We start from the raw sequence: 70,624 nt of genomic DNA, 5'->3' as shown, positions 1-70,624 counted from the left end.
AACCCCGGTGCAGATAGCGCTGTGCCAACAGGAGGGCTTCTCCCAACAACATAGCTTGGGGAGGGGCTTGGTTAGTGAAGATGAAGAGAATAGGTGGCCCGTGGCTCTTGCATTTGGGGAGGCTGGGTGTGAGCGCTGGAAGCTCCCTGGAAGTGGGGGGCCCATTGGTGCCCAGACCATGGCACTGCCCTCCCCACCCTTCTCCTCTCTCTGAGGCCCCACCTGTGCTCCCCCCTTGCTCCTGTTTGGCCACTTCCCACCCCCGCTCTTCCTCTTTGGCTGAGGACGGCTGATCCACCTCTATCTCGCTCCTCTCCTCCCCCAAGGCCTTCCTGCCTCCTGCTCGTGCCTCTCCACCCCCTACCACAAGGTCTGCCCACCAGCCGCCACCGCTCTGACATGTCCCTGCAACCCACCCTGCCCACTACCCACACCTCTGTGCCCCTCCCCTGAGACCTGCCCTGCCCACTGCCCCCACCTCCGAGAGCTGCTCTGCCCACCGCTCGAACCTCTCTGCCCCTCCCCTGAGACCCACCCTGTCCATGTCTTTCTTCGGTCATCTGTTGTTATTCCATGAAGCATCAAGAATGGAATAAAAAGCTGAGTTTACTCCAGGGTGAGGAAAGAAAGGAGCCACCAACTCCCTGGCATTGCTGCTTTAGTTAAAGTGTTTTAACTAAACAGCTATTGAATGTCCTCCCTATGCCCCTTGTGTCACCAGAGCACATCCATGCTAGCAGTTCTTGGATGGCAACAGAGAGCAGTGCACTGTGAGTAACTATCCCACTGTGCAACTGGCTGCAGGGTGTTTTGGGAAGGGTTTGCAATGCCTCACGGGCTGGTACAGCATCACATGACGCAGGTTTCTCTATCCCACCGTTCCATGGGCATCTTACTAGATTACCAGCTGCTTTTCAACTGCGGTGTGGAGACTGTGTGTGTGTGGGGAGAGAAAGTGTGTGTGTTGGGGAAGAGTGAGTGTGTTGAGCTAGGTAGGAGCAGATCATTATTATCCCTACTTGAAAGAGGGAGAAGCTAAGGCTGAGAAAGGAGAATTGACTTGTCTTAGGTCACACGGCCAGTCAGTGGCAGAGTTGGGAATAGGACCCAAGAGCCCTGATTTTCAAACTAACCGTTGGATCTTGAATTTCAGACATTGAATGACCTGAATAAAATGCTCTCAGATGAGCTCCAGACCAACAACAGTGCACAGGAATTATTCAGCAAGTATTTGAGGAGAACTGCAATGTTAGAGAGAATCATGAACTGCTCAGAGACCATTAATGTAGAGAAGCAGCAAAATTCATCAAACACAGAACTGGTTCTGACTTATTTCCTTGGTCTTAAAAGAGAACAACAAGGACCTGAGTCTCCTCCCTGTCAATAACCCCCTGCTCAGCCAATCAGGGTAGAGACTGAGGACGGGAGGCTGAGGGTTCTCACCAGAGAGCCCAAAGGATGGCCCAGGTCACTGGTGGGGATCACTGCCCGAGCACTATTTCAGCCCCACATTTTTGGGTGGACCTCCCACAGTGGGAGCTGCAGAGCACTCCCCGCAACACACACACACACACTCCTGGTGTTGGGAGGGGAACAGGAGAAAAGACAAAAGAAGCAAGAAATGAAGAGAAAGGAGAGAGGGATGGATGGAGGAAAAGGTGAAACAAAAAGGACAAACCCTAATGTCCCCAGTGATTCTGAGGGACAAAATCCCAGGTGCGCAATAAACTTCTGCCTCCTTAAGCTCATGTTTTCCATGCCTAGAATTCAACTGTCACCAGATGGCTCAGACTGAACAGGTTTCAAACCTCCAGGAGGCTCTTACCTTCTAAACAGGGACGGCTGTTTTCTAGTAAAATCACTAAAAGGGAAGGAGAAAACTCGGAAGAGGTTCCTCCTGGCGCTCATGTCCGTGAACCCGAATACTCTCTCAGTCCTCAAAGAGAGACCTGGAGAAGGAGACTTGCTGAAGCAAAGCCACAGAGGTCTCTGAGGTTTCCCTGGCCCCTCGTCCCTGTCCTGCCTGGCTGCCGGATCAGATGATAAACAGTCACATAAAAAAGAATCTGGCACATCAGAAAAAGGCAGGCTAATAAACAGGGACAAGTTTTTAAAGTGCTTGTACACAAATGCCAGAAGTCTAAATAATAAGATGGGTGAACTAGAGTGCCTTGTGATAAAGGAGGATATAGATATAATAGGCATCACAGAAACCTGGTGGACTGAGAGCAATCAATGGGACACAATCATTCCGGAGTACAAAATATATCGGAAGGACAGAACAGGCCGTGCAGGGGGAGGAGTGGCACTATATGTTAAAGAAAGTGTAGATTCAAATGAAGTAAAAATCTTAAGCGAATCCACAGGTTCCATAGAGTCTCTATGGATAGAAATTTCATGCTCTAGTAAAAATATAACAGTAGGGATCTATTATCGACCACCTGACCAGGACAGTAATAGTGATGATGAAATGCTAAGGGAAATTAGAGAGGCTATCAAAATTAAGAACACAATAATAGTGGGGGATTTCAATTATCCCCATATTGACTGGGAACATTTCACTTCAGGACGAAATGCAGAGATAAAATTTCTCGATACTTTAAATGACTGCTTCATGGAGCAGCTGGTACGGGAACCCACAAGGGGAGAGGCAACTCTAGATTTAATCCTGAGTGGAGCGCAGGAGCTGGTCCAAGAGGTAACTATAGCAGGACCGCTTGGAAATAGTGACCATAATACAATAGCATTCAACATCCCTGTGGTGGGAAGAACACCTCAACTGCCCAACACTGTGGCCTTTAATTTCAAAAGGGGGAACTATACAAAAATGAGGGGGTTAGTTAGACAAAAGTTAAAAGGTACAGTGACTAAAGTGAAATCCCTGCAAGTTGCGTGGGCCCTTTTTAAAGACACCATAATAGAGGCCCAACTTCAATGTATACCCCAAATTAAGAAAAACAGTAAAAGAACTAAAAAAGAGCCACCGTGGCTTAACAACCATGTAAAAGAAGCAGTGAGAGATAAAAAGACTTCCTTTAAAAAGTGGAAGTCAAATCCTAGTGAGGCAAATAGAAAGGAGCACAAACACTGCCAACTTAAGTGCAAGAGTGTAATAAGAAAAGCCAAAGAGGAGTTTGAAGAACGGCTGGCCAAAAACTCCAAAGGTAATAACAAAATGTTTTTTAAGTACATCAGAAGCAGGAAGCCTGCTAAACAACCAGTGGGGCCCCTTGACGATGAAAATACAAAAGGAGCGCTTAAAGATGATAAAGTCATTGCGGAGAAACTAAATGGATTCTTTGCTTCAGTCTTCACGGCTGAGGATGTTAGGGAGATTCCCAAACCTGAGCTGGCTTTTGTAGGTGACAGATCTGAGGAACTGTCACAGATTGAAGTGTCACTAGAGGAGGTTTTGGAATTAATTGATAAACTCAACATTAACAAGTCACCGGGACCAGATGGCATTCACCCAAGAGTTCTGAAACAACTCAAATGTGAAGTTGTGGAACTATTAACTTATGTTATCTTATGTCAGCATCTCTCTGTGAGGTCACCACCTCCCCACCACCTTGGACCAATAGTCTGAGGTCCTGCAAAAGGCCTTTGTGATGTCACTGCCACACTCCTCCCTTGCTGGGCTAATGTCCTGCCCCTGGCCAGGCACTTTGGAGGTTTGAGCTACTCCCTGGGGATCACCCCACTCAAGGAGCGTTCGTTCTAGGCAGCAAGCCGGCTAGACAGGAAAACATCAGATGCTGCTCTCAGTTTTTCAGAAATGGCCTTTATGGCCAGAAGAGACCATTAGAGCATCTAATCTGACCCCCTGCATATCACAGGCCTCCTGTATGACACAAGAGCTACTTTTGGGGCAAACACATTCCAGAAAGGCATCTAGTCTTCATGAAATGACATCAAGAGATGGAGAATCCACCACTTTCCTTGGTAGCTTGTTCCTGTGGTCAATCATCCTCACTGTTGAATCTTTGTGCCTTAGTTGTAATATGAATTTGTCTCTTTTCACCTTCCAGACATTGGGTCTTGTTATGCTTTTCTCTGCTAGATTAAAAAGCCCTTTAATATCCAATCTTTTCTCTCCATTAATGCACTTCAATACTTCAGTGAAGTCACCTTTCAATGTTCTTTTGATCAGCTAAGCAGGTTGAGCTCTTTCAATAGCTCACTAGAAGGCATTTTTCTCCAGCCCTCAGAACCTTTGGTGGCTCTTTGCTGCCCCAGCTCCAATTTCACAACATCTTTTTCAAACGAGGACACCAAAACTGGAGGCTATTCCAGTATCAGTCTCACTGATGCCGTGTCACCTCCTGTGACGTTATTGACATAATCTGTAACTGTATAGATCACTGTTGCGACCACTGTTCTATATTTGCAGCCAATATTGTAGAAAGGTTGTCGTGTAAGGGGTCTATGGAGAGGTTCTGATTGGCTGATTATAATGATGCCATCTCTAGATGTGTATCATTTTTGTAGTTGATGTTATAAGTATTGGCTCTGTTCTGACCATATTTCAAACTTGTGCTCTGCTTCTGGGGAACACCCCAGCCAGACAAGTTGGTGTCAGTTCTGCCTAGCCTGCTTGATGGCCTATTAAAGACCATCAGCTACACAATCGACCCACTGAGAGAAGGCAGATACGCCTTGTGACTCAGCAAGGTCTGCAGGGACCTGCCTATGGACAGAACTCTAAGGTTTTTCTGTGCCACGTGCTGGACAGAGTGTCCTTGGGACAAAGAAAGCAAAGACCACATGGCAAGAGACTATAAAAGGCTGATGCCTCGTCTCCATCTTGTCTTCAATCCTGCTTCTTACCTCTGGAGGGACTTTGCTACAAACTGAAGCTCTGTACAAAGGACTGAATGACCCATCCCAGCTGTTTATTGAACCTGCAGTTTATTCCATCACTGCTACAAGCCTGAACCAAGAACTTTGCCATTACTGTATGTGAAGCGTTAAAATCCATGTGCATGTTATATAACAACCTGGTCTATGGATTGTGGCAGCTCTTTTCCAGACCCGAAGTCCAGACTATGGTCTACCCACTATGACTGTTTTGATGGTTTAAATTACACTCACAGGCACTGATGATATTACTGAAAGTTTGGGAGTTAGGAGCTGGTAGGTCAGTGGCCCAGTCCCCTCACAGATGACCCCGTCCCTGTGGGACAGGGGCAGGTCTGAGCTCTCACACCAAATGCCTCATTGTGGCTGCCAGAATCTGTGGGCAGCTCGTTTAATTTATGCCGAGGGTTGAGTCCTGCTTCGTGCACCATGTGTGAGAATGAAAATCCTAAACCGCCCTTTGAAATAACAAAAGCAGCAGGACGTGTTATTGTCCCTGCCCCAAAGCAGACAGACCGATGGAGAAATGCCATTGAGACCAGGGTAATACTCCACTGCCGTTCTACCTTTTTTACTTGCTACTCTCCCTCCCAGCCTTATGAGGTATCAGAGCCTGGTATTGAGCCTGAGCCGAGATGTCTACACTGCAAATTTACCACCCCACAGCCCAAGCCCCGGGAGCCTGAGCTGGTATGGGGGCAGCCCTGGGTGTTTCATTGCAGTGTGGACATAAGCCTATTGTGTTTCATTTCTTAGGTTCTGCTGCCATCGTGTGGCCATTTCCTTCCCCTCCTTTCTGTCCAAAGCGCAGAGCCCAGTTCCTCCAGAGGGAGAAGGACGTCTTTCTTCTTTCCTTCCTCAACAGCCCCTTCCCTGGAGAGCCCTTTGCTGGGGTCTGGGTGGGGAACAGCCGTTTCTGAGGATTAATTTCATATTAATGGTGTTGATCTATAGATTTTACAGCCAGACTAGATCACTAGGTACCTCTGCTCTGAGGGGGGATTTGATAGCTGCTTTCAACTACCTGAAAGGGGGTTCCAAAGAGGATGGATCTAGACTGTTCTCAGTGGTAGAAGATGATAGAACAAGGAGTAATGGTCTCAAGTTGCAGAGGGGGAGGTTTAGGTTGGATATTAGGAAAAACTTTTTCACTAGTAGGGTGGTGAAGCACTGGAATGGGTTACCTAGGGAGGTGGTGGAATCTCCTTCCTTAGAGGTTTTTAAGGTCAGGCTTGACAAAGCCCTGGCTGGGATGATTTAGTTGGGTTTTGTCCTGCTTTGAGCAGGGGGTTGGACTAGATGACCTCCTGAGGTCCCTTCCAACCCTGAGATTCTATGATTCTATGACCTGATTCAGAACAGAGTCCAAAGAATTTTACCCAGTGACTCCTACATCCACCCCAAGATCTTCTGGCTGAACGAGGAGGGTTCATTCAGAAAGTCATTGTGTTTGGGTGTAAAGGTGTGAAATGATGGGGAAATTGGCCCCTCTTTCAAGTTTAAATGTTGTCACTTCTACACCTAGACCGGGGTGGCCAACCTGAGCCTGAGAAGGAGCCAGAATTTCCCAATGTAACTGCCAAACGTGCACCTTTGTTTGCAACTACTGAGTCAATTGTGAACCTTCCCATCATTGTCCTTTGCTCTTAATCCTGAGGCTATTGCCCCATCATGGGCCCATTTCCCGCCTCTCTTTCATACAGAAGCACAATTTTCTTTGCACAGACACAGGAACAGCAAGATCTTTCTCTGTCCCTTGTGCAAAGCAGGGGGCCAAATTCCATGGAAACAATGGACAAGCAGGGGGCTCTGGGCACATCCAGCCCTGGCCGTGAGATGTTCCCTCCCCTCTTTCTTTATGCTCCTGTTGATATTTCATGGATTGTCTGGGATGGGGGAAAAGCTGAGTTCACTCCAGGTGGAGGGGAAAAGAACCCTGAAAATCTCAGGACCCAACCCTGCTACCAGGATCACTGAGGTGCTGGAAATCTGCCTGGGAAAGGGACTGTGTGAATTGTCAAGGTGGGGAACGAATAACAATCTACAACTAGATCCACCTCATTAACCACCGACACAGGCTAATCCTGCTGCCGATAGAAGGGAAACTGGGAGCCATTCTTTGCTGTTCAGCCATGGAAACAGTGACCCAATTGCACTGCAGTGAATGTGCTGGGGAAAGCTAGAGTTTACAGGCAGGTGGAAATAGCAGATCCTAGAAATACCTGGAGCTCCGCACACCACTTCTGCCACCAGGGTGAGGTGTTGAGCTGCTCACAGCATCCCCCACTATGACCTTGCAGCAGGGGATTGCTGCACCCCCAACCCAATGTAGGGGAGAGGGCTGAGTGTATCTCTGCACCCTGAGACCAGGGCAGCCACTCTCTCTGCCCCACACATAGAATCTGGCCCTGCTGAAAAGTGACCCCTATGAACAAGTCACCTCCAGGAGAGCAGGATTGGTCCTCAGAGAGGGGAATGGGCTTCTCGTGAAGCTTATAGGTCACTGGATGCTCTGGAAACAGGAGGGCTCTGAGTGTAACCCATAGCAAACATAACCTGCTAGGGGATATAGCTCAGTGGTTGAGCCCATGCTTTGTATATATGAGGCCCTGGGTTCAATCCCCAGCATCTTCATGATCATTTTTTCACCCTGCTGCTTTGCTCATGCCCAGAGGGGATGTGGCCCACCAGTCTCCCTGCATCAGTTTCAGTCCTGCTCAGTGAGGGGCAAGTGACAATTGCATGGAAGGTCGGGGGGGGGGGGGGGTTCTGCTCCTAAGTCACCTCGGTACATTTAAGATTCCCACCCGCTGTGCTGCTTGGGACAATGGTAGATGAGAAGGGCGAATCCTCCAGCACTGGAGGGAAAGGTCCCATCTGCACAGACTGAGAGGCAAGGAAACAGAGGGGCAGTCAGTGCTCAGGGAGGAGAGGGGTCAATGATTTACTCCCAGCAGGAGACACTGTCTTTTTGAGTATCAGAGGGGTGGCCGTGTTAGTCTGGATCTGTAAAAGGCGACAGAGTCCTGTGGCACCTTCTAGACTAACAGACATATTGGCGCATGAGCTTTCGTGGGTGAATCCCCACTTCGTCAGATGAATGGAGTGGGAATTCTGTGCCTGGCTAGCCAACTACAAAAGCAGTTTCTCCTCCCTTGGTGATCACACCTCAACTGCTAGAAGAGGGTCTCATCCTCCCTGATTGAACTAACCTCCTTATCTCTAGACAGATTCTTGCCTGCATACTTATACCTGCCCCTGCAAATTTCCACTACATTCACCTGACAAAGTGGGATTCACCCACAGAAGCTTATGCTCCAATACGTCTGTTAGTCTGTAAGGTGCCACAGGACTCTGTCTTTTTGAGGCGAGTGCTGCTGGCTTGGGATGGTGCTGACGATGGATAGAAAAAAGGCTGGAGTCAATGGCAGATGGGACAACAGAAGGGGAAGGGGAATGGCAGCCCCACAGAAGGTCCTCGGTGCTCAGATGCCCCCAGTTATTGCACCCTGGCCTGTCCTAGAGAGAGAAAAGACACAGAGGGACCCAGCCCCCCTACAGTGATCCCATGGACAAGAACCTGGTTAGGAGTGGGGTGAAGGTTCCCTCTGGGCAAAGGGGAGCTGAAATCCCTCCGTGTCCTGGAATTTAAGCAACGAAAGCTTCAAACCCTGCACGGGTGTGGGCTGAGGTGCATCAGCAGAAGATTGGGCTGGACAGGGGTGGCAGGTTTGTATAATTTTTGGTGGTGCCCAGAATGGGACCAAGTCCTGCCCCACCTGCCACGCACACCTGCCTAAGGCTCTGGGAAGGAGTTTGGTTGTGGGAGGGAGAGGGGTTGGGCTCTGGGAGAGTTTGGGTGCAGGGTCTGGGCTCAGTCAGAGGGTTGGGGTGCAGAGGCAGTGTGGGGGGCAGGCTCTTGGAGGGAGTTTGGGTGCAGGTGTGGGGTCTGGGCTGGGGCAGGGGTTGCAGGAGAGGGTGAGGGGTGCAGAATTTACCTCGGGCATCTCCTGAAAGCAACCCACAGCCCCTAAGCTGGAGGGCCGGGGGCATCTCTGTGCACCGCTGCCCGCAGACTCCACCCCTGCAGCTCCCATTGCCACAGTTGGCAGAGTTGGCAGTTGGTGCGGGGGCAGCATGTGGAGACCCCACCACCCCCACAGTTGTTCTTCTCACAGCTGGCTGATGGGGGGCAGCAGGGGATCTCCCCAATCTGGAGGAATCTCTCTGTGCCCCACTGTTAGTTCTCCATCCTTTCCCCCCCTAACCACGCACACCACTCCCCTCCTCATTATCAATGTTTTAGAGAGACCCCTCCCTCCCTTTATGGGATACAGACTCTCTGTGACAGAGACTGACTGGGGCTCCTCTCTGCATGGCCCCAGTGGGGAAGGAAAGAGACTGGGGGAGGGGGAGAAGATGGGCAGAAGGAGTCTAATGGGGCAAAGCCAGAATAGAGGAGATTTTCTTCCTGTTAAAATGTACTGGAGTCTCATCGCTGAAAAGCCGCATCTTGAGTTAAGTTTGAACCAGCAGCTTTTCAATTACCAGGCAAAGGTGTGAACCACAGAGACTGATAACTGCCTGCTTCCCAAATGTGTTTAAAAAACATCTTTAGGGGTGCAACTGGTTAGTGCAGAGGGGCCATCTGTTGGGGTTATGAGTTCAAGCTTTCTCTCAAGACCTTGTTTCTCTTACCTGTGTAGTTTGTTTTGCCTAATTCATATACAAAGTGCTACACTAGAAAAAGGAGAGTAAGTTCTAAAATGTAGAGGTGGGTGCATACTTTAGAAACATCCCCCCTGTGCTGCCATTAGATCCAGTAGATTGTTCACTGGAAGGGCAAATTGATTTCTTTGCTGCTGAGAAAGAGGCCAGGACAGGTCTGTGGGCACCAGATCTCTCTGCTTCTTCCAGCTCCTTCCCTGCTCCAGTCACTGCTGTAGGAGGATCCTATATGCACTGAGCCTAAACATTTTCCTGGGCCTTCTTAGCATAGTTGGCAGCATGTCAGTCTCATACTCAGTAGGTCCTGAGCTCACACCTCAGAAAAGACAATGGTTTTCTGCTCCCTGCTTCAGATTTTCTAAAGGAAATCAGAGAAAAGAAGCTATAGGAGAGTGGTTCCTAGACACTCTAACACACACAGACTTTTCTAAGGCATTAACTTTTCCTTCTCTGTGGAGTTTGTATTCTCCATAGAGCAAAATAAAACAAAAACATGCAAGTCTAAGACTAATACAGTATGAAACTCAATACAGATAAAATCTCACCCTCAGAGATCTTCCAATAAGTTTCTTTTGCAGACTAGACTTATTTCTTGTCTGAGCCCAATCTTTGCACCTGGTATAGTCCTTGTTCCAGCTCAGGTGGTAGCTAGGGGATTTCTCATGACTGCAGCCACCTTTCTTTCTGTTCCACCCCCTTATACAGCTTTGGTACAAGGCAGGAATCTTTTGTCTCTCTCCTGGGGAAAAGCCCCAGGTTTAAGATGGATTCCTGTACCAGGTGACATGGTCACATGCCCTGTGAGACCCCAAGCCTTCATTGTTCCTGGCCTGACTCACAGATGGTGCAGGACAGAGCCATCTCCAGTCAATTGTCCTGGTTAATGGGAGCCATCAAGAGTCCAAACCACTATTAATGGCCCACACTTTGCGGACCTCAGAGTTATAGTTCATATTTCTAGCTTCAGATACAGGAATGATCGGTTCATACAAATAGGCTGAACACACAGTAGATAATAAGCTTTGTAATGATACTGCACAAGAGACCTTTTGCATGAAGCATGTTCCAGTTACATTATATTCACACTCATTAGCATATTTTCATAAAATCATCAACATCACAGCAGGGAAAGGGTTTTACTGCGGCACCTGGGAGCAGTTGAGTTTCATGTTCAGGCTCTGCTATGAGTTCCTCCAGGTTTCCCATAAGCACACAGGGGCCTTAGCGGGTACTCTCGATACAGGAATGGCCCAGATACAATGAAGTGATGGGAATTGCATTTTCCTTTTTAATTTTTGAATTTCCAATGACATTTCTGTTTGTGATTTTGTTTTGCTTCGTATAACTGTGTTTTCTCAGGGACTTGATATTTACCAGGCTAACTAACAGCTAATAATGGGAGACTTCCAAGCAGGGCGTGGGCGAGCGGAAAAGAACTGTAAGAGATGCTGGTTTTCAACCTTGTGTTAGATAAGAATAGAATGCAGATTGTAGCAGAAATTGCTGAGAGAAGTAAGCTATCAGAAAAGAATATGTACAAACAAAATACAGTTGTTGCTCCTTACTGTATGTCACAAAAGGTATAAATGCTTGCCTTAATTGTTTATCTAACCGAGACCTACCTCGGGAGGGGAAACTCTGCCTGTCTGTACTCTCCTGAATAACTGCAGTTGCTCTAAATAAACGGCATAATATAATAACATTTAACATCTCTGTGGTGGGAAGAACATCTCAACAGCCCAACACTGTGGCATTTGATTTAAAAAAGGAGAACTATACAAAAATGAGGGGGTTAGTTAAACAGAATTTAAAAGGTACAGTGACTAAAGTGAAATTCCTGTAAGCTGCATGGACACTTTAACGACACCATAATAGAGGCCCAACTTAAATGTATACCCCAATTTAAGAAACACAGTAAAAGAACTAAAAAAGACCCACCGGGGCTTAACAAACATGAAAAGAAGCAGTGAGAGACAAAAAGACTTCCTTTAAAAAGTGGAAGTCAAATCCTAGAAAGGAGCATAAACATTGCCAAATTGTAGGTGACAAATCTGAGGAATTGTCACAGACTGAAGTGTCACTAGAGGACGTTTTGGAATTAATTGATAAACTCAACATTAACAAGTCACCAGGACCAGATGGCATTCACCCAAGAGTTGTGAAAGAACTCAAATGTGAAGTTGCGGAACTATTAACTATGGTTTGTAACCTGTCCTTTGAATCGGCTTCGGTACCCAATGACTGGAAGTTAGCTAATGTAACACCAATATTTAAAAAGGGCTCTAGAGGTGATCCCGGCAATTACAGACCAGTAAGTCTAACATTGGTACCGGGCAAATTAGTTGAAACAATAGTAAAGAATAAAATTGCCAGACACATAGAAAAACATAAATTGTTGGGCAAAAGTCAACACAGTTTCCGTAAAGGGAAATCATGTCTTACTAATCTATTAGAGTTCTTTGAGGGGGTTAACAAACATGTGGACAAGGGGGATCCAGTGGACATAGTGTACTTAGATTTCCAGAAAGCCTTTGACAAGGTCCCTCGCCAAAGGCTCTTACATAAATTAAGCTGTCATGGGATAAAAGGGAAGGTCCTTTCAAGGACTGAGAACTGGTTAAAAGACAGGGAACAAAGGGTAGGAATTAATGGTAAATTCTCAGAATGGAGAGGGGTAACTAGTGGTGTTCCCCAAGGGTCAGTTCTAGGACCAATCCTATTCACCTTATTCATAAACGATCTGGAGAAAGGGGTAAAAAGTGAGGTGGCAAAGTTTGCAGATGATACTAAACTGCTCAAGATAGTTAAGACCAAAGCAGACTGTGAAGAACTTAATAAAGATCTCACAAAACTAAGTGATTGGGCAACAAAATGGCACATGAAATTTAATGTGGATAAATGTAAAGTAATGCATATTGGAAAAAATAACTCCAATTATACATAAAATATGATCGGGACTAATTTAGTAACAACAAATCAGGAAAAAGATCTTGGAGTCATCATGGATAGTTCTCTGAAGATGCCCACGCAGTGTGCAGAGGAGGTCAAAAAAGCAAACAGGATGTTAGGAATCATTCAAAAGGGGATAGAGAATAAGACTGACTATATTATTACCCTTATATAACTCCATGGTATGCCCACACCTTGAATTCTATGTACAGATGTGGTCTCCTCATCTCAAAAAAGATATACTGGCATTAGAAAAGGTTCAGAGAAGGGCAATTAAAATGATTAGGGGTTTGGAACGGGTCCCATATGAGGAGAGATTAAAGAGGCTAGGGCTTTTCAGCTTGGAAAAGAGGAGACTAAGAGGGAATATGATAGAGGTATATAAAATCATGAGTGATGTGGAGAAAGTAGATAAGGAAAAGTTATTTACTTACTCCCATAATACAAGAACTAGGGGCCACCAAATGAAATTAATAGGCAGCAGGTTTAAAACAAATAAAAGGAAGTTCTTCTTCACACAGCGCACAGTCAACTTGTGGAACTCCTTGCCTGAAGAGGTTGTGAAGGCTAGGACTATAACAGGGTTTAAAAGAAAACTGGATAAATTCATGGAGGTTAAGTCCATTAATGGCTATTAGCCAGGATGGGTAAGGAATGGTATCCCTAGCCTCTGTTTGTCAGAGGCTGGAGATGGATGGCAGGAGAGAGATCACTTGATCATTGTCTGTTAGGTTCACTCCCTGGGCTGCTTCTGCTCTACAACTATAATTGTCTTTTTACACCAAAATCACTAACTTGAGCACCCAATTCCATGTACAGTCCTAGTGGATGTAAAGCACAGGTAACTTTTGCCTCAGGGTAGCTTGTTGGCATCAACCCTCTCTCCCCCACCTGGAGCTGATGAAATTCCTGGCTGGAGGGACACACACTCTTACAAGTCAAAAGGGAAGGAGCTGATAGAAAAGATCACAGGACTGACCCCAAAGAAGGGTGAGCTGCAAAAGGCAGAAGCAGGCAACTCATCTGGCAGAGCTGAGAGACCACAGTGAAGATGGTGCAAAGATCACTATATTGGAATTAGCAAATCTGATTTTTTTTAAAACAAATCTTTGGGAAGCCCTAATAAAGGCATTTCTTACAGTTCTCTCCGATTTGGATTTTCTGATATCTAATAGGGAATGACATCTGATTGAAGCTTTTCCCAAACGCAGAGCATGTGTAGGGTCTCTCTCCACTGTGGATTCTACGATGTCTGACAAAGTCTGAGTGCTCAATGAAACTTTTCCCGCACTCAGAGCATGTGTAGGGCGTCTTTCATGTGTGCATTCTCTGGTGTGTGATAAGGTTTGAGCGCCAACGGAAGCTTTTCCCGCACTCAGCGCACGTGTAGGGCGTCTCCCCTGTGTGGATTCTCTGATGTGTGATAAGGCTTGAGCGCTGACTGAAGCTTTTCCCGCACTCAGCGCACGTGTAGGGCGTCTCCCCTGTGTGGATTCTCTGATGTGTGATAAGGTGTGAGCGCCGACTGAAGCTTTTCCCGCACTCAGAGCACGTGTAGGGCATCTGCCCTGTGTGGATTCTCTGATGTGTGATAAGGATTGAGCGCAGACTGAAGCTTTTCCCGCACTCAGCGCACGTGAAGGGCGTCTCCCCTGTATGGATTCTCTGATGCGTGATAAGATTTGAGCGCCGACTGAAGCTTTTCCCGCACTCAACGCACGTGTAGGGCGTCTCGCCTGTGTGGATTCTCTGATGTGTGATAAGGCTTGAGCACAGACTGAAGCTTTTCCCGCACTCAGAGCACTTGTAGGGCGTCTCCCCTGTGTGGATTCTCTGATGTGTGATAAGGTTTGAGCGCTGACTGAAGCTTTTCCCGCACTCAGCGCACTTGTAGGGCGTCTCCCCTGTGTGGATTCTCTGATGTGTGATAAGGTGTGAGCGCCAACTGAAGCTTTTCCCGCACTCAGAGCACGTGTAGGGCGTCTCCCCTGTGTGGATTCTCTGATGCGTGATAAGGTTTGAGCGCCGACTGAAGCTTTTCCCGCACTCAGCGCACGACAAGGGCATCTCCCCTGTGTGGATTCTCTGATGTCTGATAAGGTGTGAGCGCTGACTGAAGCTTTCCCCGCACTCGTGGCATGTGTAGTGTGTCTCTTCCAAGTTGATTCTCTCATGTGTAATAAGGGCTGAGTGGCTACTGAAGTTCTCCTCTGGCCTCTGCTGAGTCTCAGAGGCTTTTACTGTTTCTCGGAGTGCACAACTCCTGGAAACATTCCCTTTGGGTCTTCCTGATAACGTCCCATGTGGTGCTCCTTGCTCAGCATCTTCCTGCTGGGGTTTCTGCTCCTCATTCTCATGCACCATCGTATCACCTGATGGGAGACAGAGAGAATCCAGACATAGGTCACTCCCTGTGCCTGAGAGAAAGGAAATCTCAGAGACAGGAATTTTAAAAGGGATGAACAAACCAAAATATGTGCAGGAGAGATCAAAGTTATCAGGAGCTGATTTTCCCCAGAGGAGAGAGGAAGGGATCAGTTTTGGTCTGCATTTCACCAGAATATGCAGGGGAAAGTGGGATCAGGTAGGGATCTGCTGCCAGTTGTTAGTCAGGATAGGTGGGAAGCCATGAGTGACATCTGCCTAATTATTCCACATCTGCAGGGAACAATCCTGAACTTGGAGAGCTCACAAGGTCTTTGTAGGGCATCCCGAATGTTTCCTGTATTCACGGAAAGTTTTTGACTTGCTTTAACCAAGTCCTCACCTGTGCAGGCAGCTCTTGGAAGCACTTCTTTCTCAGAACCCTGGAGGTCCAGGACCCACGGCTCTTCCCCTCGTTCCAGCTGGGAGACCACATCAGGTTTGGAATTTAGAAACCCTATGCCAGACAAAGAAAACAAGGGAGGTCGGTGGAATTTGTGGGATACTTGTCACAAAGAATATTCCATGGTTTTAAGCTCAGATCATTTTTAAGCAGTAACATCCCAAGACCAGCTTCCTTGGCTCCAAGCGGCAGGAGAGTTATTATTAATCATACGCATTACCTTAGTGCCTAAGGACCAACTAACAGTGTGTCTCCGTTGTGCTAGGCACAGTACAAATGCAGAATAGTAGATGGCCCGTGCTCTGAAGAATTTACAGTCTAAATAGACAAGACAGACACAGCATGGGGGAAGGGGTAGAACCCTCTGTTAGAATGGCGATATTCAGGCCTGCCTGCAAAGCCTATATTTTAAGAACTTAGGTGTATTTTTATCACATAGCTAGTTACAGGAGTATGAAAACAAAGAATCAAAATCACAGTCTGCCTGTGTCTGGGCCTTCTCTCACTAGGATAGGCTGAGGCCTTGTTCTTAGGCTAAGGCCTTTGGCTAAGCACCAGGGGCAGCCATAAGCTGGGAAGTGAAGGGTCACATCCTCACATCCCAAACCAGTCACACTGAAATAAGGTGCTATTGGGCTGTTAGGAAGTCGATCCTGTCTGGATCTTAAGATGGTTAAAGAAACCTTAATTTGATAGCATTCTGTCTGGCAAGAAATCACTTATCAATGGTTGTGGTTGTGAAACCCTCATTTCTGTATTGCTTTATCTTTATGGCCACCACTTTTACATTGTTAATCAGTCTGGTTCTCTAATTGTTTCTCTCTCCTGTATAATTAATGTTGCCAGGTGTAAGTTAATTAGGGTAGTGGTTTATAATTGGTTAGAGCAGGAGTAGGCAACCTATGGCGGCACACGAGCTGATTTTCAGTGGCACTCACACTGCCCAGGTCCTGGCCACCGGTCCAGAAGGCTCTGCATTTTTAATTAATTTTAAATGAAGCTTCTTAAACATTTTAAAAACCTTACTGACTTTACATACAATAGTTTAATTATGTATTATAGACTTACAGAAAGAGACTGTCTAAAAACGTTAAAATGTATTATTGGCACATGAAATCTTAAATTAGAGTGAATAAATGAAGACTCAGCACACCACTTCTGAAAGGTGGCCGACGCCTGGGTTAGAGAATTATGTCACAATATGTTAGAATTGGTTAGTTAAATTTCAGCACAATGATTGGTTCAGGTATAGCTGAGAATATTACTCTGTAAATGGGGTCAAACAGGAGGGGGGAAGGAAATTGGAATTATAGAATCTCAGGGTTGGAAGGGACCTCAGGAGGTCATCTAGTCCCACCCCTGCTCAAAGCAGGACCAATCCCCAACTAAATCATCCCAGCCAAGGCTTTGTCAAGCCTGACCTTAAAAACCTCTAAGGAAGGAGATTCCACCACCTCCGTGGGGAACCCATCCCAGGGCTTCACCACCCTCCTAGTGAAGTAGTGTTTCCTAATAGCCAACCTAAACCTCCCCCATTGCAACTTGAAATCATTACTCTTGGTTCTGTCATCTGCTACCACTGAGAACAGTCTAGACCCATCCTCTTTGGAACCCCCCTTCAGGTAGTTGAAAGCAGCTGTCAAATCCCCCCTCATTCTTCTCTTCTGCAGACTAAACAATCCCAGTTCCCTCAGCCTCTCCTCAGAAGTCATGTGTTCCAGTCCCCTAACCATTTTTGTTGCCCCCCGCAGGATGCTTTCCAATTTTTCCACATCCTTCTTATAGTGTTGGGCCCAAAACTGGACACAGTGCTCCAGATGAGGCCCCATGAATGTTGGTTAGGGGGTGAACGGGAACAGGGACACAGGCAGGGCTCTGCAGCATCAGAGCTGGGAAGGGAACAGACTGTATCGGCATATAGAGATAAGCCCGACTGGTGTGAAGGGCTTCGGAATATGTAATCTTATAGGTGTAAAAATTGTACAGACTATACCACCCTGTGACATCATCAACGAAGTGCCCATTTGTGCCTGGGTAGGGGCCCTGCTCTGGGAGGGAGGATGCAGCAAGGACTCAGGATCGGTGGCCGGGGTCGCTGTGCATAGGAGATGGGGAGGTTATGTGAGGAGGGGGGTAATGAGTGGGAGAGGGAGGTCAAGTGTTAAAATAATAATATTTGGGGAAAAAATGTATAATAAAGTGAAACTGAACAGAAACAAAACTGGAGTGGAGGCTCTAAAGCAACAAGGCTTGGGTAGGGATTCGGGGTTAAAGGTCTGGGATCCCCCACAGCTCCAGACCCCCAAACCTCTCCTCCCTCCCACTGACCCACCCAGCCCACTTCCTGGGTGCCCTTCCCCCACACTCCCCTCCCCTTCTTCCCATTACTCTCAGCCAGCACCACCTCCCGGCACCTTGAGAACTTCTTGTATTTTCTCCTCGTCTCTCACAGCCTCCTACCTCCCTGCTGCTTCTTAGCTCTAACCCTGCGCACACCCTCCCCATGTCCTGGCATATCTACTACCCCCGTCTCCGTCCCTCCCACGGCTCGCTTATCCCTTCACCCATGGGATCCTGAACGGCAACATTACACGCTCTCCTAAAAGAGCTCATGTGACTGTCACACAAGCCAGGCATGAGTCACACACCTATTTACTCAATTTAGAATTCTACAGGCAGCATATTTTCCTCTTAAAATGAGGAAAAGGCATGAAAGCTACAGTGATTAATGTAGTTATGAATGTAGCCAATGACGATACATTCAATGCAATTTTAAAATGACTGACAGCACCAAAAAGGCACATGTCCAAAAATGGTACTAGTGGGTGGGAGATAACGCAAAAAAAGGGGGGGGCAAGGAAACTTGTCAAAACTTGTATGATGAATAAAGGTATAAAGTTATTACTACTCAGGTTCTTCAGAGACCCCACAGCTTCTAATAACCCAGGGGACAGGACTCCTTACCCAGCGAGGTCACCGTCTCATAGTTCTCCTGCATGACATCCCTGTAGAGGGCTCTCTGAACAGGGTCCAGTAGTGCCCATTCCCCCTTGGTGAAATACACAGCCACCTCCTCGAAGGTCACCGGCCCCTGAAAGAGCAAGAGTCCAACACTCAGTACCTGCTGCCCCACTCACAACCCCACTACTCATGGAACAGCAGCACCAGGGAAATGGAAGCTCTGGGAGGCACATGTTAACGGAGTCCCAGCCCACCTTGCCTAGAACAGACAGGCGGCATCAGAGGGTAGAAAGAGAGAAACTTTGTGTCTCCCAGCTGACAGACGGAGGCAGGGTCTTCACATTTATCACATACCTACTAGCCAGAGCTTGATATAGGAGATGGGGCTGGCTCTGGACCCTACTAATGGCTCCCTGGTAGGAAACACTCTCCAAATAAAATATAAGAAAGAAAAGGGAAGTCAGTAGTAAAGAATATTAGTTAGAACAGGGGTAGGCAACCTATGGCACGGGTGCTGAAGGCAGCACGCAAGCTGATTTTCCGTGGCACTCACAATGCCCGGGTCCTGGCCACCAGTCCGGGGGGCTCTGCATTTTAATTTAATTTTAAATGAAGTTTCTTAAACATTTTAAAAGCCTTATTTACTTTACATACAACAATAGTTTAGTTATATATTATAGACAGACAAAGATCTTCTAAAAATGTTAAAATGTATTACTGGCACTCAAAACCTTAAATTAGAGTGAATAAATGAAGACTTCTGAAAGGTTGCTCACAACTGAGTTAGAAGGTCAGAATTATAGAAAATTGGTAAGGGAAGTGTGACGTTATTGATATAAATTGGGACCATATAGAACATGGGTTGCAACCAAGGTCCTGTAGTGGCACCAAATCTGATGTAAAGGGGGTCATATGAGGTGTCTAAGACCAGGTTATGGGTTGCTGGTTATGATTATGCTGTCTGTATGTATGTATCATTTTGTAGTTGAAGTTACGAATATTGGCTCTATACTGTCTGTATTTCAAGCTGGTGCTGTGCTTCTGGGAGACATCGCAGACAAGTTGGTGTTAGCTCTGCCTAGCCTGCTTGATGGCCCATTAAGGACCATCAGCTACACAATTGACCCATGGAGAGAAGGCAGAAACGCCTTGTGACTCAGCAAAGTATGCAGGGACTGGCCCATGTTACCCCAGACTCCATTTTGCTGTAATTTTCCACAGTAAGGACAAAGAGGTTCTTACACCTGGAAAAGCCTATATAAGGCTGATGCCTCATCTCCATCTTATCTTCAATCCTGCTTCTACCTCTGGAGGGACTTTGCTACATGCTGAAGCTCTACACAAGGGACTGATGACCCATCCCAGCGGGGGATGTTCTCCAGAGACTTGATTTGAACCTGCAGTTTATGCCATCACTGCTACAAGCCTGAACTAAGAACTTTGCCATTACTGTATGTAATTGATTCCATTTAACCAATTCTAGCTCTCATCTCTACCTTTTTCTTTTTATGAATATACCTTTAGATTTTAGATTCTAAAGGATTGGCAACAGCGTGATTTGTGGGTAAGATCTGATGTGTATATTGACCTGAGTCTGGGGCTTGATTCTTTGGAATCGAAAGAACCTTTTTCTTTTATTGGGGTGTTGGTTTTCATAACCATTCCTCCCCGGGACGGGTGGCACTGGTGGTGATACTGGGAGACTGGAGTGTCTAAGGAAATTACTCGTGTGACTTGTGGTTAGCCAGTGGGGTGAAACCGAAGTCCTTTTTGTCTGGCTGGTTTGGTTTGCCTTAGAGGTGGAAAAACCCCAGCCTAGGGCTGTGACTGCCCTGTTTGAGCAAGTGGTCCTGAATTGGGTCCCGCCAGAACCGCCTCGTCACAGGAAGCTATCAGAAATCAATGACCAATCAATGAAAATAAGAAGGAAGTTTTGAAAAGTATATTAATCCTAACAATGGTAGTGATAAATTACTAGACGGAAATGGCAGAATTATCTAAAATAATGCAGAAGAGGTAAAAGTGTTCAATAAGTGTTCTCTCCTGGATTTGGAGAAAAACAGATCCTGTACTCGTATCATAAGATGTTGACGACGACACTCCTTCCATTCCAACAAGAACGCACAAGGACATTAAACAGCAGCTATTACAGTTAGACATGTTTAAATAAGCAGGTCCAGATAACTTGTATCCAAGAGTTTTTAAACACCTGGTGGAGGAGCGTGGTGGACTATTAATGTTGATTGTAATTAGGACTTGGAACACTGGGGAAATTCCAGAAGACTGGAATTAAGACTGTGCCAATATTTAAAAAGGGTAAAAGAGATGACCCAGCTAATTACAAGAGTGTGTCAGTCTGATATCAATACTGAGCAAAATAATGGAGCAGTCAATACTGGATTTCGTTAATAAAGAATTAAAGGGAAGGTAATATAATTAGTACCTATTAACAAAGGTTTAGAGAAAATAGATCCTATCAAACTAACTGGATATCCTTATTAGATGAGATCAAAAGTTTGGTTGCAGCTAATATTATTGATGTAATATATCTAGACTTCTGTAAGGCACATGACTTGATTCAGCACAATATTTTGACTAAAAAACTAGAATGATACAAAATAAACACAGCATACATTAAATAGATTAAAAACTGGGATTGTAAATGGGGAACCATGGTCAAGTGGAGTTATTTCTAGCGGGTTCCCACAAGGATTGCTTTTTGCCTGTGTGCTATTTAACATTCTTATCAATGACCTAGAACAGAATATAAAATCATCATGGATAAAGTTTGCAGTATCACAAAGATTGCGGGTGGTGGTAACTAATGAAGTGGCAGTAGATTCAGGCTCCAGCACTGGGAGTCTGGGAAATTTTCCCAGCCCTGGCTGGAGGATTATTTCCTGTTCCACAAAGAGAAGTTCCATTCCCAAATCCCGTGCCTTGAAATTAGGCCCTATCTGACACTACACCCCATATTCAGCATAGTGGTATGGTTATAATATGATTAGAACATAATTATGATGTATTTTGTGCAAGATGCGTCATGTGCTGAATATGATTATCCTATTTGTGTGCACATATCATGTTCGTATCTGAAGTTATGGATATTGACTATGTATCTGTATTTCAAAGGTGCTTACTCTGGGTAACACCCACAATGAGCCTTTCAGGTACAACAATGAAGAAGCCAGACAGAGCTGATGGCTCATCAACAAAGATAATGGACCATGGAAGAGCTTAGCCTTCCTGTGATTGTTTCAGCCAGCTTATGAGTCATGGCTACTATGACTCAGCAGGACATGTGACTAGACCACATGACAACGAACTCCATTTTGGTACCTGTAGTTTTCCACAAACTGGACTGGGAACTTAGTTTGGAACAAATGGTTCCCGCCATATGGAAAAGCTACATAAGGTGGGGTGTGACATCATCTCTTGGCCTCATTCCCCACACAAGCAAACTCCTGGAAACACCTGAGGAACAAAGACTGAACTGCTGCTCCCAGGGTAAAGGGATTTCTAGCTTGTGTATGGAAACTTGGGGGACTGCTTGTACCATCAGTCAGGGTGAGAAATTGCTAATTCAAATTCTATCCATCTCGTATGTTAGGCTTAGAATTGTTGGGATACGTTAGGGTTCAGTAAAACAGCTGGGAAGCTGCTAATGTGCTGACATGCATTGGGGACAAAGGCATAAGCAGGCAGTAATTCTTTGCTTAACAAATAAGTTGCCATATTTTTCCTTTCTCTGTTGCTTGTAAGAATTGACATTGATGCAGCTGCATGAGAAATGTAGTTGCTGGAATAAATGTCCTTTGTGTGAAAGAAAGTAAAAGAAATGTTATCTCCCCCTCCCTTCCTTTCCCAGCTACATAAACAAGCCCTGGCTTATGGCCCCTTCCTCCCTCCCCCAGAACTGCTCATTGACCCTTCCTCCATACCCTGAGAACTGCTGTTTAGGGAAATTTGTGGCAACACGTTATTGCAAAGAACGGTATTTTCAAGGTAAAAATGCCTCTGTGATATGTGTAATACTGTGATAGTGGATAGGGGTGGGTATACTAATTGTATGAGTGTTTCTACTACTTAATAAGGGGTTTTGGGGTGTTGTAATGGATGTAGGTGTTTACATACAAACTTAGATAAAAGGCGTGTGATGTAACTTATCCAGTACTTACTCGATAGTTGGGTCAAGGGGAACAAGTAACACAATAAAGAAGCCTGTATTCATATCCGCCTCTGGATCAACCGGCTCCTTTTTTGTTCTAACAATAATTACTTAAAATCTACCTTTCTGCCATTAATAAACTTGTTTTATGCTTTATCTTAATCAGTGCATTTTGAGTGAAGTGTTTGAGGAAAACCTGAGCTTGGTTAGCACTGGCTTGTTGTGCACATCTTTCCCATATCGAGGGGAAGGCGAACTATATTAATGAGCTTACATTATACAGATCCCTGTGCACTATAAGATGGTATAATTCTAAATTTATACTACAGCAGGTGTGCAAGGTTGGGGAGCTGGGAAATTGGCTGTTGTCTCTATCTGTCCTTGAGCGGCTTAGGTAAAGCACTCAGGTAGCTTAGTTGGATGCATGGCGCCACCTGCTGTCGTGTTGGGTGATAACAGGCCCTGGAGAGGCTGGCTGAATCTCCAGCAAAGCAGCGTGAGAAGGGCCAGCCCAGCTTGAGGGTTAGAGGGCACAGCGGTTCCCAGAACCCTACTCAGACTGCACCCCGGGGTGACAACCCATCACACCCTAGAGTACACAAGTCTCAGCAGGTTTGTCACATCCTGTCCCCTCCCTTTCTCCACCTGAGATATTTCCTGCCTCCCACCACCTCCAGCAACTCCTACCCTCCTATGCATTTACTGCTCCTCTCCCTCCAAGCAGAACCCACCACCAGCTCCCTGAGAATCCCTTACCTGAGCCAGCTCCATTGCAGCCATTTCCTTCCCTTTGGGAGGATGAAATGATCTGGAGCAAAACGTGGACGTTAATCTGTAGCCTGCCAGGACGAGAAGGGCAATGTGAGAGAATGCAGAGGGGGCTTTTGTCCATTCCACATGCTGATTCCCGCCGTGATTTTTCCCTGCTAATGGACACTCTAGGTTCTGCCACACTGTGAAGCACAGAGTGACCTTATTCCAGTACAGGCCTAGCCCCCTCGCACCAAGGTGTAACCCTCTGAGACACGGTGAAACCCGCCCAGTAACATCCTCTGTTATACTTACCAAGTTTGCAGACAATACCAAGCTGGGAGGGGTTGCAAGTGCTTTAGAGGATAGGCCAAGGAGGGAGAGCTCAGTGGTTTGAGCATTGGCCTGCTAAACCCAAGGCTGTGAGTTCAATCCTTGAGGGGGCCATTTGGGGCAAAAATCTGTCTGGGGATTTGTCCTGCTTTGAGCAGGGGATTGGACTAGATACCTCCTATGGTCCCTTCCAACCCTGATATTCTATGATTAAAATTCAAAATGATCTGGAGAAAAGGACTGAAGTAAATAGGATGAAATTCAATTAGGACAAATGCAAAGTGCTTCATTTAGGAAGGAACAATCAGGTGCACACGTACAAAGTGGGAAATTCCTGCCCAGGAAGGAGCACTGCGGAAAGGGAGCTGGGGGCCAGAGTGGATCACAAGTATAAGTCAACAGTGCAAAAGGGCAAACATCATTCTGGGATGTATTTGAGGGAGTACTGTAAGCAAGACACAAGTAGTAATTCTTCCACTCCACTCTGTGCAGATTAGGCCACAACTGGAGTACTGTGTCCATTTGTGGGTACCACATATGAGGAAAGATGTGGAGAAAGTCCAGAGAAGAGCAACAAAAATGATTAAAGGTCTAGAACACATGAGCTATGAGGGAAGATTGAAAAACCTGGGTTTGTTTAGTCTGGAGTAGAGGGGACATGATAATAGTTTTCAAGTACATAAAAGGTTGTTACAGGGATGTGGAAGAAACAATTGTTCTTAACCTCTGAGGATAGGAGAAGTAGTAATGGCCTTAAATTGCAGCAAGGGCAATTTAGGATGGAGATCAGGAAAAAAACTTCCTAACTGTCAGAGTGGTTAAACTCCAGAACAAATAGCGTAGGGAGGTTGTGGAATCCCCACCATTGGGGATTTTTAAGAGGAGGCTGGACAAACACCTGTCAGGGATGCTCTAGATAATACTTAGTCCTGCCTTGAGGGCAGGAGACTGGCCTAGATGACCTCTCGAGGCCCCTTCCAGTTCTATGATTCTAAGAACCAAAGGCCAGTGAAGAGCAGAATCAAAGGAGTCACTCTGGGGGATTCTCCCTGTCACTGTCCCCAAGGCAGCTCTCTCAGGTTAACTAAGTTGTTGGATGCTTTAGCCTTTGTAGAGTCTCTCCTGGCAGTGCCCCTTTCATGGGCTGGGCCTAGTTTTAGCTTTTGGGAAGCGTGACCCCGGGGGCTCTGAGACTGGGCCTTCTTGCCTCAGCACATCTTGTTCCTTTCTGTGGCTCCCCAGTGAGTCCAAATGAGTAGATACGCCTCATACAGACTGTGAACATAAGAGCTGCCCACTGCATCAGACCAATGGTCCATCTAGCTCAGCGGCCAATGCCAGGTGCTTCAGAGGGAACTAACAGAACAGGTAACCATCAAGTGATCCACCCCGTCACCCATTCCCAGCTTCTGGCAAACAGAGGCTAGAGACACCATCCCTGCCCAGCCTGCCTATGACACTGGCAGATGAGGTGTTAGCTCTCACACATGCCTTTGTGTCTTAACTGAACATGGACAAACACACAGTGGAATCAGTCTGACTCACCTGTGTTAGTATTGTTAAAACAGGTATTAGGATTATAAGAACATGTTTAGACTTCATTGAATGCTTGTGAGTTGCTGCCTGGGTTAACATCTGACTAGTTGCATTGTGAGCCTCTGTGGCTCTGTAAATCACCACACAGGAGAGAGACTTTACCTAGGTGAAGTGCTGATTGGCAGCCGAATGCATTACACCCTGCCTGGCAGGAAAGGTCCATCCACACCAGAGAGACTATTATGGGACGTTAAAGACAACACAAGACTGTTGTTGTGCTCTTGACTTCCCATTAGCTGAGTTTCCAGCTCAGAGCACATGGCAGGAAGGGGATGAAAAACCCCCACACAGAAGGAACTGATGATCTGTAGCTGCTTGGACTCTGGGGAGCAAAGTTTTTACGCATCAGCAAGAGATCCCCAGCTGATTAGCCGGGGTTAGTCCTAAGGAAGATATAGAGCTTGCTTATTATAGAAGCTTCTATTACCTTTTGAAATTTAAGACTGCAACTCGTCTGCATCTAGAGGATTACCTGCTTTAACTTTGTAAACAACTCTCCTTTCCTTTTAAATAAGTCTTAATACAGGTTATGACAGGACTGGCTACAAGTGTTGTCTTTGCTGGAAGATCTAAGATTCAATCGACCTAAGGAAGTGACTGGTCCTTTGGGACTGGCAGTAACCTGAACATTGCTGTGATTCGTGGGGTAAGGCAGTGGTTCTCAACCAGGGGTCTGGGGCCCCCTGGGGGCCGTGAGCAGCTTTCAGGGGGCTGCCAAGCAAGGCCGGCATTGGACTCGCTGAGGCCCAGAGCAGAAAGCTGAAGTCCCAGCGCATGGGGCTGAAGTCAGGGCCCTGAGCCCCACCACCCGGGGCTGAAGCCAAAGCCTAGGCCAGGGGTCTCAAACTCAAATGAGCACGAGGGCCACATGAGGACTAGTGCATTAAACCGAGGGCCGCATCACTGCCACCCCCTCTTTGCTGCCTCCGCCCCGCCCACACTCCACCCCTTCCCTGCCCCAATCCAACCCCTACCCCAAAGTCCCCACCCCAACGCTGCCCCCAGGGGGTGCAGAAATGGAGCAGGGTGCGGCGGGGGCTCAGGGCAGGGAGCTGGGGTGCAGGAGGGGTGTGGGATGTGGCAGGGGGCTCAGGGAAGGGAGCTGGGGTGCAGGAGGGTTGTGGGATGTGGCAGGGGGCTCAGGGCAGGGAGCTGGGATGCAGGACGGGTGTGGGATGTGGCAGGGGGCTCAGGGCAGGGGGCTGGGGTGCAGGAGGTGTGGGGGATGTGGCAGGGGGCTCAGGGCAGGGAGCTGGGGTGCAGGAGGGGTGTGGGATGTGGCAGGGAACCTTCCTTGGCCCCGGTGCCCGCTGCTGCCACCCCGGAGCCGCTCTAGGTAACCGGCGCCGGGCTGGAGCCTGCACCCCAACCCCCTCCCCTGAGCCCCCTGCCGCATCCCACACTCCTCCTGCACCCCAGCTCCCTTCCCTGAGCTCCCTGGGATGTGGCAGGGGGCTCAGGGCAGGGGGTTGGGGTGCAGGAGGGGTGTGGGATGAGGCAGGGGGCTCAGGGCAGGGAGCTGGGGTGCAGGAGGGGTGTGGGATGCGGCAGGGGGCTCAGGGCAGGGAGCTGGGGTGCAGGAGGGGTGTGGGATGCGGCAGGAGGCTCAGGGCAGGGGGCTGGGGTGCAGGAGGGGTGTGGGATGCGGCAGGGGGCTCAGGGCAGGGAGCTGGGGTGCAGGAGGGGTGTGGGATGCGGCGCGGGCTCAGGGCAGGGAGCTGGGGTGCAGGAGGGGTGTGGGATGCGGCAGGGGGCTCAGGACAGGGGGGTGGGGTGCAGGAGGGGTGTGGGATGCGGCAGGGGGCAAAGGGCAGGGAGCTGCAGTGCAGGAGGGGTGTGGGATGCGGCAGGGGGCTCAGGGCAGGGAGCTGGGGTGCAGGAGGGTTGTGGGATGAGGCAGGGGGCTCAGGGTAGGGGGTTGGGGTGCAGGAGGGGTGTGGGATGCGGCAGGAAGCTCAGGGAAGGGAGCTGGGGTGCAGGAGAGGTGTGGGATGCGGCAGGGGGCTCAGGGAAGGGAGCTGGGGTGCAGGAGGGGTGTGGGATGCGGCAGGGGGCTCAGGGCAGGGCGCTGGGGTGCAGGAGGGGTGTGAGATGAGGCGGGGGGCTCAGGGAAGGGGTTTGGGTGCAGGAGGGGTGTGGGATGCGGCAGGGGGCTCAGGGCAGGGAGCTGGGGTGCAGGAGGTGTGAGGGATGAGGCAGGGGGCTCAGGGAAGGGAGCTGGGGTGCAGGAGGGGTGTGGGATGCGGCAGGGGGCTCAGGGCAGGGGGCTGGGGTGCAGGATGCGGCAGGGGGCTCAGGGAAGGGAGCTGGGGTGCAGGAGGGGTGTGGGATGTGGCAGGGGGCTCAGGGAAGGGAGCTGGGGTGCAGGAGGGGTGTGGGATGCAGCAATGGGCTCAGGGCAGGGGGTTGGGGTGCAGGAGGGGTGTGTGATGCGGCAGGGGGCACAGGGAAGGGAGCTGGGGTGCAGGAGGGGTGTGGGATGAGGCAGGGGGCTCAGGGCCGGAGGGTGGGATGCAGGAGGGGTGTGGGATGCGGCAGGGGGCTCAGGGCAGGGTGATGGGGTGCAGGAGGGTGGTGGGATGCGGCAGGGGGCAAAGGGCAAGGAGCTGCGGTGCAGGAGGGGTGTGGGATGTGGCAGGGGGCTCAGGGCAGGGGGTTGGGGTGCAGGAGGGGTGTGGGATGCGTCAGGGGAATCAGGGAAGGGAGCTGGGGTGCAGGAGGGGTGTGGGATGTGGCAGGGGGCTCAGGGCAGGGGGATGGGGTGCAGGAGGGGTGTGGGATGCGGCAGGAGGCTCAGGGCAGGGAGGTGGGGTGCAGGAGGGGTGTGGGATGCGGCAGGGGGCTCAGGGCAGGGAGCTGGGGTGCAGGAGGGGTGTGGGATGTGGCAGGGGGCTCAGGGCAGGGAGCTGGGGTGCAGGAGAGGTGTGGGATGCGGCAGGGGGCTCAGGGAAGGGAGCTGGGGTGCAGGAGGGGTGTGGGATGCGGCAGGAGGCTCAGGGCAGGGACCTGGGGTGCAGGAGGGGTGTGGGATGCGTCAGGGGGCTCAGGGCAGGGAGCTGGGGTGCAGGAGGGATGTGGGATGAGGCAGGGAGCTCAGGGAAGGGAGCTGGGGTGCAGGAGGGGTGTGGGATGTGGCAGGGGGCTCAGGGCAGGGAGCTGGGGTGCAGGAGGGGTGTGGGATGAGGCAGGGGGCTCAGGGAAGGGAGCTGGGGTGCAGGAGGGGTGTGGGATGTGGCAGGGGGCTCAGGGCAGGGAGCTGGGGTGCAGGAGGGGTGTGGGATGTGGCAGGGGGCTCAGGGCAGGGGGTTGGGGTGCAGGCTCCAGCCCGGCGCCGGTTACCTAGAGCGGCTCCGGGGTGGCCGCAGTGGGCACCGGGGCCAAGGGAGGCTCCCTGCCTGCCTGCCCTGGCCCCCGGCCCCGCGCTGCTCTATGTCCCTGCAGCCTCGGGGGGCGGGGAGTGGGGGGTGTCAGGGCTCCGGGCGTGCGCTCTCTTGCTGCTCCTCTAGGTACCTCCCGCGATGCTGCCATTGGCCGCGGTTCCCTGTTCCCGGCCAATGGGAGCTGTGGGGGGCGGTGCCTGGAAGGAGGCAATGCAGGAGCCCTCTGCCTCTTTCCCCCTCCCCCGGCCGGGAGGGGTGAGCTGCCAGCTGCTCCAGACAGCGGCACGGGGCTCGCAGCGCCACGGGGGCCATCCCGCGGGTAGGCAGAGGGGAGCTTGGCGGCCACACCCAAGAGCCCCGCAGGCCGCATGCAGCCCGGGTGTTTGAGACCCCTGGCCTGAGCGATGGAGCTTTGTGGGGGCCCCTGTGGCATCCCCCCTAATGCCAGCTCTGGTTACTGTGGCCCACGTGGGCTGTGGAGTTTTTATAGCGTGTTGGGGGGTGGGGGGGGGCCCGAAAGAAAAAGGCTGAGAACACCCAGTGCAAGGGACCATCTGTCACAAAGGTGAGCTCACCTGCGTGGTGAGATATATGGGATCACCCAAGGGGACTGTGTGGTTCCATGTTAATGCTGTTACAGAGCCTGAAGCGTTTACACTGGATACTTGGTTGGTGAAATCTCCATACAGACCTCACACCCAATTTGGGGTTTGTTCCCTGCTTCTCACCAGTCTGCCGGAGGCTGGTGCTCGTGCTCTCCAGTCACTGGGGACAGCGTTACAGAGACTTACGGGCACAACGCCACCAGCAGCAATTGGCAGCACTGCAGAGCAGGCTTCACAGGGACACAGTGTGGGCCAAAGGGTCTGTCGTCTCCACCAAGCCCTCGTTGTCCTCCAGGGCACGTCCGCATCCCAGCAACCTTCTAGGAGGGTCCAGGCTGCCACCCATCTCCAGCACGGCAGCGCCCGCGCCCCATCACCCGCCTTGTCTCCTCAGACAGAGGTGAGTGACGGAGGGTGCACAAGGGGTCCGGTTCGGGGAGGGATAACAAAACACACCCTCTGGGGTCACCTCTCAGGAAGTGACGGTGACAGGCTTTGTGGTGGCAGTAAAGGGGGAGGGGAGGGCGTGGGAGCAGCACCCTCAAAGGCAATGCTGGAGACCCAGTAAACTCTGAAGGGGACTGAGAGTCTCCCAGGGCCCCATATCCTGTTGGGATCTGTCCAAAGTCCCCCCCACTTCTTTTCTTTCATTCCTTTATTTACCCTTGTTTGCTGACAGTCGACTCTTGTGCTGTTTCACCTGGTGCCCCGAGAGAGGAAGAAAGGGCCCCGCGGCCTCAGGCAGAGAGGGTTGACAGCTTAGAGCAGGGGTCCCCAACGTGGTGCCTGCGGATGCCACAGCGCCCACCAGGGCATCTAAGTGCGCCCGCGTACTGGCCGGTGAACCGAAATTCAGCGGCATTTTGCTGGCAACGCCTGTGGGTGTGTCCCCTGGGTCAGGAGAAGTCAGTGTCCAGCCCTGTGGGGCTGTGCTCCTGGCTCATACCTCCAGCACTCACTGCTGCCCCTCCCTTCCCAGCTGCACTGTTCAGCCAGCCCCAGGCCTCAGGGAGGTCACTGCCCCCCGCCCCCACCACCTCAAACCTTCAAACTGGGACATGGTGCACTAGTACCAATCAGAGTGCACTAGTGTAAATTCTGTCTATACTAAGGGTTTGCACCAGTGCCTAAAACACCAGTGTGGCAGAGACCTTCAGAAACAGCAGTACGGCGGCACTAGAACCTATTTCTAGCTCGGTCACAGACAGCCTGGGTGACCTTGGACACGTCAATGTTTCTCCTCCCAACTTCAGTCTCTTTACCCAGCTGCCACTCACTGGGGTCTCCTCTCTCTGCAGAGCTGCTCACCACTACAATCTGTGTGGGTGTCCCCAGAGCTAAGGCAGTTCAGCTCTGGAATAGTCTTATAAGGGGGCTGGGGAGTCTCTTTCCCTGGAAGTTTTTAAGAAAAAGTAGGAAAAAGCTCTGTCACAGATAATCTACATATACTTGGTCCTGCCTCAGCAGAGAGAGCTGGACTTGATGACATCTTGAGGTCCTGTCCAGCACTACATTTCTAGGATGCCATGAAATATATACGTATAAAACACAACATACAGAGTAAAACCCACCACAACATGATGTCAGGAAACTCAGAAAAAAGAAAAGAAAAAAGAAACAACAAAAGCAACAGCATAAAATGACAATACAGAGGAAAAGAAAACACGGTGCAAACTAACACACCTAGGACAATATTACACAATAAAAAAAGAAAAAAAAAAACTCATCTCAAACCAACACAGCACAGGCACCAAACATGCTGAGGCAAAACAATGCACCATAAAACTGCTACACAACATGGTGCGATCACAGTTCCAAATGGCACCATGCAAAACAGCTCAGCGTAGAACAGGACACAGCACAAAAGAGAATTATTTCAGTGTAGGCCTGGAAGGGATCTTGAGAGGGCGTCTACTCCAGCCCCCTGTGCTGAGGCAGGACCAAGTATCCCTAGACATTCCCAGACTGGTGTATCTCTAACCTGGCCTTAAAAACCTCCAATGAAGGAAATTCCACAGTCTCCCTTGGAAGCCAATGCAAGGCAAACAGAGACCAAAACAACGCTGCACGCACACACGCTGGGCTTGGGGTTAAGGGGAGAGACAAGAACTGAAACAATCTGGGTTCAGTTCCCAGTTTTGCCCCAAATTCTCCATGAAAACTTGAGCAAATTACTTCAGCTCTCTGAGCTTCAGTTTCCCCATCTGAAAATGGAGAGTCGCCTCCCACCATTGGCCTATTTAGCCTTTGAGCTTTTTGTGGCAAGGCCTCTCTGTCCCTGTGGGCATGTCCACACTGCAGTCAGACACCGGCGGCTGGCCTGTACCTGCTGACTTGGGCTCACACGGCTCAGGCTGTGGGGCTGTTTAATTGGGGTATCCATGTTCCGGCTGGGGCTGCAGCCCTAGGTCTGGCAACCTCCCACCTCGCGGGGTCCTACAACCTGGCTCCAGCCCGAGCCCAGACATCTACCCGGCAATTAAACAGCCCCTTCGCCTGAGTCACCTGGCATGGGCCAGCTGGGGGGGTTTAACGGCAGGGTAGAGATACCATTGGTGTCTGTTCAGCACCTGTCACAATGGGGACCCTGATCTTGGTCAGTGTCTATGCAAAGCCCTGCAGAACAGGGGCCTGACCTCAGTCGGGGGCTCTGCAACTCCCAGCATTACAGGATCCAGGATTTTGTTCGGGTTCCCTGCAGCATCTGGCAAACTGTGGGGGCAGGATCTCTGTCAGGGTCTGTGCAGTGCCCAGTACAGTGGTGGGGCGTGATCTGGGTCAGGGTCAGTGCAGTGCCAGACCCAACAGGGACACAGATCTCAGTCGAGGTCTCTGAAATGCCCAGCACAATGGACGCAGCAGTTTAGGTCACAGTCATGCGCTGCCTGGCACAAGGGGGGGCCGTGATCTCAGTCCAGGTCTCAGTTTTACCTGGCACAACAGTGAGGTCTGATCTCACCTGGGGTCTCTTCAGTGCCTGGCAGAACAGGGCCCAGGTCTCAGTTGGGGTCTCTGCAGCGCCTGGCAGTACGATAAGAGCCCTGATCTCAGTCACACACCTGGAGAGAAAAGTGGGAAGATTTTTGAGCATTCGATATCAGTATTTCAGAACTGAGGAGAAAATGGGGCACAAACTAAATATTTGCCAATATAAGAGAGAAGCACCAACATCTTGGAGATTTTTTGTCACCATTTAAAGGCTCGAGAGAAAAGATGGGAAATTGGAGGGGATTATACAAGGATATTGAATCAGCAATGGGGTTGATTCAATGGGGCAGTGGGGTCTGGGAACGTGACTAGCAGGTGATGGGGTGGGGGAGGCTGCTGGGTTGGGCAGGGTGGGGGAGGGGAAGGAGCTGGGAGGGGAAACCTGGGGCTGGGCCGTCTCCATGGGGGACACTGGCTCCTCCCTCCCCTTCCTGGCCCTTCCCAGGCCCCGTTGCCAGCAGAGAGTGGCCCCCCCAGCCCAGCCCAGAGGTGTCCCTGTCTCAGGGCCCCCCCAGCCTCTGCCCATTCACCCTCTGCCCAGCTCAGGAATCCCTCGGGGGAACCTGCCCCCGGCCATGTCCGGGCTGCACCGACATTTCCCACTCCCAGACTGGTCTCACCCCCCCAGCCCCGCCCGGCCCCACGCAGGGACCCCGGGCCGGGCACGGGGGGGTTAATGAAGGGCTCTCCCGCCGCGATCTGCGCATGCCCAGAGCTCCAACGGCACCAACCCTTCTCCGGCCCGGGAGAGGCTCCAACGGCCCCGCGCGAGCCAGGCAGAGCCGCAGCGCCCAACGCCCCTTCGCAGCCCGGCTCCGCCTCTCCCGCCAACGTCACTTCCGGTTCAGGGAGCATCACGAACTACATCTCCCAGCCTGCCCTGCGGCCGCTCCCGCTCTCTCCAGCCCGGGGAAGGAGGGTTCCAGCAGCTGTTACTGCGCATGCTCCGTGCGAGCCCCGCTGGGGGCGGGAGAACAAAGCTGCTGCTGCCGCCTCTGCGTGAGCCGGGTCCGGGCTGAGCCGCTGCTGCTCCCCGGGGGGGGTCTGTGCGGGGGGGCCCGGCCGGGGGGGGGGTTTCTCCAGCTGGGCCCCGCCCCCCGGGCAGCCCCGGGCTCTGCCCGCCCCAGCCCCGCCCGGAGCCCCCGGGGGGTGAGAGACCCCGGGGGGGGGGCGCGGGGGGGGCGCTGGGGGGGCGGGCACGTGACTCTGCCCCGGGGAACCCGGGAGAAGCCTCGGAGCCGCCTCGGCCCCAGCGGAGCCGCAGCAAGATCCGCCCCCCCCCCCGCTGGGATGGGGGGGCCCGGGGCCCGGCGAGGGGGCCCTGGGGGGAGGGGGGTGTCGGGCGGGGGGGGGAAGGTCGGTGGGACGCGGGGGGGGGGGGTTGAACTGTCTCTGTGCAGCCAGGAAATTCCCGGGTGGGGGGAGTGGCTGGCGGGCGGGCGAAGGGGGGAGGGGGGTTAATTGGCTCCTGTCCCTGTTGGTGCCACTTGCCTCTCGCCCCCGATACAAATTCTCTCCAGTTCTGCCCCTTTTCTCGCTCAGTGTCTCACCCGGGCTGTAAAATCCGGGGAGATTCGCCCCTTTCCCCGCCAACGAGCCGCTCTCCCGTCTCCCCCATTTCCCCCTGGTCTCTCCAGGAGTCTGATTCTCCACCTTCAGTTGCAGGTCGTGACACGTTTTCTCTGCACATCTCAAAGGTTGATATAAAATATCCTAAACGTTTGCCCCACTGCTCTCTAGTTGTCTATTTCTAATTGAACATGCCCTGAGATTTCCCCCTGTCTCTCTAACTATAAAATACCAAGAAAATTTCAGATTTACACCTTTTCTCAGCTTCTTGAACATAGCTTGGTGGGGCAGGGCTGGGCTGGCAGGGGCTGTGGGTCAGGAGTGAGGGGCACCATCAGAGGTTGAGGGCGGGCAGGGCTGGACTGTAAGGGGGCTGTGGGTCGGGAGTGAGGGGCACCATTAAAGCTTGAGCCAGGGGCACCCCCCAGCTAAAGCCCTGTACTGTATGTACAGGATGTTTCTAAACACACAGCACGTGCACACTACTTTCCCCCCCCCCCCCCCCCAGTGTAGTATTAAATTGCTTGGTTTACATTGTGATCCGCAAAGCTGAGTCAGGTGCCTGAACTCCCCACACAATGCCTGGGTTCCACAGGCACCTTCCAGTGTGAGTCACAAACGCCAGTTCACTAGGTGGGGAGCCATGTGAGCTAGTCAATGGGAGAGGCTGGCAAGGGGGAGGTACTAGCACCGCATGAGGAATATTCAACGTCATTGAAATATAGTCAGAAGTAAAATTTCATTGCTCGGTGCTGCAGAACAGTCAACGTTTCCAGCAGATGGGACTGCAGCTGGGGGGGGATTCCATTTGAAAACTTGAAAGAGGTAAACAATGAACAGAAAACCACACAGACATTGAATAGTAACAGTAACAAAGGACAGTCAAATAGCAAGAAACAAACAGAAAAAAATAACATGAAGAGACTAAACAAAAATCTACAAAAGAAATCAAAGACATTGAAAAAAAAATGTCACCGCAGAGCTGGTGGGGCAGGGCTGGACTGGCAGGGGGCTGTGGGTCAGGAGTGAGGGGCTGGGAGAAGCACATTGTCCTAAACCCTGCCCCCCCCCCCCCCTCACAGATAGATGCCTAAATCTGGGTTGCAGGGGGGTGGCTGTGGCTTAGCACTCCACAAATGGGAACCCAGCCCCTGCCGTCAGGTGACTCAGGTGCCTAAGGCATTTCTTGGACTGGAGGTAGGCAGCTGCCTCAAGCCACACAAACTGGCGGTAGGGGGAGAAGGAAGAGGTGGGGTTGGTCACATCAGCTGCTTTATAACGCTTAGCCCCACGGTTCACGCACTCCCCTGGGCTGTGGGAGACCCGGGTTCAGTTCCCCCTGGCTGGAAGAGCTGATGAACGTGAGTACCAACCTCAGGCCAAACAGCTACAAACTACTCAACCTTATATGCTGCTTCCATGACACCATGCAGGCCCATGTATCAGTGGGTGCCATCTCATCTGATCCCTTTCCTGTAGCCCACAGGGTAAGCAGAGCTGGGTGCCTGCCCCTATATTATTTACTTGGTTCCAGGCTGGAGTGCTGGAAGTCGCTGCGTGTGCTACCATACAGGTGTCCAGTGCTGGATGAAACTTCTGGGGGCCTGGCACCAAACATATGTGTGGGCCCCCATGGGGAATAATTGTAAAAGACAGGAGATCAACACAGGACTTGTCTTTGACACAGCACACAGGTTTTATTAACAATATTTGAAGTTTAAGTTGCAGATGGAGGTGGCTGCCACTAGGGTACCAGCAGTGGTAGCCCGAGGGGAAAAAAAGATACACACACAAGTGGATATAAACTAAATTATAAAAGAAAACAGAGAAAATGAAACACAGCTAACAAAAGCCAGAGCACCCAAAATACTAGCCATGTGCTGCTCCCACTAAAAAGGCCCATTCCCACTAGCTCACCATTCACATTTCTCATAGGAACCACCAGGGCTTGTATTACATTTTGATATGAAATTGGGGGTGAATTTAAAACTATTTAAAATATTTTAAAAATAAAAAAACATCAGAATTGTAATACATTTTACTGACAGTATAATTAGTCATACTAGACTTGCTTGTCCTCCCCCCAAGGCCGAGAGGCACACAGACTGGGATCAGGACCAGCTGTGCCCCCAAAAGACCAGGCCAACCCTCCAAATCAGACCAGAGCCACATCCCTCCCCCAGAACAACCCCCTGGAACTGGACCACTTTGAATCAGGCTCTAAGACACCATAAACTGTACGGACTACCTAAGACAAAAATACCATTTCTCATTCTTTTTTCTTTGTTTTTTGAAAAGTAAACGTAAGAGTGGCCAGGCTAGGTCAAACCAAAGGTCCATCTAGCCCAGTATCCTGTCTGCCGAAGAAGTGGGCTGGAGCCCACGAAAGCTTATGCTACAATAAATTTGTTAGTCTCCAAGGTGCCACAAGTCCTCCTGTTCTTTTTGTGGATACAGACTAACACGGCTGCTACTCTGAAACCTGTCTTCCAACAGTGGCCAATGCCCGGTGCCCCAGAGGGAATGAACAGAACAGGTAATGATCCAGTGAGCCATCCCCTGTCACCCATTCCCAGCTTCTGGCAAACAGAGGCTAGAGACACCATCCCTGCCCATCCTGGCTAATAGTCCCAGGGACCTGTCCTCCATGAATTTATCTAGTTCTTTTTTAACCCTTTTATAATCTTGGCCTTCACAACATCCTCTGGCGAGGAGTTCCACAGGTTGACTGTGCGTTGTATGAAGAAATACTGCCTTTAGTTTGTTTTAAACCTGCTGCCTCTTCATTTGATTTGGTGACCCCTACTTCTTGTGTTAGAAGAAGTAGTAAACACCACTTCTGTATCTACTTTCTCTACACCAGTCATGATTTTATAGACCTCTCTCATCTCCCCCACCCTGCACATCTTGTGAACTGGGCTTTTCCCTCCCTGCTGCTGCAGCCTCCTCCCCACTCTTGGGCACAGCACCCACACACCCCTCTGCCCCTGCAGCCAGCTCCCCCCTCTAGGGCTGCTTGGTTGCCAATATTCCTGATGCTGGGAACTGAGAGGGGAGGGGATGGCAGGAGAAAGGCAGGTAATGCCCTTCCCCCCCAGGGGAACAGGCCTGGGGGCTGGTCAGTGCTGGGAGGGGACAGTCTCAGCTGCGGGTGTCACTGTCCGGGACAGAGACTCTCTCCAGCCTGAGCTGGGACTGGGCAGATTATCAGGGGACACATATTTGTGCCCCCTTTATTGTTTTCAGGATTGAAATAAGGGCAGAGAACCCCAGAGAAGGTGTCAGTGAAAGTGAAGAGATGGGACTTGTCAGTCACATTGTAAAAGGAGACCTCGCCCGCCTCATAGTCCAGGAAAATCCCCACCCGTCTGGGCCTGACGCTCACGGACAGCAAGGTCGGGGGGGGAGGCATTGGCCTCGCATTGCCCAGCATGGTGCCATATTGTCCAGTATCCATTCTTCGGTAGATATACAATATGCCCCTTCCTGCGCCCATCTTCCCTACAGACCCCCAGAGTCCAGAGATTCTTTTCTCCAACCTCCACCTCCCAGTAACGTCTCCCGCCCGTGAATCCCTCAGCGCCCAGGACAACCGCCATAGTATCAAATCTCTCCGGATTGTCAGGCAGATCCTGGCGCTCGTCTCGGTGTGTCACACGTTTCCGATCCTCAGCCAGGACGAGGTAGGGGTTTGCTGTGCTGGGATCCAGAGTCACATCCACTGGGGAGAGAGTCACAGAGTCACTGCCAGGGCCAGGGGCTGGCCATTCTAGGGGGGCACAATCTAAAGGGGAGAACATGTGACCACCCCATGTGTCTTCTCCCCTGTGCCCAGCCCGGGGCTGCCCCGCTCCTCCTGCCCCATGTTACCTGTGGGAGCGGGGGGAGAGCTCTGTCCTTCTCCCACTGCACCTGTGCCCCAGGGCCTGGGCGGGGAGTGGGACAGAGCCTTTCTGATGTGGCCGAAGCCAGCTGCTCCTGGTCGCTGCCTCTGTGCAGCTGAGCCAGCCTGGCTGGGGTGACAGCTCCTGCTCCCTGCCTGGGCCCACCTGCTGGGGATGGGGGCTGAGCTGAGGGGACGCTGGCTCACTCAGCACCTGGTCCCGTATCCATCCTCCTGCTCCCCACTGCCAGGGCTGGGGCCAGGCACAGCGGGAGAAGGGAACTCCCCCTTCTCCCTGCAGCAGGCCAATCTGGGCAGGGCCCCCCCCACATGTAGGCTCGAGAAGTGGCACTTACACCCTGGCAGCTGGAGCTCCATGCACTGAGTGGGGTCTGAGGACATCCCAGCGGCTGTGTGAGCCCCGCACGGTGCTGCTGACATGGCTCAGCTCTGACCCCTGCTGGAACCTCTCTCCCTGCGGCCCATGCAGGTCTTGGTCTCCCTGTGGTTGCCATTAATGTGAGTTATGATGTGAGCTCCTGTCCACTAAGAACTGGCCTCGGGCTGGGCTGAGATCGGTGACAGGAAAGTGAAAGCTCCCATCACTGGCCCCTGCCAAACCAGCCCATCCAGCTTCCCCCCGCAATGCGGTAACAACAATACTCACACTTGGCAACACCCTGAGCGCCCCCAGCGGGCAGGGTGAGGGCCTGTCCAAGGGGCACAATCTTCAGGAAAAACAACAAGGAGTTCGGTGGCACCTTAAAGACCAACAGATTTATTATGGCATCAACTTCCGTGGGTAAAAAATCCCATTTCTTCAGCTGCACGGAGTACGAAGAAGTGGATTTTTTTCCCCACAAAAGCTTATGCCCTAATAAATCGGTTGGTCTTTAAGGTGCCATCGAACTCCTCGTTGTTTTTGTGGATACAGACTGACACGGCTGCCCCTCTGAATCTTCAACAAGGGAGACTGAGGCTGGAGATTAGGAAACATTTTCTCACTCTCAGGGCGGTGAAGCTCTGGACCGGCTCCAAGGGAGCCTGTGGGATCCCTGGCACTGGCGGTTTGTAAGAGCAGGTTGGACAAACCCCTGTCAGGGATGGTCTAGGCCCTGCCCCAGTGCAGGGAGCTGGATTAGGTGACCTCACAAAGTCCCTTCCAACCCTGCATTGCTATGAGTCTAGGTTACAGCTGTTCTGGCGCTGGGTCCAGGGCCCTGGCGGTTCTAAGCACGGTGTGTGGCACACGGAGGAGTTAACAATCTTAGTGATCACAGCAGCTGGTAGCTCAGCGTCCCTGCCAGGGCCTGTAACCGGCTCAGCTGGGTGTTACTGGCTTGTGTGGACAGGAGCTAGGGTTGCCACCTGTCCAGGTTTTCACAGGATCAGCCCATTGTTCAGGTCGCTGTCCTGCGAAATCTGAGTCTGTGCAGGATGTTAAAAGTCCTGGGTTTGTCAGTGGCTGTAGTGGGGGAAGCTGTGGGGTGGCAGTGACTGCTCAAAGGGAGCGCTAGCTTCAGACTGTCTTGGGACCAGCAAGCGGGAGATGAGGCGCTCGGAGCTGGTAGGGCCCAGTCACCACGGTGGAAGTACCAACCGTGACGTTTAACTGCCGGATGGTAACGGGGTGGATCTGGTGCCAGGCCCTGCTTTGTGAGGCTGGTGCCCAGGGCAGTGACAGGAACAGAAGCCTGAGAGGGCTGGTCTCCTCTCCCAGGGTGGGATGGGACACAGTGCCCGGGGTGAGGAGACAGGGGGTGTAGGTGGAGCAAGCAGATGTCCCATTTTTTACACCTCAGAGGGGGCAACCACAACAGGACCCCAACACTGTTTGTGTAACTGACCTGAGTGCCCCCCTCCCTCGAAGCTGTGTGCGGCAGGATACCCCAGAGTACATGGAGCCGTGGCCAGTGGTGCTGCAATGTGTGTGCATGTCCCTTGGGGTCTCTAATCCCTGCTGGAGCTGCCCAGACTCTCCCAGCCTTCACCAGTACATACGTATGGTCAGGCAGCATGCTGGGTGCAAATACACCCAGACAGCTGTTCGTAGCCTATCGAATGTCATAGGAAAATGCTCTGTGTAGGGAAAGGAGCCAGGAGCTCCCACGGGGAGGTGGATCTCCCCATGGATAAAATATCAGCGACTTGTACAGTACCTGTGTAGAGCTGTGCGCTTCTCCACCCTGTAACTAAACACAGACAGAGGGGTGAGAACGCCCGTGAACACCGACACTCTGAACAGGAAACAATGTCACACAAGGGTGATAATGGGGGGAATGGAACTTACTGATCTCAGCCTGGTGTTTGGCTAAAAACAAAACACAGAGAAACGAGTCAGTATCACACTATGTTGCAGAAGGAAAGCGAGTCAAGAGACTTTAAAGCAGAGAAGTTAAAATCCTTAGACTGAGCCAGGAGGCTACATCAGCAACCAGAGCCTGGCAGCTCCTGGGCAACAAAGGAATCAGCAAGGGGAGAAACACAGTAACCCCATCCTGCCACCTGGCCAGCTGCAAGAGGTTGTGAGAGCCAAAGGGGGATTGTAGTGGGGCGGACTGCCCCACTCCCTGTGAGAGTGGGCTGCGGCAGGCCAGGGCACCTGTGCAGACAGGGCTTATTGTGAGCCAATCAGAGAGGGGCTTATTGTGAGCCAATCAGGGCCCAGTTTGGAGACAGCCAATTAGGGCCAGGCTCAGACATATATAAAGGCTGCCCAGAGCAGAAGCAGTCAGTCTGTCTCAGGCCTTTGACAGGGGAAGGTCAGTCTCCAAGGAAGGAGACTAGCACTACGGACAGCGCAGTGCTGGCCAGGCTCGGGGAGGCTAGGGAGCTTGAACACGTAGCCTGCCAGGCTGCAGGCCCTGAAGGGAAGGACCTAGCGGGTGCAAGGGGCCGTAGGGGAAGCGGCCCAGGGAAACAGACAGTGGAGGGGAGAGAAGGACAGTGAGGCTGACGCCAGAGGGTCCCTGGGCTGGGACCCAGAGTAGAGGGCGGGCCTGGGTCCCCCCCTTCACTCCTTGCAGGGCACCCAGCCATTGGCTATAGGGAGCAGCCATATTGCTATGCCAGATCCCTGACAAGAGGGATTGGACTCAAGGGCGGTTGGACATAGTGACTGAGGTGTGGGACTACTGAGCACTGACACCCCCCCCCTGGAAGGGGGTGCAGATGGACTAAGGGGCACTCCCGGAGGGCAGTGGCCTCGAAGAGGATGCCGCCGAGCATGCAGCAATGCGGATCCAAAGACAACAACAGAGGACAGAATGATGGATGGGACACTACCAAGAGGGGGCACTCCACTGGAGAGAGCTAATTCCCAGAGTCACCAGCAGGAGGCACCCAGGTGGTGAGTCCTGACCCGTTTACACGGATCCTTCAGCAAATAGAAAATATTAAAATATTAATCCTGTGAAGTCAGTAAAAGGAGAAAAGTGCATCGGGTGAAGAGTATGATGGGACTGAATAGGCCAAAGTTTAACTAGAAGAGTGAATGGCCAGAGATATAAAACAAGTACCAGGGATTTATTTCAGTCTAGCAGAATCAGGAAGCCTGTGAGAGAATCAGTGGGTCCCTTGGCTCAGCAGGGATAAAGGGAGCGGAGCAATTCAGGAGGGTGAGGACAATGGTGAGAATAACCGATTTCTTTATATTGATTATCACCATAGAGGGTGTTGGGGAGAGACATACTGTGGTAGAACACACCCCTGTACTCACACTCTATGCACTATTGTAATAATCTTTGTACAAAGTATGCCTTGAAAGGTATCATTTGAAAACTCATCATTTGCTGATCAGTACTTCCCTGGTAAAATATGTGTGACAAATTTGTCCGTGATGTTTTAAGATTCCCTGTACAGTGTTATTAACCCAAGTTCCAAGCCCCACAGCTGAGCCCAAACAGAAGTTGGCAAACAGGTCTGGCCTAAACAAAGGAATATGTGCTCTGCTTAATTTGCATTAATCAAGCAGGAAGGGAAAACAAAGGAAGAAAAATACTAACAGGAAATAACCTCCTACATAGATTCTGTGTCTCAGCTGGAAATGTTTTTTCAAGGTGTGTGTATTAGAGGGGAAGAACTGAAACTATAAAAAGGAGGGAAACCACCCCAAGGCCCCCCGTTTTCTCTGTCCCTGCACATCAGATTCACTGCACCTGAAGAGAAAAAGGAAGCCCTCACTGGACTCTGGGGAAGGGGACCTGACCTGAGAGTTTGGTCAGTAACCTGCTGGAGCATGTGATAAGAAAATGCTTGAATTTAATATAGTTTAAGTTAGGCTTCAGTAAACATCTTATCTTTATTTTTCTTGTAACCATTTCTGACTGTTATGCCTCATCACCTGTACTCACTTAAAATCTCTCTTTGTAGTTAATACATTTGTTTTACTGTTTTATCTAAACCAGTGTGTTGAAATAATTATGTGAGATAATAACATGGCATATTATTCCCTTAAAAGAATAACATCTTAAAATATTTTGTACTGTCCAGGAGAGGGCTGGGCAGTGCAGGACACACATTTCTGGGGGGAAATCTTCGACTGGGGGTGTGCTCAGGTCACCCTGCAGTATAACAGAGGCAGAGGTTGCAGAGAAGGTTGAAAGATTTCTTCACCATATCGCCACCAAATCAACAAGAGGTGATGCCATTTTAGATTTAGTATTGGTGAGTAGTGGGGATCTCGTAGAAGAACTGGTTGGAGAGGAGAGCCTTGATTTGAGTGATCATGAGCTAACTCCATTTAAACTAAATGGAATGATAAAAATATGGCTGCAACTAGGATCCTTGATTTAAAAAAAAAAAGGGAATTAGAGAAGTGGACTGGACTAAAGAACTCAAGGATCTGAATATGGAGGAAGCTTGGAATTACTTTAAGTCAAAGTTGCAGAAGCAATCAGAAGCTTGCATCCCACGGAAGGGGAAACACATTTTTAGGGAAGGGTTGCAGACCAAACTGGATGAGTAAGCATATGAAACAGGCATTAAGAGAAAGCGGAAAGCCTACAAGGAATGGAAAATGGGATTGATCAGCAAGGAAAACTCCCTCTTGGAGGTCAGAAAGTGTAGGGAAAAAGTGAGAATTGCTAAAAGCCAAGCAGCGCTGGACCTTATGAAGGGAATTAAAACCAATAAGTAAAAGGTTTTATAGCCACATAAATAAGAAGAAAAGAAGTGGGACCATTAAACACTGAAGATGGGGTGGAGATTAAAGATAATCTAGGCATGGCCCAACACCTAAATGAATACTTTGCTTCAGTTTTTAATAAGGGTAATGAGGAGCTTAGGGGTAGTGGCAGGTTGGCTAATGGGAATGAGGATATGGAAATAGAAATGACCATATCCAAGGTGAAAGTCAAACTCAAACAGCTCAATGAGATCAAATTGGGGGCCAGATAATCTCCATCCAAGAATATTAAAGGAACTGGCATGTGAAACCACAAGCACAATAGCAAGGTTTTTAATGAATCTGTAAACTCAGGGGTTGTACCCTATGATTGGAGAATTGCTAATATCGTTTCTATTTTTAAGAAAGGGGGGAAAAAACTGATCCAGTTTGACCTCAATTGTATGCAAGGTCTTGGAACAAATGTTGAAGGAGAAAGTAGTTAAGGACATAAGGTAATTGGGATAAAATACAACATGGGTTTACAAAAGGTAGCTCGTGCCAGAGCAACCTGATCTCCTTCTTTGAGAAGGTAACTGATTTTTTTTAGACAAAGGAGATGTAGTAGATCTAACCTACCTGGGCTTCAGTAAGGCATTTGATACATTTCTACATGGGAAATAGTTAATTAAATTGGAGAAGCTGGAGACAAATATGACAACTGAAAGGTGGTTAAGGAACTATTTAAATGGGAGATGACAACAGGTCATACTGACAGGTGAATTGTCAGGCTGGAGGGAGTTACTAGTGTAGTTCCTCAAAGATCAGTCTTGGGACAAATCTTATTTAACATTTTCATTAAAGACCTTAGCACACTCCCACTTTTTGTGCCAATACAATTTTCAGATGACACAATGTCAGGAGGTATTGCCAATATGGAGGACTGGAATATCATACAAGATCTGAACAACCCTGAAAACAGGCGTAATAGAAATGGGATGAAATTTAACAGTGCAAAGTGCAGGGTCATGCACTTCGGGACTAACAACACTAACTTTTGGTATAAGGTGAGGAAGTTTAAGTTGAAAGTGACAGAAGAGCAGAAAGACCTGGGTATATTGGTTGATCACAGGATGTCTATGAGCTACCAATGTGATCTGGCCATGAAAAATCCTCATGCAATCCTAGGAGTTATTTCTAGTAGAGATAGGGCAGAAATGGTTACTCTCCCTGTGCAGTACCACAAGGAATCATTACAGCTATTCACACAGGTTATTGCGCCCGCGTCCTGGCCCCCGGGAGAGCACCCGCCGAAATGTCACCGAATTTCAGCAGCATTTCGGCGGGGATGCCTCTCGATGACGCCACTTGCCGTCAACACCTGGAGGGTGTAGCTCAATAGTCAAGCTCCTCGCACTTTCACACTGACTTTGACATTTTATCCCTATAAGGTGACCAGACCAGGAGACAATACCCCTTGGGAAACAGGGCTGAGCATCACTTAGTATCAGCTTTGCTTACCTGTGAATCTTTGGGTTATGTCACGTGCTGAAACAGAAATGGGAGTTTACACAAAAATTACAGACTCAAGACAAAAATTGGGGGAGGGATAGCTCAGTGGTTTGAGCATTGGGCTGCTAAACCCAGGGTTGAGAGTTCAATCCTTGAGGGAGCCACTTAGGGATCTGGGGCAAAAATTGGTCCTGCTAGTGAAGGCAGGGGGCTGGACTTAATGACCTTTTCAAGGCCCCTTCCAGTTCTAGGAGATTAGTATATCTCCAATTATCTTATCTTAAAAATTGCTAAAAAATTAAGCTACACAAACTAAAACCAGAGCTTACTTTGTTCTGCCGGAGGGGTCCATGGGAATGAAAAAGGAATAAAACAACAATTAACGATTAGTAGAGATGATCAGTGATAAAACTACCCCATTCTAAACCCAAATTACATTGGCTTCCATGTGAATTCTGCCTGAGTAAGGACATCAGGATTGGGCCTCTAATTATTAATTACAGCTTCTGCTTTATTGCATTCAATCTTGCATAACCTCCATCCTAGAAATCAATGGGACTGCACCTGTGAGGATCACTCATGTGAGTCAAGGTGGCAGAATTGGGTCTTTAGTGAAAAAGGGGCCAGGTTCCCTCCCCTGCTCTGGTCATTTCATGCAAGGATGGTGCAGACTGGCTGAATGGGCCCTAACAGGACATCAGAGAATTCCTCCAGCATAGGGACTGCTCAGCTGGGGGAAAGCAGCATAGCCCACCCCTGTGCCAACTGCCCCCACCATGCCAGCGTGGTGTAGGGGCATGTCAGGAGTCATAGGGTTTAGACAGAGGGGCAGAACTGGATCACACAGCCAATGCTTGGGGACCACAGACAGCTGGAGTAAAGAGGGGCTGCAGTGATTGATGCTGGGGCATCTTGAGACTTCAGGAGCCATAACCAACTCCCTACTGCCCCCCTCTCCAGTACAATACTCCAAGCAGATCTTGGCACAGGAGAGATTCTGGCCTCCAGTTCAAAGACCTCTTCTCTTGCGTTTCCATCAGCTGGTCATGCAGGGATGATCCCAGGCATGCTGAGCCTGCTCCTGGCCTCAGTGAGAGCAGAGGGTGCTCAGCTCTGCGCAGGATTAGGCACATGTTCCTTCTCCTACAAGTGCTCTGTGGAAGCCAGCAGGGGTCAGGGGCCCAGTCCTGCCCCAAGCAAGGCAATGGGTGCAGGAGTGTGGCTGTGGCGAGCTTGGAGGCTTGGGCCTTTTTTGTCAGAGATAATTATTGTTAAGATCGGCCGTCTTGGGTCAGCCAAAGGTCCACCTAGCCCAGTGTCCTGTCTTCCCATAGCGGTCAAAGCCAGGTGCCCCAGAGGGAATGAACAGAACAGAGAATCACCAAGTGACCCATCCCCTGTCGCCCATTCCCAGCTTCTGGCTAACAGAGGCTAGAGACACCTTCCCTGCCCAGCCTGGCTAATAGCCATCGATGGACCTGTCCTCCATGAACTTCTCTAGTTCTTTTTTGAACCCTGTTAATGTCTTGGCCTTCACAACATCCTCTGGCAAGGGGTTCCACAGGTTGACTGTGTGTTGTGTGAAGAAATACTTCCTTTGGTTTGTTTTAAACCTGCTGCCTCTTCATTTCACTGGGTGACCCCTAGTTCTTGTGTTATGAGAAGAGATAAATAGCATTTACTTTCTCTATACCATTTATATGTCTCTATCACATCCCCCCCACTTAGTTATCTGTTTTCCAAGATGAACAGCCTGTTTTTTTTAATCTCTCCTCATACAGAAGCTGTTCCATACCCTTTATTCATTTTTGTTGCCCTTTTCTGAACCTTTCCCATTTCTAATATATCTTTTTTTGAAATAGGGTGACCAGAGCTATATATAGTTGGGTTTATGTTTTCCAATGTGCATCACTTTACATTTATCAACATTGAATTTCATCTGTCATTTTGTTGCCCAGTCACACAGTTTTGTGAGATCCCTTTTTAACACAGTCAGCTTTGTACTTAACTCTCGTAGTTTTGTATCCTCTGCAAATTTTACCACCTCACTATTTACCTCTGCTTACTATTACAAGATCTCTCTGAAGATAGAAAGTGAACTTTGTTTGTGATTTTTTTTTCCAAGGGTTAATGTGAAAAATAAAACTTAATATTCATATTTCAGTGCCACAAATTTTCCATTTATTATTTCTAGCTAAAATCTCTATTTGTATGTTATCAGTCCTAGGCCTGGATTTCCCCTTGTCTTGTGTGTCACTGTAACAAGTACCACACATCAGTTTACTTTATACACAGCATTTTCAGTGTTCACTTTCCAAGATTAAGCTTGATGAAACCTAGTAAAACCGCACTTACCTGCCATTGCCTCATGTTCCACTGGAAAGTAAGACAATGTGAATTAATCCTGAGTCACAAAAGTTAATGTGCAATAGTCAAGATACAAGTAATATCCCCCTCACTGGTGTTATGACTGTTCTTGAGAGTTTTTTTCCTTAAGATGCTAAGCAGAGCACAGCACAGGGGCTGGCTGCTTGTGGGGAAACTGACCCAACTTCTCTTGTCCCTGTTGTTACATGTAATATTTTACACACATCGGATACTGTACAGAGAAACCTGGACCAGAGATCAGGGCTTCCTGGCTCCATGAGATAGCTCTATATCCCGCACCCCCCCTCCTTCCTGTGACAGGTGGGCAGGGGGTTACAGGTCCCCCATCACTTGCCACTAGGGGTTTCTCACGTCATCATTTGAAGCAGCTGGTAGTGCAGGTCAGAGACAGAATCCCAGGGTAGGTGGGCCCTGATCTGATTTGCACTGGCCATTTCTGTATTCTTAAGAACACAAGTTTTTAGGGCTTAGTTCAGCAAAGAAATTAAGCAGATTCTTAAGTACTTTGCTTAATTGGGACACTTAGTGAATATACATTTAAGGGACTATTCATCACAGATAACTATCCCTGAATAAAAACTGTTCGCTTGAAGTTAAGGGTTTTTTGAAAATTACCTATAAATTGTTATATATGGCAAATAAAGTTTTAACAAGTAAAAAGGTGTTTTTCAAACAGGAATTTGCCAGGCGTCCAGATTTCTGAGACAGCTTTTAAAATCTCAGCCTCATTGTCTGAAAGGCTGGAAATTCATAAAGCCATTCCCAGCACCAGCCTTCTCCCAGCCACTGTCAGTAAAATTTTCAAAACCACCTAAGTGACTGAGGCATCCAAGTTCTGCTGAAAGTCATTGGGACTTTGGCTCCTAAAGCACTGCACACTTTTGAAAGTATTTACACTCTGGACATATTGAGTAAGGGGCAAAGATGGAGAATGTCTTTGGTTTGTTCTCTGTGCAATCTCAATTTCAGTTCATAGTGAGATCCCTTAATAGCTGCCTGGAAGATCCAAGAAATTCATTGCAAAGTTTGAGATTTTTTCCATCTCCTCCCCATCCCTCCCCCTTAAAATGTAATGAAGAAATGTTACCTTTCTCTGAAAGGTGTTTTTCTAGAAATAAATAACAGAGAGACATAAAGTGACTTAGTTGACTTAAGTGATGGCAAACTTACAGCAGTATTTTTTTCCCTACGGATCATTGTATGCACAGACACTCGCTTTCTATCTGTTCCCCTTGTCTATATTATACTGAGGCCATAGGGCTGGATCCACAAGGGGTCTTAGGTATTGTGATGCTGAGCATCACAGAGTCTAACTTTTAGTTGTCCAGAAAAATCATAGGGAAAACAATGAGATTCACAGAGCCTGAGTTAGGGGCCTTGGCTTGTGACAGAGACATGCCCAAGCAAGCGTATTACAAGCTCAAAGAGAGGGTCATTTGTGGTCTCTGCCAAAAGCAAAGACCTAGCTGATTCTCATAGTTATTGTGAGATGTTACAAAACTATTTTTCCCTTGTACAGACATGTAGAATATTATGTTCCCCAAAACTACTGAAGGTAAAACAGCTCACCTGAGGCTGGGTGAGTCTCAGAACTCACTCATTTAGCAGTGAGGACACTGACATCCAGGGCCAGTGCAAGGATATTTTGCGCCCTTGGCGAAACTTCCACCTTGCGCCCCCCTTGCGGCAGCTCCGCCCTGAGGCGCCCCACTTGTGGCAGCTCCCCACCCTCTGCCCTGAGGCACTGCCCCTGCCCCAGCTCACCCCTGCTCCGTGCACGAGCACCCTGAGCATGCCATGGCCGCTTCACTTCTCCCACCTCCCAGGCCTGCGGTGCCAATCAGCTTAGGCACCACAAGCCTGGGAGGCGGGAGAAGTGAAGCGGCCACGCCGTGCTCGGGGAGGAGGTGGGACAGGGGTGAGCTGGGGCGGAGAGTTCCCTTGTGTGCTTCCCCCCCCCCCCTTACTTGCTGCAGGCGGCCCTCCCCGCGCTCCCCTGCCCCAGCTCCTTCCGCCTAAATGCCGGTGGCGACCAGCGGGCCGAAGATCCGGCCACCATGGCCGCTGCCGAAGAAAATGGCGCCCCCCAAATGCCGGTGCCCTAGGCAACCGCTTAGGTTGCCTAAATGGTTGCACCAGCCCTGCTGACATCCCTGGACCCAGGCCATCCCTATGTTTACACCCTGGGGCAGATGCGGGCATGAGCATTTACAAAGACAAACGGACCCCAAGAGAAGACTCTGACTGGGGACCATCAGAGTTGAGCTGAAGTTAATGAAACACCCTGAGTATGAAAAGACAATAGTTTAGGATTGTATAAGAGGAGAGGAAAGCGCACAAGATATTCCCCATTATGGAAGAGAGACTCTGCTAGCAGGAGTGTCTCATGAAAGGTGGATCCAGACTCTTTGGATTGGATAAGTGCTGTTTGGATCGACCACTGAGTGAAACATACCTTGTTGGACAGGAAAGTACTTTAAGACGTACAGGGTATAAGAGTGCATTTTATATTTTGCTTTTACCTGTCACCTTATGTTTGAAAATCATAAGAGGGGGAAGGATAGCTCAGGGGTTTGCACATCCTGCTAAATCCACAACTGTGAGTTCAATCCATAAGGGGGCCATTTAGGGATCTGGGGCAAAAAATCTGTTAGGGACAGTACTTGGTCCTGCTGGGAAGGCAGGGGAATAAACTCACTGACCTTTCAACATCCTTCCAGTTTTATGAGAGAGGTATATCTCCATATTATAATCCTTTTGCTTGCTTTTATTTGAATCTTTATCTCAAGATCTGTAAAATAAACGTGTTTGGTTTTACTCTAAGTGCCTTGAACTGAGGTGAAGCCAGTTAACTGGGGTGCCCTGCTTCCACGGAGGCAGTGGACTGGTGCATTGCAGGTGTCCAGAAGACAAGGGACTGGGCAATTCAGTGTATCAAATTGGGGTGTGTAAGTTGCTAGTCTGCAGAGAGAGAGAGAGGGTGGGGCTTGCGGAGCCCAGAGCGGAGTGCCGGTGTTGCCAGAAGCTGTGGGAGCGTTTCCTCTGGTGGGCACAGACAAGGCTCCCACTGTAAGCAGGTGGTCATCATTGACCCCAGACACCTTGGGTAACCCCAAAGGTGTGTCAAGGCTCCCTATACACTGAATGGCAAGAGATGGCCCATTCGAATGGGATCCACAAAAGCCAGCACACAAGGTAGGCAGATGCCAAAGACAGCCAATGGGAGATGCCAATAACGGGGGCATTTGCCTTTCTCAGGGGTTTGGTGCCTTGGGCTGGAGGGAGAAGCCCTCACTGCTGGTGACCCAAAGCTGGGAACCCCTCTCCTGCAGTCAGGTGGCTTAGGTGCCTACGTTGTTCCATGCAAGACAGTATGGCACATGCCTTTAGGCTTGTCTATACTTCCAGCTAAGCGCTGATTTAGTGGGTCTGGTGATGACCTGCGAAATCGATGGCAGAGTGCTCTCCCGTCTATACTCCACCTCTGTGAGATGCAGAAGGTAAGTCAGCAGGGAGAGTATCTCCCGTCGACATAGCCTGGTGTAGACACCGCTGTAAGTTAACTGAAGTTACAATAACTTACGTAACTGAAGTACCGTAACTTAGGTCGACTTCCTGCTGCTCAGTACTAAAGGTGTAACTCCACACAAAATGGTCAGGGGGAGAGAGGATTATAGTGATTCCCATTTAATAGTTAATTAAGTTTAATAACTTCAGCAAAAGGGCTAGAGGGAGCCCCGTGTCACAATATCCCATTGCCTAGTGGCTAAGGCACTCATCCGAGAGGTGGCAGATCCCTGTCCAAATCCCTTCTCATCAGGCAGAGGTGGGACTTGACCCAAAGTCTCCCACAACCCTGGTGGGTCCCCTAACTGTTGGGTTAAAGATTATAAGGGAGGTCCTCCTCTACTCCCACCACTACCATATCAGGTCCCATAGGTGAGAGAGACACTCCTCCACCCATCTTCCCCTGGTTTGTGGATCATGCTGAGATTCAGGTGGGAGGTAGGTGCTCAGATGCCTAGACTGAGACAGCAGCATGCATGCCCAGAGACAGAAACTTAGACAACAGGAGAACTTTTAGAGCTCGGGTTTATGCCCTGAGTGAGTTTAGATGCCTACAGGATTAGGCGTCAGCCAAGTGGGGTTTTGTGGATCACAGACACTGACCTTTCTGTTTCGCCAGTTCAGATTGCAGTCTCTCTAGGGGGAGGAAAGGGGGATATGTGAGATTTCACCCTGCCATATTTATGATGGTGACACCCCCCCCCACTCGCCCCAGCTAATGTAACTGGCCCAGACACTCACCATTCTCACGCTCCATTTCAGTTAGCAGAATCCCTAGAGGGATAAAAGGGCAGAGGTGATATTTAAGTTCTACGGCCAGAAGGGACCATTGTGATCATCTGCTCTGACCTCCTGCATAACACAGGCCAGAGAACATCCCCAAAATAATTCTGATGGCCGCTCTTACAGAAAAAAATCCAGTCTTGATTTATAAACTACCAATTATGGAAAATCCACCCCCAAACAACCCTTGGTAAATTGTTCCAGTACTTAGGGCAGGTCTATACTCACCGCGCGGGTCGACGCGGAGAGTTCGACTTCTCGGAGTTCGAACTATCGCGTCTGATCTAGATGCGATAGTTCGAACTCCGGAAGCGCTGCGGTCGACTCCGGAACTCCACCACTGCAAACGACGGTGGCGGAGTCGACCTGGGAGCCACGGAGTTCGGTCCCGCGGCGTCTGGACGGGTGAGTAGCCCGAACTAAGGTACTTCGACTTCAGCTACGCGCGTACCTTTGTTCGCCCCTCCCACCCCCCCGGTAGTGTAGACCAGGCCTCAGTTAATACAGGTGAGATTTCGCCCTGCTCTGTCTGAGATGACCCTGAGATGACCCTACTCTCAGGTAATGTAGTGGGTCCAGACACTTACCCTTCTGATTCTTCATATGAGTTTGCAGGGTCTCTACGGGGAGGGGGAAAAAAAAGAGGTGAGATTTCACCTTGTTGTGTTTATGGTGCAGTTCCTGCTATTCATGTAATTTATGCTAGTGAGGCAGGCAGTCAAACAGAACCCACAGACAGATCCGTCTTGATGTTCCTTCACTCAGCATCCCTACTGCCCGGGCCCCACTGACTAGCATGTCTAGGGATTGCTCTGCGTGTCTCCCCGAGGGGCCATCCACACTGCCCAGACCCCATCACACTCCTGTCAGATCTGGCTGCTGTGGGAGTGGGGTAGAGAAGGTCTCTGTCCCCTCTGTGCCCATCCCCTGAACGGCCACAGTTCCCCCCACCTCCTGACTGTGGGGCCAGGGACAGGAAGTGAGCAATGGTAATGGGGCTGGATAAGGGATGGGATCTGGTTGGCTTCATCCAAGCCCAGCTCCTGGCCTTGTGGCTGGCGCCTGCCCCCTGGCCCTAGTGATACCTGGGAAACAGCTCCCCGTAGGGCTGGGGCAGATGGTGGGTGCCCTAGCTCAGAAAGGGGTGGATCCAGCCCTCGGATCCAAACACAGCTGGAAATGAGAGAAACGTGTCAGGTGAGACATTTCCCTGTTAGCAGCTTCCCTCCTCCTCCATTTCTATTGGGTGAGGCCTTCAGAGGGGACCAGTGTTGTTGCTGGAGGCTCCTCGACTAAGCCCCACCCTTCAGCTCAGTCCACCACAAGAATTCTTGCAAAGCTGCAGAAACACTCCAGGAACTAGAGAGACAACCTGGAATTCTGTTCTCTAACCCTAAGGCAATTATATGTCTACAGCTCCCTGGAGAGAAAAAAATCAGCTTGTTACACGCTGTGTTCCAGTCATTTACCAGACTAGCAGGGTGGGATGAATGAGAAGAGATGCTGAGAACAGAAAAAAAAATTACCAGGTAAGAATTTTCTCATTCTGCTGCACAGCTTCTCTCCTCATTCATCACTAATGGGAAGTACAGAATCGCAGAAGATGGGGGTGAGGGAGTATAAAACACAAATGTAATATTATTGCAGTAGAATAATTGGCAGAAATGGAATCTCTCCACCCACTCCCCAGCAAAGGCTGTTTCATTTAAGGAATTATGTGGGAACCAATACATTAACACCTTCCTATCAAAGGCAGGGGCGGCTCCAGGCCCCAGCATGCCAAGCGCGTGCTCGGGGTGGCAAGCCACAGGGGGGTGCTCTGCCGGTCGCCGGGAGGGCGACAGGCGGCTCCGGTGGACCTCCCGCAGGCGTCCCTGCAGAGGGTCCGCTGGTCCCGCGGCTTCGGTGGAGCATTCGCAGTCATGCCTGCGGGAGATCCACCGGAGCCGCGAGACCAGCAGACCCTCCGCAGGCACGTCTGCAGGAGGTCCACCGGAGCCACGGGACCGGCGACCGGCAGAGCGCCCCCCACAGCGTGCCGCCATGCTTGGGGCGGTGAAATTACGAGAGCCGCCCCTGATCAAAGGATGCTTCTGCAGAAGAACAGAAACCTCTTTTGCAAATCTTCCTCAGATGATGCTCAGTCACTTCTTGTAATACATCTAGGGACCTTGTCGAGGGAGCCTTGATTCCTTCTGAGAATGGCTTCCCAGATGCCAAAAGGTGCAAACTTTTAAACATCTTGCTGCAAGAACTTTGAGGCTGCAAGGTCCTGGGATTTTGGATGGCATGCAATGAACTATGACTAATGGCTAAAATGAAGTGACGGGGAAACTGTTTCCAAGGAACAATGGGAGAAAAACTTCGCCTGGGCAGAAAGAGTTTTCGTCACGAAAACAGTCGTGTGGCTCTTGTACGGCTAGAGGCACTAACTACAAGAGCTGTCTTTGAGGTAATGGCAGCTAGAAAAGCTAGCCCCAGGCTTGTCTCATCTGGCCAGTATGAGGAATCCTAACACCTGATGATACTCAGCTGGTGAGTCCAATATGCCTGCCTACACATCCCCATTAAGGCTGTTACCCACTTCTCTGTGGTGCTAGGACCCCTATAATCACCCTGGAAGAACACTAGTGTAGCTGAGATTACTAGAACATCGTGGTCTTTCGTATTTGTAATGTGGCAGCATCCCGAGATGAGGCCCCATTGTACTGGGCACATCACAAAGAAACAGAACATGCCGCAGAGAGCATTCTCTTCCCCCCCGCCCCCATTTCTGAAATGTGACACAATGAGATCAGTGAGTGAAATTCCCTAGTTGAGTTCTGTCTGGAGACTCCCTGCAGATGTGCACTTCTCCTCCAATGCCCATGCTGTTACCTGTAGGTCATCCAAGTCCATCTGAAGATGGACTTCCTGCTTCAAGGTGCAATGGAGATTCCTTGAATGTCTATCAAGTCCAAAGGACCTTCTGAGCTAATGGAGGACTAGGAGAAAGACTTCAGCTTTTTCTTTACCCTACTGCCATTGCCTACAAGAGAATCTTTGCTCTCTGGTTATTCTGGAGTTCTTGCACCTTCCTTTTGAAGCAGCTGATGCTTGCCACAGTCAGAGACAGGACCCTGGCTTGGATAGACCCCTGGTCTGATTCCATATGGTCATGCTATTGTTTCTGGCCAGACGCCACTGACAGAGCTAATGACGTGAATGCATGTGCACGCTGAGACTTTGGCCATGTGGAATCAGACCAGAGTGGCTTCAGCATGCTGCTTGTACTTACCTTTCCGCTAGGGCCATACAAAGGTGTTCCAGGAACGCTGCCTAATTTTGCATTGGACCCAGTGTGTGGTTCCATGTCATCAGAAAGAAGTACTGGAGACACATTTTCAGAAATCCCACTTGGGATGACACTGATGCATGCACCAGCAATCCTCGCAGCTGGAGATAATTGGCTGTGGATGACGACTGCCCAGGAACGGCTGATGCAAATCTTTCCCCTAGCGCACTGCATTCTCCCTTCTTGTTCCTTTACCTTTTGCTCTGCGTTGTGTCCAGATGCAGCAGATGGCCAGGACAATGACAAGAGCCAGGATCACTGCCAGAGCCACCACCCAGGGAGAGACCCGTGGAAAAAAGAGATCTGCAGGAGAAATATTGATTTAGGAACAAACACATGTAGAATGAAGACAGGACATTGAGAAAATGGTGACACTGTGACTGGTTAAAAGAATCTCACAGGGAAATACAACATGAAATGTGGCTTCTTTGAGTTTTATTATTAAGCCAATGAAATTCTGAGTGCTAATCTGGTTACCAAACATGGTTAATTAATAAGAATGGGGATATTAGTGGCAGGCACGGGGCATGGCAGAGCTCCACTACACCCATCTGCCACTGGTGTAACTTAGAGCAGCCCCTAGGCTTCTCTACTGGATGTCAGGGCTGCAACCAGTGCAGACGGGCCCTCAAGATCAGAATGCTGTAACCAGTTACTGATGCTCCACATTCTCCTGTGCTCAGGGAAGCTCAACCATGCAGGGATTTTAATAACAACAAAGCCGGAGTCTGAGGGTGGGTTTACATTGCAGTGTAGATATACAGTGTGTTCCTTGCTCACTGGGGGCAGGGGTTTCCTACAGAATCTAGAATCACTAGGGGGTGATTAATACAATATTCCACAACAGTGGCTATGCAAATTCCCCAGTCCTTGAAGCTTGACCTTCTGGGGAATAGGAGGAGGGACGGGTTTTACCTGTTTCCAGGAAGTTGGGGGGACAAAGTGAGACTTTTGGAATAAAAGGCAGTTAAAACAGACTCAGGGGTCAGGGCTTTCTTCCTGGGTGAACAAATGGACAGCACCTTCTTTACACTGGTGCTGGAGACTGAGCAGACCTGCTGGGGGAATCACAGTGAGGTGCAGAGGGGACTGCAAGTCAAAGCCCCCAGGCTGGAAGGAGAGAGATGCAGGTATCTTCCTATGAGAGATGACAGCTGGGAGCTGGAAACCTTAACTGGATGCCCTCAAGGAAGACCAGGAAGGGAGTCAAAGGTGACTCTGTGAAACTGATGCACTGGGCATGCCACAGGGAAATGTTACAGCCCTTTGAGATGGAAGATGAATAGTGCTTTACAAATGCAAAATTATTATTACAGTGACAAAATATTGGTTCTATAATAATAGTTATTAGCTAGGAAATAGTACAAAAAGCCTGAACTGTTTTTCTAAAATGTTAAGCTGGATTTAGGTAACATTTTGTATTTACACGTTATAGGCTTGATTGTTTATGCCTAGCAAATCTCCCTATCAATTTCATTGTACAATGAATGCAGGATCAGGCTCATGAAATGAGCCAAAAACCGCCGTATGTGCACAGGGGAGGTCCGGGTCATGCTGCCTGTGGAGTTCTGCATTTCCTGACTTTTGTGCAATTCAATACAAGTTACAGTTTGAGCCCTCAGTTCTAACTCTTTAAGGCAATGGGAGTTTTGCCAGGGTTTGAACTGCAGCAGGGGATCCATAGTGCAGCCATTCCACTGTTGTGATCTTTTCAGGTGCAGTCTAAGCAGCAATGCTGAGATCCTGACCGGGGCCCTTTTTCACTGTTCAGGAAAAATGACTTCAGTGGCTAGATTTTGTCAAAAATACTCAACAACCAGCAACTCCCATTGGGAACACAGGAGAATTCCCTCTGCAGCCCCACTGAGAAGAAAGGAGATTGCTGGTTGCTCAGCTTTTCTGGCTAAACACCCTCAGCTACTATTGAAGTCAAGGGTTTGTCTACACTAGAGTTTTTTACCTGGAGTAAACTGTCAGTTAACCCGAGGTAGCTTTTACATGTCAGTCTGGATAGCCCACAAACGTTATATAGAACTATTTTGAGTCACCAGGTATATCCAGAGAGAGTTGAGGATGCTCAAGACCTCACTACTAGGAGACACTCTAGTAAGTGCTCCCCACTAACATCTGCAGTGTCTCAGTCTGTCCATGTGCGGCACTGACCTGCTATGTAAATTGCTGACTCTCTCTCCTGGTTGACACGCGGGTTCCTAACACAGCAGGACACTTTCTGGTTGGACTCTTCTGTTATAACAATGGCAATCTCTGTTTGAAACAGGCCACCAGCTGCTCGGGATATGTTTTCAGAGGCTGATGGTAAGAACTGTCCCTGAAGATCTCTCCACTGAGCCTCGGGCTGTGGGTACCATCTGGATGAACGACACACCACCTTGATCCCTCCGTCCTGATGTCCCTCCACAGAGATGTCAGGGCCAGAGCCCAAACCTAGAGGGGAATGCAATGAACTGATGTTAAATCTACAATATTGTGTTATGAGCCAAATGTTTCATGACAGTATCTTCAAGAACACCCCTTTGGGAAGGGGGGGAGGCATTGATTCTTGTAAACTAGGAATTTCTGGGACACCTGGAAGATGTGAACAGCACTGACCGAAGTAAGGAGGAGATGATGTAGGACGGGGTGGCCAACCTGTGGCTCCGGAGCCCCATGTGGCTTTTCAGAAGTTAATATGCGGCTCCTTATATAGGCACCGACACCGGGGCTGGAGCTCCAGGCGCCAACTTTCCAATGTGCCGGGGGTGCCCACTGCTCAATCGCTGGCTCTGCCACAGGCCCTGCCTCCACTCCACCCCTCCCTTGAGCCTGCCATGCCCTCGCTCCTCCCCCTCCCTCCCAGAACCTCCTGCACGCCATGAAACAGCTGATCGGGAGGTGTGTGTGTGTGGGAGTGCTTATTAGTGTGGCTTCCCATGGGTGGGAGGTGCTGGGAGCAGGGGGTGGGAGCTGATGGGGGGCTGCTGACGTATTACAGTGATTCTTTGGCAATGTACATTGGTAAACTCTGGCTCCTTCTCAGGCTCAGGTTGGGCACCCCATATGTGTGGTATTGTTCTATCCACTCTCAAGGCCTGATCCAGAGTGTAACGCCTCACATTAACAATCTGCGCTTTGGATTAGGCCTGGAAGAGCTCTGTAGTGTCAGACTAGATTGGTTATAGAGACCATTTCTTTTTGTTTTAATATGATTGATGCTCTGCATTCTCAATCCATCTTGTGTTAATGAGAGTATTTGAGTCTCAGGGCGAGTCTACTCACAGGCTGGCACCAGCAAAACGAAACCAACTTCAACTCACATCTTTGGTTCTTTCAGTGCAAGTCAGTGTGTAACACTCTTATTTTGTGTCCCATTTTTATTTCATTTAAATCAGTTGTGAAATGGGACATTGTTAATCTGAAATGACACACACATAGACTTGCACTGACATCACAAAGGTGTGGATTCAAATTGATGGGCCGAGTTTGTGAATGCTGTTGGAGAAAAACTCAGTTTTCACTCTCTGGTTGGGTGCAGCAAAGTCAGATACTTTATTTCTCGAGCAATTGCATAGAGGGAGGGAGTGCGCTAGGATGCAGGGTTTCCCCCTCCTAGGCAGGTCTCTCCACAGGTAAACAGTTCCAGCATTTATACCTTTTGTTACAGACAATAATAAGCACCAGCTGCATTTTGTTTATACATAGGTCAGCCTGATAACATATTTTTATCACTTATTTTGACTCTAATCCACATTCTATCTTATTTACACAAGGTCACAACAACTTCTCACACAGTTCCTTCCCATTCGCCTCACACAATCCTCGCTTCTAAAAATCTCGTGTTATTAGGGTTACAGTTAGTCTGACTCTTGCTAACAGAGACTGTCTTGCATTAAGATCCCCTACAAATCCCTGTCAGTTCTTGCTCTACTTCCACAACTCAGTGGCATCTCTCTGTTTTTCTGTCTGTGTTTGTAATGTGACACCTTTTGAACGCTGTACCTAGTCGATTCCGAAAGTGCAGGGACTGTTCTAGGTCTCACTGGGCACTTGACTTAGGGGAAAATTGGAAAACCAGATAGGGGACAAATTAAGCCTCTGCCAACTGATTAGCCCAACCACAACTTCAAGCCCCTTTGCAAGTGTCCAGAGATCAAACTTCCAGCATAACTAGTGTGTCACACACTTTGTATCTTGTGTAGGCTGAGTGCATCGCACGCATGAGGGGCTCCTTGCATACCTCCATTCCCCCCACAAGTCACTGTCCTATCCCTCTCTATTTCAGGGACTCCCTGCAACTCCCCGCAATCTCCCCCATACCAGGGGTTCTGTGTGCACACCCCCATTCCCACTTCCCCCAATGCTGTCCCTTTCCCCCGTGCCAGTGGCTCTGTTTACTGTCCTATTTCCATGTCCTCCACACTGGGGTCCCCATCCTTCCCATCATGCCATGGTTTCCGGGTGTCTCTTCTCCCCCATAGATTGGAAAGGTAGGGTGGATGGCTGGTGCCCTCTCTCCCCTGACTGGAGCAGGTGTTGAGGAGGCAGGACTTTGGGAAGGAGAAAGGAAGGAATGACCTCTCCACCCCCTCTGGCTGTCCCTGCTGGCTGAGTATCCACCCCATGGAGGGAGAACAATTATTTCTCTTCTATCACTGGAGGTGTCAACATGATAAACTCTGTTGGCAGGATGAGTAGGGCTGTTATGCTTCAAGGTGTTAATGGTGCCATCAACAGATAGCAGCTCCATATGGCCCCATTTCCCCCCATTTTTGTTTTCTGATTGTCCCCAAGATCAACAGGATTCTGGCCTTTGATGCTGAGAAAATTCCCTAAAATGTTGGAATTGATCAGAGGTGGCATTCAGTCCATTTGGCCCCACTGCCTCTCATTGATTGCTGTTCTGTCATATGTGCAGATCCTTCATTTTCTCTAAGGACCAGGGATAAGCTGCTACATAACCCAGGAGGCTGATAGTGTGAGCAGGAGTAAGGGAATCAGTTTTCCTTTTAACGATGCTATAAACAGGCTTGGTGCAGCAGCTGCATACAAGAGGATTCATGTGGAGTAGTTGTGAACCACCTAATTGACATGCATGAAGGCTGAACTCTTCCATAACCTTCACTTGCAAAGCAAAGTTTAGAAGCAGCCTCAGCGTACAGAGCATTCCAGCAAGCCCTTCAATGTGTCCTGAGAGCAGACACTGACTCTACTGGGAAATTACGGGAAGTCAAAAGAGAATTCAGAGCATTGGCCGGCAGAGAAACCACAAGCACCGTCTCCCAAGAGCTCTCTATTTATTATCCTTTCTGAAGTAAAAACAGCAGTGAAACAAGTTACTAACCTTCCACCTGCAGGAGCACTGAGGTGCCTTGAAAGAAGGTAAGTGATTGAAATAAAAAAGTGTACTGGCCCTCGTCAGAAGGTTGGATATCACGTATTCTCAAGGAAACACTTCCATTGGTGATGTCATCTTTCAGCAGCTCTGTCCTTCCTTGATAGTCCAACATCTGATTTTCATACCGATCCTGCCCATCTTGGTACAGGTGCACAACTGCAGAGTGCTGGGATCAGATCCATCTCACCTCCATGCTCTTAGCACTCATCCTGGGGGAGAGGTGGCAGGGCAGGACGGCCTCCCCACCGACAGATGCTGTGATTGGACGATCAGGTCCAGTCACTGTGAACTGTGCTGTGAAATGTGTCAGGGATAAAAAGTCAATTAAATCAAAGAGGAGCTGAGTGGTGTGTTAATTCAGCAGTAAGACCCACAGTAAGAGAGAGCATCATGTATTAGAATGCATGACGTACCCACGCAGTGCCCTACACACGTGTACGAGGGCAGAGCTCGTATGTGAATTTTATGCATTACTTGTATGATCTCTGACTATGGCTCAACACTTCTCATGGACACCCTGGGGATAATGGTATGGGGGGCCTGATTCTCTGATACGCCAAGGCCTTTTCCTGCTGCTGCAGCGCAGGGACCGTCCCAGCTGCTGTAGGGATGGTGTAAGCCAGGGGTCTCAAACTCAAATGACGAGGGCCACCTGAGGACTAGTACATTTGCCCAAGGGCCGCATCACTGACACCTCCCCCCTGCCGCCCTCGGCCCCGCCCCCATTCCACCCCTTCCCTGAAGCCCTGCCTCTTCCCACCCCTTCCCTGCCCCCATTCCAACCTCTTCCCCAAAATCCCCACCCCAACTCCACCCTCTGCCTGCCCCCAGAGGGTGCAGGAGGGGTGTAGGGTATGGCAGGAGCTCAGGGTAGGGAGTTGGGGTGTGGGGTGCAGGAGGGATGAGGGGTGCGGCAGGGGCTCAGGACAGTGGGTTGGGGTACAGGAGGGGTGTGGCAGGGGGTTGGGGCAGGGGGTTCGACTGCAGGAGGAGTTTGGGGGGGCGGGCTCTGGCCTGGCACTCACTCAGGGCAGGCTCCCTGCCTGCCTGCTCCTGCCCTGCTCCGCTCCGGGAAGCAGCTGGAACGTGGGGGAGCAGGGGCACAGGGGAGTGCGTGTTACTGTTGCTTCAGGCACCGCCCCAGCATCTCCCATTGGCCGGGAACGGGGAACCGCGGCCGATGGGAGCTGCTGGGGGCGGTGCCTGAAGCAACATCCACACGCACCTGCCTGCGCCTCTCCTCCCCCAGGTTCCATCTGCTTCCTGGAGCAGTGCAGGGGCAGGGCAGGTGCCCTGCCCCTGGTGCACACAGGGCTGGAGCCGCTCTAGGTAAACGCTGGGGGACGGTGGGGGGGCCGCAAGGAGCTCGCAGGCCACAGAAAATAATCTCGCAGGCCGTGGGCAGCCCATGGGCTGCATATTTGAGACCCCCGGTGTAAGGGCTTGCAAAGTGTAAAGATCATCGCTACACAGGCGGTCACTCTACGGGTAAACGTAGAGATAATGGAGAGGGAGGACGAGGCAGATCGGAAAGTGCAGGAGGCAGTTCTGTGTATTTATAGCTGCCAGAAACCAGCCAGAGGCCTGAGAAGATTGAGCAGAGGTGTAGCAACCATGGTTTTTAGGGACCCAGCTGTGCCCTGCAGTGTCTCCATTTGTGTAAAGAGCATGAGACACCAGGCGGGGTGAGCAGACGTGGTTTGCAAGACAAGGCAGTGATGTTAATAACCAGCAATAGACCAGCAGCAAACCCAGCGAGGAGGCCGGAGCTCCTACCTGACACCAGCCTCTGCACCTGTAGAGCGAGGCAGAGAGCGACGTAGCCGGGCAGAGCGGAGCTCACTGTGGAGCCGGGGGAGAAGGAGGGAACCTTCCCCATCATCATAGCTGGATCTGGGGAACAGGAGAAATAACAAACCAGATGGCGGGTAAGTGTGATGCAGTGACAGTGCCATGGAGCTGCAGGGAGGAGGTAACAGGCCTCACTGCTGCCTAACATACAGCCAAAGGGAAGGGATTTTCCCTACAGTCCTCGTCTGGCCCGGCTCTGAGCTAAAACCCCCGAGCTGCTGTCTGGTCTGTTTAGATTGTACGAAGCTCTCCAGGGCAGAGATGGTCTCTCACTATTGGTGTGTCCAGGGCCCAGTACAATGGGGCCCCCATCTTGGTTTGGGCATTTAGGTGTTACCGTAATCCCAGTGAATGAATAAATAAGAAGGGAGGTATTAAGGAAAACAAGCCAGTGCAGGCAAAGCTCTTGAGCTTAGGCCACTTATTGCTTTGGGGAAAGCAGCTCCATCTCCCAGCAACATCTGTCCCAGGTGAGGGTATTCTGGGGATCTCGCTACCTCGGGGCAGTGGGGGGCATTCCAGTGAATAACATCACCCTTTGGCTTTCTGAACAAGCTCCTTCTCTGCGTCCTGGTCACACTCATCAATGTAACATCAGCTAGAGCAGGGGTCGGCAACCTTTGGCTTGCGGCCCGTCAGAGTAATCCGCTAGCGGGCCACGAGACAGTTTGTTTACATTGACCATCCGCAGGCATGGCCACCTGCAGCTCCCAATGGCCGCGGTTCACCATTCCTGGCCAACGGGAGCTGCGGGAAGCAGTGGCCAGCACACCAGGGGTCAGGCAGTTCCTTAGTGTATGTGCTTTGAGAACGCCTGGTGGAAAGGACCATCTGTCACAAAGGTGAGCTCACCTGCGTGGTAAAATATATGGGATCACCCAAGGGGACTGTCTGTGACTCCATGTTAATGCTGGTACAGTGCCTGAAGCGTTTACACTGGATACTTGGTTGGTGAAATCTCCATACAGACCTCACACCCAATTTGGGGTTTGTTCCCTGCTTCTTACCAGTCTGCCCGAGGCTGGTGCTCGTGCTCTCCAGTCACTGGAGACAGCGTTACAGAGAGAGGGGCTGTGACTTCCCCACGGTCACTGAACAGGTCTGTGACAGAGCCAGGAACAGACCCTGTTAACTCCAGAGCCCCGTCACCGGCAGCTTGGAAAGGCCCCCGAACACACTGTATTAGGCTGCAGGAAGAGGTGTGCAGGAACTGCAGCTGAGCTGCCCTGCCAAGACAGCCTGTGCATCCATGGACAAACCACCTCGCTGGGGGGGTGTCCCCTGGGTCAGGAGAAGTCAGTGTCCAGCCCCGTGGGGCTGCGCTCCTGGCTCATACCTCCAGCACTCACTGCTGCCCCTCCCTTCCCAGCTGCACTGTTCCCACAGCCCCAGGCCTCTGTGAGGTCACTTCCCCCCGCCTCCACCACCTCAAACCTTCAAACTGGGACATGGTGCACCAGTACCAATCAGAGTGCACTAGTGTAACTTCTGTCTACACTAAGGGTTTGCACCAGTGCCTAAAACACCAAGGTGGCAGAGACCTTCAGTGCCCAAAACAGTAGTACGGTGGCACTAGAACCTATTTCGAGCTCGGTCACAGACAGCCTGGGTGACCTTGGACACGTCAATGTTTCTCCTCCCAACTTTAGTCTCTTTCCCCAGCTGCCCACTCACCGGGGTCTCCTCTCTCCAGAGCTGCTCACCACTACAATCTGTGTGGGTGTCCCCAGAGCTAAGGCAGGTCAGCTCTCGAATAGTCTTACAAGGGGGGCTGGGGAGTCTCTTTCCCTGGAAGTTTTTAAGAACACGTAGGACAAAGCTCTGCTAGAGACAATCTACATATACTTGGTCCTGCCTCGGCAGAGACAGCTGGACTTGATGACATCTTGAGGTTCTGTCCAGCACTACATTTCTAGGATGCCATGCGATATATATGTACAAAACACAACATCCAGAGTAAAACCCACCACAACATAATGTCAGGAAACTCAGAAAAAAAAAAAAGAAAAAATAAACAACAAAAGCCACAGCATAAAATGACAATACAGAGGAAAAGAAAACACGATGCAAACTAACACACCCTAGGACAATATTACACAATGAAAAAAAAAAAAAGAGCTCATCTCAAACCAGCACAGCACAGGCACCAAACATGCTGAGGTAAAACAATGCACCATAAAACTGCTACACAACATGGTGCGATCACAGTTCCAAATGGCACCATGCACAACAGCTCAGCGTAGAACAGGACACAGCACAAAAGAGAATTATTTCAGTGTAGGCCTAGAAGGGATCTTGAGAGGTCGTCTCCTCCAGCCCCCTGTGCTGAGGCAGCACCAAGTATCCCTAGACATTCCCAGACTGGTGTATCTCTAACCAGGTCTTAAAAACCTCCAGTGAAGGAAATTCCACAGCCTCCCTTGGAAGACAATGCAAGGCAAACACAGACCAAAACAACGCTGCACACACACACGCTGGGCCTGGGGTTAAGGGGAGAGGCAAGAATTCAAACAATCTGGGTTCAGTTCCCAGTTTTGCCCCAAATTCTCCATGCAAACTTGTTAGACACCGGCGGCTGGCCCGTGCCCGCTGACTTGGGCTCACACGGCTCAGGCTGTGGGGCAGTTTAATTGTGGTGTCCATGTTCCGGCTGGGGCTGCAGCCCAAGGTCTGGCACCCTCCCACCTCGCAGGGTCCTACAGCCTGGCCCCAGCCCGAGCCCAGACATCTACACTGCAATTAAACAGCCCCTTCGCCTGAGCCCTGTGAGCCTGAGTCACCTGGCATGGGCCAGCTGGGGGTTTTTAATGGCAGGGTAAAGATACCCTTGGTGTCTGTTCAACACCTGTTACAATGGGGACCCTGATCTTGGTCAGTGTGCAGAGTCCTGACCAACAGGGGAGCCTGAGCTCAGTCAGGGGCTCTGCAACTCCCGGCATTACAGGATCCCTGATTTTGTTTAGGGCCCCTGCAGTATCTGGCAAAACGTGGGGCCAGGATCTCTGTCAGGTTCTGTGCAGTGCCCAGTACAGTGGTGGGGTGTGATCTTCATTAGGGTCAGTGCAATGCCAGACTCAGCAGGATCTCTGAAGTGCCCAGCACAATGGAGGCAGCGGTTTGGACCGCAGTCATGTGCTGCCTGGCACAAGGGGGGCCGTGGTCCAGGTCTCAGTTTTACCTGGCACAACAGTGGGGTCTGATCTCACCTGGGGTCTCTTCGGTGCCTGGCAGAACAGGGCCCAGATCTCAGTTGGGGTCTCTGCAGCATCTGGCAGAACAGGGCCACACTCAGTACGATAAGAGCCCCAATCTCAGTCACACACCTGGAGAGAAAAGGGGGAAGATTTTTGAGAATTTGATATCAGTATTTCAGAACTGAGGAGAAAATGGGGCACAAACTAAATATTTGCCAATATAAGGGACAAGCATCATGTGGGGAGATTTTATGTCACCATTCAAGAGAAAGGAGGGGAAATTGGAGGGGATTATACAAGGATATTGAATCAACAACAGAATGGGATGGATTCTTCTTGCCTCACACTCACAGGGAAAAGGAGTGGGGCTGGAGTCAGAAAGTCGCTGGCTGTGGGGAGGGGCTGGCAGTGGGGTCTGGGAATATGACTAGCAGGTGATGGGGAGGGAGTAGCTGGGACTGGGAAACGTGGGGCTGGGCAGTCTGGGGCGGGGTGGGGCCCTTGATCCTCCCTCCCCTTCCTGGCCCTTCCCAGGCCCCGTTGCCAGCAGAGAGTGGCCCCCCCAGCCCAGCCCAGAGGTGTCCCTGTCTCAGGGCCCCCCCAGCCTCTGCCCATTCACCCTCTGCCCATCTCCTAAATCACTCGGGGGAACCATTTCCCACCCGCACAAGGACAAATCCCTGCAGGTGGAAATGGGGGAAACCCCCCAAACCTGAGACCTGAACTGGCCATTGGCGAAGGGGAGAGAAAATGGGGCACAATCGGGGGGGGGGGAGACAGGGAACTTCTCAGGGGTTGGGGGAGGGGGGGTCCCCCTGGGCGCTGCTCATGGCTCTCTAGGGAGAAAGGGGGCAGGACGGGGGGGGAGGGGGGTCCCCACGGGAGGGGGCAGCGGTAAATCCGAGGGGATCTCAGCCCCCCCCTTTCTCTCCCCGCTCCTCGGGGGTCACCTGCCCCCCCCCCCCCAGCCATGTCCGGGCTGCACCATTTCCCACCCGCCCCTTCCCCCCACTCACAGCACCGTCTCCCCCCCCCAGCCCCACGCAGGGACCCCAGTGGGGCCGGGCCCCTCCCCCCGGCACCCCCCGCGGGGCCCCAGGGCAGAGCCTGGCTGGGCCCGGGGGGCGCTGGGCTCCTGCGGGGGCAGCAGCTCCGAGCCCCCCGCGGGCGCTGCCCCCCCCCAGGGAGCAGATCCCGGCGCTGCGAGATGCCGGGTCCCCCCCCCCGGGCGCTGGGGCAGAGTCACCGCCCGGCCCCGCCCCCGGGGCTCGCTCCGGGACCTGGAGGCTGCAGCTCCGCAGCGGGGCGGGCGGAGCCCGGGGCGGGCCCAGCGGGGCAGGGCCCGGGGCGGGCCCGGGGGGGTTAATGAAGGGCTCTCCCGCCGCGATCTGCGCATGCCCAGAGCTCCAACGGCACCAACCCTCCAACGGCCCGGGAGAGGCTCCAACGGCCCCGCGCGAGCCAGGCAGAGCCCCAGCGCCCAACGCTCCTTCACAGCCCGGCTCCACTTCCTCTGTCACTTCCGGTTCAGGGAGCATCACGAACTACATCTCCCAGCCTGCCCTGCGGCCGCTCCCGCTCTCTCCGCAGCTCAGGGAAGGAGGGGTCCAGCAGCTGTTACTGCGCATGCTCCGTGCGAGCCCCGCGCGGGGCGGGAGAACAAAGCTGCTGCTGCCGCCTCCGCGTGAGCTGGGCCCGGGCTGAGCCGCTGCTGCTCCCCGGGGGGGTCTGTGCGGGGGGGCCCGGCCGGGGGGGGGGTTTCTCCAGCTGGGCCCCGGCCCCCGGGCAGCCCCGGGCTCTGCCCGCCCCAGCCCCGCCCGGAGCCCCCGGGGAGTGAGAGACCCCGGGGGGGGGGCGCGGGCACGTGACTCTGCCCCGGGGAACCCGGGAGAAGCCTCGGAGCCGCCTCGGCCCCAGCGGAGCCGCAGCAGGATCCGCCCCCCCCCCGCTGGGATGGGCGGGGGGGGGGGGAGAAGCTGGAGCTGGGGGGGGAAGGTCAGTGGGACGCGGGGGGAGCGGGCGGGCGAAGGGGGGCGGGGGGTTAATTGGATCCTGTCCCTGTTGGTGCCTCTCGCCCCGATACAAATTCTCTCCAGTTCTGCCCCTTTTCTCGCTCAGTGTCTCACTCGGGCTGTAAAATCCGGGGCGATTCGCCCCTTTCCCCTCCAAGGAGCCGCTCTCCCGTCTCCCCCATTTCCCCCTGGTCTCTCCAGGATTCTGATTCTCCACCTTCGGTTGCAGGTCGTGACACGTTTTCTCTGCACATCTCAAGGGTGGATGTGCCCAGCCCTGAGGCTGTGGGTCCTGGAGGTGGGTATCGCTGGGGGCCGTTGGCTGCAGAACAGCCGGGGTGGGCGTCTCTTGGGGAGGCGGGACAGGGGGTTAGAGGGAGCCTGGTGCTGTGCCAGGGGCTCCGTCTGGGCTTCCCCAGCTGGCTCCTGGGATCGCTGCCGTGCCCAGTGCACAGAACTGGGGGAGGGGATCCCTGGCACTAGGTCAGGGGATGCCAGGGAAGCAGAGTGAGGGGTCCCACTGAAAAGCATCAGGGGGTCCCGCTGGGTGGAGGAGGGGGTCCCAGGCAAATGGCAGGGTAGATCCTCCTGTGGGGGAGTCCTAGGCAGGCAGTGAGGAACTTCTACTAACCATGATCTTTCTCTCTGATCAACTTGTGCCAGAGTCCTGGCTCCAAGCACTGCCTGGGATTCCCCAGTCACAGGCCCTGTCACTGTGATAACTTTCTATCCATTTATCAGTCACTGTTCGTGTAAAATCACAGATTTTGCTTTTCTCCTCTTTTGAAAACTGCAGGAACTTTTGGTTCCGTTTGGAAAATTTGTGCCCCCCAGTCCTTGTTCTCGATCTGGGGTATGGGGGAGGTGGGAAGGGGGTCAGCACTGCCACACAATGGTCTCTTCCACAGTGTTCTGGACTCATTCTTTCTGAAATCTGGTTTCATTGAGACCAATGTTAATCCAGTGTCACTGTATGGAAAGACAAGGAGTGACTCCGGATGGACAGTGGGGCAAATGAGGTCAGCAATTCTCCCTGTGAGGAGGGGATCTCATTAGCTGCTCTCCCCAGAGAGCTAAAGGAGGGAAGCTGCTCAAATGCTCTGTCCCTCTCTGCTCAGGATACTGGGGTTCAGCTTCCTGGGTCAGAGGCTGCAGCCTCCATTGTGATCTGGGAGACCAGGGTTAGGAGCTGCTGCTCCCCCAGTGGGGTTCTGTGCTGGGATGTGACCTGAATTAAAGCTCCTTCTCTGCCTGGCCCAGGGGATGACTTTCTCCAACTGGTCCTAGCCCCTAGGGCAGCCCTGGGCCCTGTTAATACTAAATTCTGATCCAGACATTTCAAGTAACTGAAAGAAACGAAGGGAAAATGCTGGGGTCTGGCCTTAAAATGACTCTACACAAACAGACCCCCCTCATTTCTCGTCCAATTAACAATTGCAGGAGCAAATCCAGCCATGGGGGAGCAAACTACCCAGGAATGGGACTTTCCTACCAGATGGGCAGGGAGAGGGGAAAAGGAGAAAGAGACTGAAAGGGGCTGTGGGAGAGAAGAGTTTGGAGAGAGATTTCCAGATCTCTAATCTGCCCAGAGAGATGTATTGCTGCACCCTGGGTAGGATCACTTTCCTGTGGAAAAGATGAGAAACAGACAGAGGAAAATCCAGTTCCTGACTCCATATCCCTCCTGCTGGGGTGTGGCTGCCGTGGGGTCAGTCTCTGAGGGAATCCCCCACAGTGACTCCTTTCGTTCTGCTTTTTTCTAGCCTTGTGTTCAGAGACTTTGTTACGGGGTGAGGGGAGGGAGAAGGGAGGTTAAAAATGTCTCTGTGGGCTTAGCCTGGCAGGAGAGGCCAGGTCTACACTGTACATAGAGATCCAGCCTTTCATCATGGCAGACTCTAGGGTGCCTGTGTGCGGGAAAAGGGCCTGGGGGAATCATGCTGTGAAATGAATTAAAGCCTGTTCTGAAACCTCCACAACTGCCCTTCTCGCCCTGCCAGGCTGCAGAATAACGTCCATGTTTCACTCCAGTTCATCCCGTCTTCTCGTTGGACAGGGGAGAGAAATGGCTGCAGAGGAGCCAGTTCAGGTAGGTATTATCAGGGGGTTGCTGGTGGGTTCCTCCAGAGGGGGAGAGGGACAGCAAATACGTGGGAGATGGGAAGGTTTGCACAGGCTGGTTTGGAGGTGGAATCTGGTTTGCAGGAAATGCACAGGGTGGAGAAAGGGAGGAGGACGGGGGTGTGCTAAACCTGCTGGGAGTTATTTAATATGTGGCCTAGATTCTAGGAACAGACCCAGGAGGTTCGGCAGTGGAAATGCTCTAGTTTGTGGAGCAGAAAATAACCCAGCTGCATGGGGCTGGGAAAACTGACCAGACTCATAGTGCTGGAGCCTGAGCTCACTAACCAGCGGCTGCTGTGAGATATGAAGGGGGCACCCACCAGTGAGGCTTGGGGGAGATTCCCCTCCCTTCACATCCAGCTCTTCAGAATGGGGAGGTTGTTGGGCTTCCTACCAGGGAGCTGTCCCTGGACCCTGCTAGGGGCTCCATCTCCTGTGTCAGTCAGTGGCTAGTAGGTGGTGTGATGGATCTGCTGGGAGACAGGAGGGGCTCTCGCTTCGTCCCCTCCCCCTGGTATTTCCTGGATGCGCTGAGCCGAGTGGGGATGGGACTCTGACTGCAATCCACCCAGAGTTTCTGTTTGGCTCCTGTCCCCCATGTATAAGGGGGCTGTGAGTGGAGCAGCAGATACTGAGTGTTGGACTCTCGCTCTTTCAGGGGCCGGTGACCTTCGAGGAGGTGGCTGTGTATTTCACCAGGGAAGAGTGGGCTCTGCTGGACCCCACTCAGAGAGCCCTCTACAGGGATGTCATGCAGGAGAACTATGAGAATGTGACCTCGCTGGGTAAGGGTTCCTGTCCCCTCGGTTCTTGGAAGGGGAAAAGAAGAAAGATGGTTCATGCCACCCCCCAATGCCACCTCTACTCTGCCCTGTTTCAGCATCACCCCAATATGCCAGTAACACACAAGCTACCAGAGACCCTCCCCTGCTGCAGAACACTTTGGGAACAGAGCACAGGAGCCATATCGCACAGTGTCAAATATCTCCTGTTTGTTCAAGTAAAACTGAGGGTTCGGTGCGGCATAATCAGCAGAAGCTTCCTACTCCTGATCTCTCAAACCGTGAGCCTTCTCCACCCAGACCACAATTATGCTTGGGGTGTAACGAGCAGGCTGCTGGAGTCAGCTGCTGATCCAGGGTCACTTATCACACAGACAGTCTGTGCATCCTTGAATGCTGGCTGGGGGTATCCAGAGACGGAAGCTCAGTGGCGGATTTAGCGTTAGTGGGGCCCTGTGCTCAGCTCCATTTTAGGGGTCCCTCCTTGGGACATAAGCAACAAAAAGATCACCCTCTCTTATTTCCCTCCCACCCCCATTTTTCATTCTTTTTTTTTCCCTCCTTCTCCTATAAGTAATAGGAAGTAAATGAAAATAAAGTGAGGTACATTGATTGTTTTTGTCGTCTAACCGATTTTTCCACAGACCACTTGAAAATGACTGAGAGTCTTGGTGCACCACTTAATGATCTTTCCATATATTGTTTGTGCCGTTAGCTAACTATTTTAAAGTGCTTTGGATAAGAGCCCTTTATTAAAAATTAAAAATGTTGGAGTGCAGGGTCTGGCCAGGAGTTATGGTGTGGGAGGGGGCTGAGGTTTGGGGCAGGGGGTTGGAGTGTGGAGCACTTACCTGGAGCAGCTCCTGTTTCATGCAAGCAATGCAGGTGGGGATGTGGGGGGGCAGGAGTCAGGGCTGGGGGTGCAGGGTCTGGGAGGGAGTTAGGGCTCAGGAGCAGCTGGAGATTGGGGTGCAGGGTCTGGCCAGG

General features: G+C 50.9%; 1 protein-coding gene and 1 long non-coding RNA gene across 7 annotated transcripts; both read right to left on the bottom strand.

Moving 5' to 3' along the window:
- Window positions 1-37,826: 37,826 nt before the first annotated feature.
- Window positions 37,827-47,507, bottom strand: LOC123361399. Its single transcript, XR_006576157.1, has 4 exons — window positions 46,566-47,507; window positions 44,540-44,545; window positions 44,220-44,246; window positions 37,827-39,905 (listed from the first exon to the last, which is right to left on the bottom strand). It is a non-coding gene; the product is annotated as an uncharacterized LOC123361399 (long non-coding RNA).
- Window positions 47,508-49,300: 1,793 nt separating this feature from the next.
- On the bottom strand, window positions 49,301-64,797 carry LOC123361398 (butyrophilin subfamily 3 member A2-like). 6 transcript variants are annotated; one of them, XM_045001419.1, is made up of 9 exons: window positions 64,732-64,797; window positions 61,451-61,567; window positions 59,621-59,968; window positions 56,446-56,727; window positions 54,478-54,585; window positions 51,536-51,568; window positions 50,907-50,939; window positions 50,769-50,801; window positions 49,301-49,559 (listed from the first exon to the last, which is right to left on the bottom strand). In XM_045001419.1, the coding sequence occupies exons 3-9, from the start codon at window positions 59,784-59,786 to the stop codon at window positions 49,555-49,557; spliced, it is 660 nt and encodes a 219-aa protein (XP_044857354.1). In that variant the 5' UTR covers window positions 59,787-59,968; window positions 61,451-61,567; window positions 64,732-64,797; the 3' UTR covers window positions 49,301-49,554. The 6 variants fall into 6 exon arrangements, with proteins under 6 accessions (XP_044857354.1, XP_044857350.1, XP_044857353.1 ...); XM_045001415.1 differs by having other exon boundaries at window positions 49,301-49,389; XM_045001418.1 differs by having other exon boundaries at window positions 49,301-49,389; window positions 59,690-59,968.
- Between the last annotated feature and the right edge of the window lie 5,827 nt (window positions 64,798-70,624).

This window comes from Mauremys mutica, unplaced genomic scaffold, assembly GCF_020497125.1.
Source record: "Mauremys mutica isolate MM-2020 ecotype Southern unplaced genomic scaffold, ASM2049712v1 Super-Scaffold_100621, whole genome shotgun sequence".
Taxonomy (NCBI): Eukaryota; Metazoa; Chordata; order Testudines; family Geoemydidae; genus Mauremys; species Mauremys mutica.
Note: the sequence above shows the minus strand (reverse complement) of the source record. Positions and strands in the feature narration are given on the sequence as shown.

Bases quoted from the DNA above. Each gene is read 5' to 3' on its own strand.
- LOC123361398 (XM_045001415.1), bottom strand. From the start codon at position 59,786: ATGTTGGACTATCAAGGAAGGACAGAGCTGCTGAAAGATGACATCACC. The intron at 56,728-59,620 runs GTTAGTAACTTG...ATTCCCCTCTAG, and splicing joins AGTGCTCCTGCAGGTGGAAG to GTTTGGGCTCTGGCCCTGAC. The intron at 50,802-50,906 runs GTGAGTGTCTGG...TCCTCCCCCTAG, and splicing joins TGAAATGGAGCGTGAGAATG to AGAGACTGCAATCTGAACTG.